Raw genomic sequence first — 72,089 nt, forward strand, 5'->3', positions numbered from 1 at the left:
TTTTTTTTTTGTCAGCAGGGAATAATAAGTGAAGACCAAGTGGATGCCTTCAACTTGCCAATATATGCTGCTCCTCCAGGAGAATTTGCTGCTGTGGTGGAAAAGAATGGGTATTTCGACATTGAAGCGATAGGACTAACAAATCCAGCTCCTTGGCTAACAGATGACGTGCACGTTGATATGAAAGAATATGTGAGGCACATTAGGGCTCCAATGGAAGGAATGTTCACCAAACACTTCCCAAATGAAATTGTGGATGAAATGTTCGAGCAGTTACTGGTAAATAAACTTCCGAAGGTCTTCGACAAAATGGAAAGAGCTTACAAGGACAAAATTCAATCTTACTACGTCCTTCAACGTAAATGATTGCAATTAAAAATTTAATTTGTCTGGCTGGTGAAGCTTTCTTAATGCTTTTTAGGCATGGCATAATATATTATATATATGTGTGTGTGCAATAAAAGAAAATTTGTGGTCTTAAGTTGAGTGTATTTAGTGTAAGCCTGATGCTTAGGTTAGTTGTGTGTTCTCAAGTTAATAAATTTTTCTTGATTTTTTAAAATGTTAATAAAATTTTAGCTTATAAGAAAAAAGAAAATTTATGAAAAAAAATTAGTATATAATAATGAAAGGAAAAAAAATTTGTAAGTTAATCAATGTTACAAATGTATATTGGATCAAATTTGTGACTTGAAAGTTACAGGTTTAAACCACAGAAATAATCTTTCTGCAAAGCAAGAGTAACGTATATTAATCTTTCCCAAAGCTCAAATGTGTGGAATACTTCGGCTTGTTTAGTTTAACTGTTGAATTCAGCTGATAACTGTTAGCTGATAGCTATTACTGTTAGCTGATAGCTGGTAACTGATGATAGCTGATTTATGTTAAGTGTTTGGTAAAATTATATTTAGCTGTTGCTATTAATATATGAAAAGACTAATCAAGGTATATATTATATAATTTATTTTATTATTGAAATAAATATAAAATTATAAATTTATTATATTATATTATATTATTATTAAATTAAATATATAATAATTAAATAATATATTATATCATTTATTATATTATTAAAATAAATATAAAATTATTAATTTATTATATTATATCATTTATTTTATTATTGAAATAAGAAAACAATTAAATTTTTTTAAAAAATAATTAAATAACTTTAAAAATATAGATAAAATAATACAATAATTATTATTGTTTTTAAAAAAAACTTATAATTAATTTTAAGTTTTTATATATAAAAAAAATATTTTATATTTTATGTTATTAATAAAAATATTTTAACAAAATTAAAATACGTTAATTAAAATATTAAAATTATAAATAAAAAATATAAAAGTATTAAAATATTAATTTTTGAGTTAAATAAAAAAAGATAATATGGTCAAAATAGAAATTAAAATCAAATTAGCTGTCAGCTGATGAGAAACAACTCTAAAAACAGAGCTGATACAAACTGCAGTTGATGGGTACCATATTAGCTACCCATCAGCTATCAGTTTTATTTTTTTGAACTTACTAAACACTCAAGTTCACCTGCTTGGGTATCTATCAGCTATCAGTTGTACTAAATGAGTGAACCAAATACCCTATTCATGGACTAATAATAGAATAAAGAAAATACAAAACATCTCCCATAAATACTATGAACAAAAAATTAAACTCATGCTGCAAGAACAACATGGCCTTGCTAAGAGCTCGACGTTTTCTTCAAACTAATCAAAACCAACGGTTTGTGAATAAACATAATATATAGCAGCCCCTAATATTAACAGCAAAAATATTGCAAAATTGCGGCACCATCCTTCTTTTTATATCTGTGAAGCGTATAAAACTTGCTTGAGGATATCGTAAATTGAATTTCTCAATTAGTAAAAGTTATTAACTCCCGTGTAGAAATTAAAATTTACAATAATTCAATTTAATTAATTTTCTTTTATAAATTATTATTTTTAAAATGAGAGAATTCAATTATTTTTAACTTAAAAAATTAATTAAAAAATGATTGTATAAGAATTCAATTGAAATTTTTTTATAAATAATTTATTTTAAAAGAAAACTTAAAGAAAGAAAGCTATTTTTGCTATAGCTAATAAATTATAATTTGGTTCATTAAACTTCCTTTAAATAATAAAAAAAAAATCACTTTGTAACATTATATCAAGTTTTGATTGTGTCATGACCCATCCTATGGACCGGACCGGCACTAGAACCTGGGCCAGCCTAAAGCTCCCGAGACCCGTAGTAAGCCTAACTATTCCTCAACCTAATCCTAAGGCTCATTTTAGGCCCAATTCAAGAATTCAATCGGATAGAGTCCGATCATAATGTGGACCATACAACGGAGAGTTTTTTACTTGCCCGACCTGTAAACACAATATATAATAATATGGGGAGCTCAGCTCATCCTGAATATACTCATAATATCATAGAATCATATGGGAGCTCAGCTCCCTCATCCAGTCCAGTCATACATGTATTTAATACATTTACAGGTCTAACATAACAATTATAATACAGACCCAAATCATGTAAGTATTTCTAACACATGCAGAATTCTAGAAGTTAGCAAAATTATATAAAATATCACAAACATAAATAGATAACGTGCGAGGGAGAGAAGCAGGTTAGAACTCAAAAAGATATCTCCTGTATTCTGGAAAAATAAGGTGAACAGGAGTCAGCATTCGACTCAGAAAGTAAAATACTAATTTTAATCACAATTTCTATAACTATCTAAAGCTAATGCATCCTAAAGAGTGTAATGCAACATCATCATAATTTTTATACAAATCACATCATAACAATAAAAAAGCAATTTGGAGCACTCACACACCAAATAATATTCAAACAGTACATATATAGGAGCTGACCCCCTATACAGCTCTCTTAATCCAACCTCTGCCAGCGAGTGTCTCTCAAGCGGGACTTTCGCTTAATAAACTAAATGCGGGGGCCAGTGAGATCATCTCGAGCCGTGCTTATCCCGACTTATCCATAAAGGACCGGGTCCCAACGAGTATCTCTCAAGCCGCATCTACCCGTCCTAACCATATCCATTACCACACCACACGTACACCAACGCATGCACACTGCTCTAAATTACCACAAACAATATCTATGGCACTTCATCAATTAAGAATGCAATATAAAATTTGCCTAGTATTTAACTACATAGATACATATTTATAAGTGATGCATGAACATGCTTGAACATATAATAATATTGAAATTATAATTAAAATTAATATTTTATTCACAGACTTAAACCGAGGTCACTGCGGCGGTTGGGCAGAGGAGGAAGGCTGTCTCAGCTCACTTGAAAAATTTCATTATAATTATTTAATATATTTGACTCAATAAAAGTTTGAAAAAGACCAAAGATACCCTAAATCGTGTCAAAAATCTGACAGAGTCTCTCCTATACCTAGGACTTACACAATCTACAAAAGGGCTCAAAATGCACTTCTATATCCACAAGTCACACATCCACAACTCAATCACATCACATGGCCCCTCCTGGGCCCACCCAAACAGTCAACAATCACAATTTGAAAAATTATAATTTAGTCCCTACAATTACCCCTTTTGCAAAAACTACCCAAATGAGCTCTAAAAATTCTAAAACTTTGCCCCGCGGTCCTTAGCAATATTATTAAGCTAATGCAAAAGGAATTATATTTTTCTAACCTACCATGAATATTTTATAGATTTTTAATCGAAATCAGGCACTAGAAAATTAAGAAAAATGAGGGTTCGGGTTTACCTATGCCAATTATGACCCTGGAGACACATCTGGGACGTCTGAAAATGATAGGATAGCCTATAATTTCGACTCAGTTCTGAAGCTTTTTAGGTAGTCTGTCTGCCCGGCCCAAAATTGCAGACTCGAGCAACCGTCGAATTTCCGTGAATTAAATATACCTATGCGATGCTCATAACACGGGAGTTAGTATATAATTTTTACAAAATTTTCTAAACTCATTTAATGTTGAGAAAAATACTACAAAGTTTTACTGGACCCACCGAAAAACGATGTCGAAAAAATTTGAAATGGGTATTGCCATGAAGTTCTCGTAGAGTGGAGCACTCCAATACTCTCAGATTTTTTGTGAGATTTACGATTTTCAAGAAATCTAGCCCAAAAATCAAAATAGGTTAAAATTTTTGAAGCAAAAATTGGACAAACTGCTCGATGGATTTTTGTGTTCTTGGTGTCTATGGATAGCTCTCGAGGTGTGATGTGTTTTGGGATAAGACCCGGTCCGATTGGTGGCCGGATTGGCCGAAATCGGCTGGGAAGTTGAAGAGGCGTGCGCGCGTGGAGAAGACTTTTGCACGATTTTTCGACGGCGGGGGAGGGGTGGGGGAGCGGTGGCCGGCGCGGAGGGAGAGGAAGGAGAGAGAAATGAGAGAGGGAAGAGAGGCATCGGGGAGAGAGAAGAAAGGATAAGAAAATGAAAAAGGGACCAGTTCGACTCGATCAGTCTGATTCGGTTCGATTCAATTCAATCGGTTCGATTCAGAATACCCAAAATTAAATTTTTACTCTGCATTGGGATAAAAAATGAGGCCCAAAAATTTCAAAAAAATTCTAGAAAACTCAGAAAAAGTCATAGGGTCTAAATATATTTTTAGTTTTCCCACGTGGTCTTTAAATTAATTTTTAAAAATCACCAAAGTTTTACTTTTTCAAAAAATCAAACCTGATTTCAAAAATTGGAAAAATTTCAATTAATTTCCCAAAATTTAAATAACATAAAATATTAATAGCTACGCATAAAATAATTAATTTAAAAATTAGAGGTGTTACAGATTGCATACCTGCTTTGAACTTATGAGGTTCTGAATTCTGATAAGGACTAGAAATTAATTTATAATTTCAGTATACTATAAAGGGAGGAGCATTATTGTGTGTTTTCTTAACATTGGTTTCTTGGAATTTTTTGGTGCATTTGTCCTGTATTAACATTAATGATCTTTTGTTATCTATGATGAGTATTCTCAAATTATTTTGATGGTTTTTTATTGTGACAATGGGCATGCACCCAATAAGTTTTACAATATTTAAGTTATTTATAGAGTCGTGAGGTTTAAATTTGAATTTTAATTAGAATTAATTATAAAAAAAGTAATGCAAATTTTAAATTTCTGTATGTAACAAGAGATTTCAATGCTTATGATATTTTTTTTTTTTAGAATTAATGCCAATGATTATTGTTGGAATTTAGCTATATATTAAATATTCTTAAAGAAATAAAATGACAATATTGGCACTCCATAATTTAAATATTCTAATTTTACCATTACCATTATTAATCTTGTAGGAAAAAAAAAAAGAGTCGAGCCTAATTCTAAGGCCGAAAGCTAGCTCAGAGGAGATTTATTCAAGTCTTGTATTTAGCACAAAATTTTTATTCTAAAGTAAAAACATCTCCATCTTAAAAATTAGATTAAGAGGAGAAAGTTTGCTCAAATCTTATATTTAACATAAAATTTTTATTCCAAATCAATGTGAGATAGCACATGTCACGACCCAACCTATGGGTCGGACCGGCACTAGGACCTGGGCCAGCCTAAAAGCCCCGAGACCCGTAGTAAGCCTAACTATTCCTCAACTCAACTCTAAAGCCCATTTGGGCCCAATTTCAAGAATTCAACAAGACAGAGTCCGGCCATAAAATGGACATTTTAACAGGAAGTTTTTGACTCATCCTACCTGTAAACACAATATATAATCAATTGGGGAGCTTAGCTCACCCTTCACATACTCATAATAACATAAAGTCAAATGGGAGCTCAGCTCCCTCATCCAGTCAAACATACATGCATATAATAAGTTTACAGGTCCAACATGGCAAATTATATTTCAGACCCAAATCAAATAAATATTTCTAACACATGCGAAAATTCTAGGAGTTAACAAAATTATACAAATATTACAGACATTAATAGACGACCTGCGAAAAAAAAAAAGCAGGTTAACCACAACAATAATCCTCCTGTAGCTCGAAAAAATAATGAACAGGAGTGAGCGTTCGACTCAGAGAGTAAAATATCAATTTTATCCATAATCTCTATAGCTATCTAAAGCTAATGCACCCTGTAGAGTGAAATGCAACATCGTCATAAATTTCATACAAATCACATCAAAAAGGCAATTTGGAGCACTCACACACCCAACACTGTCAAACAATACATATATAGGAGCTGATCCCCTGTACAGCCCTCTTAATCCAACCTCTGCCAGCAAAGATCTCAAGCTGAACTTTCGCTTAATAAACCAAACACGGGGTCCCAACGAAGAACTCAAGCCGTGTCTACCCCGAAGGACCTGGTCCTAGCGAAGATCTCAAGCTGTGTTTACCCGTTCTGTCTATATCCAATACCATACCATATGCACGCCAACGCACGCACATTGCTCCAAATTACCATAACAACATTCATGGCACTTTAACATTTATGAATGGAATGTAAAACATGCCTATTGTTTAATTACATAGATACATACATATAAGTGATGCATGGACATGCTTGAACATATAATAATATCGAAATTACAATTAAAATTAATATTTTACTCACAGACTCAACCGAAGTCACTGTGACGGCTGGGCGGAGGAGGAAGGCTGTCCTGGCTCACCTGATAATTTTTATTACAATTATTTAGTACATTTGACTTAATACAAGCTAAGAAAACGACCATAGATGTCCTAAGTCGTGTCGAAAATCTGGCAGAGTCTCCCCTATACCTAGGACCTACCCAACCTGCAAAAGGGCTTAAAACGCACTTATATATCCACAAACTATACACCCATAGCTCAATCACATCACACAGCCCCTCCTGGGCCCATCCAAACAGTCATCAATCATAATATGTAAAATTACAGTTTAGTCCTCATAATTTAACTCTTTTGCAAAAACTACCCAAATGAGTTCTAAAAATTCTAAAACTTTGCCCCGCGGTCCTTAGCATCATTACTAAGCTAATGCAAAAGGAATTATAATTTTCTGAGCTATCACGGATATTTTATGAATTTTTAATCCAATTCAAGCACTAGAAAATTATGAAAAAGTAAGGTTCAGGTTTACCTATGCCAATTCCGACTCCGGGAACACGCTCGGGACATTTGACAATGGTGGGGTAGCCAAAATCTCGATCCAATTCTAAGACTTTTTTTGTAGCCTATCTGTCTGACTAGAAATTTGCAGACTCAGGCAACCGTCGAATTTCCTCGAATTGAAGGTACCTACACGAAGCCCACAATACGGGGGTTAGTACAAAATTTTTACGAAATTTTCTAAGCTCATTTAGTACTCGAAAAAATACTACGAAGTTTTGTGGGACCCACCGAAAAACGATGTCATAAAATTTTGAAATTTATATTGCCGCGAAGCTCTCGACGAGTGAAGATCTCTGGTACTCTCGGTTTTCTCGTGGGGTTCACGGTTTGTGAGAAATCTAGCCCAAAAATCGAAATGGGCTAAAACTTCTCGGACAAAAAATGGGCAAACTGCTCGAAGGATTTTGGTGTTCTTAGTGTCTATGGAAAGCTCTCGAGGTGTCGATGAGTTTAGATACAAGACTCGGCCCAAACGGTGGCCGGATCGACCGGATTTTAGCCGGGAAGCTGAAATGGCGTGCCCGCACAGGTGGATTTTCGCGCACGTTTTCTGGCCGGTTAGGACCTCTGCCGGCCGTGGGGAGGCACTGGGGCGGCGCACCGGCGAGGTGGGGAGGGCTGGGTGGCGGCAGCGCGGCGCGGGGAGGAGGGAGGAGAGAGAAAATGGGAGAGAGAGAAAGGGCGACGGGAATGCGCGGGGGAGAAGAAAAAGGAGAAGAAGGCTGGTCCGATTCGATTGGTCCGATCCGATCCGGTTCGATTTGACCGGTCCGATTCAAGATATAAAATTTTTGTATTTTTACTCTGCCTTGGGATCGAAAACGAGGCCCAAAAATCCCAAAAAAATTCTAAAAATCTCAGAAAAATTCGTAGAGTCTAAATATATTTTTAGTTTTGTCACGTGGTCTTTAAATTAATTTTTAAAAATCATCAAAATTTTATATTTTCAAAAAATAGAACCCGATTTCTAAAATCCGAAAAATTTTAATTAATTTCCTAAACTTTAAATAAAATAAAATATTAATATTACTCACAAAATAATAAATTTAAAAATTAGAGATGTTACAGTACATCTCTTTATTAATTTTTCATATTTATAATCTATTCTATTTTATGAAATAAAATTTTTAAATCATTTTAATTTTCCAAACATATTTTTTTCTTTTATAATACAATATACTATCATTGTTTTATTCTTACATGTTTTACAAAAATAATATCTTTAATAATAATAATAATAATAATAATAATAATAATAATAATAATAATAATAATAATAATAATAATTAGTAGTGTAAATTTTTTCAAAATAAAGTCAAAATTTTTTTATGAGAATAAATTCTTACCCAAGTTCGTCTAATGGATTTGAGTTTTCAATTTTGACTATTAAAAGAGCATATTCTACAAAATAAAAAAAAATTATTTATTATATTCATTTATTTAGTAATTTTCTTCATTTACAAATTTTTAATTTATAATTTGTTTTTAAAAATATATTTATAAAAAATACAATATATGAAATGTTTCATGATAAATTTAACAAAAATAATTATAACAGCGTCAAAACCTTTCGATTTTAATAAATTTTTACTATTAAAAAGGAGTACTATTGGTAAATTTAAAAATAAAAATTATAATTAAAATATTGAAAAAATTTTAAATATTGTTTGAAAAATAATTATAAGAAATTATTTAGTTATTCTAATATTTTATAATTTAAATATATTAAATTTAATTTTTAATTAATATTTTGCTTAATTAGTTAGCGGCGACACTTATAAGCGCTCAAGCTGTTAACCATATTTCATAAGAAAAGCTTATATAAAAGATTATTAGTTTTATATAAACCTAAGCCTAGTTATTAACAATAAATTTAAATTAATTATTTAAATTGGATAATTAATTATGATTGAAAAGTTATAAATTTGATTTGAAATAAATTTTTGAAAAAGAAGATATTTAAAGATTTAACTTTGACTCTGCAGCCTTATTTTTGTTATTTAATATGTCCGGCATGGAATATTAAATAATATTCATTTTTTTTATTCAATCAACAAAATCAATTTTCCCCATTTGACAACTTAATGGACTAATTAAAAGAAAAGAAAAAAAAAAACTACATTCAATGTGATGGAATTTATAATATTTGAATCTTTGAGATTATGTATATAGTTATAGAATAATGTGATTTTAATTAACATAAAGTTGAGTACATAATTGGGTAATTATATATGTTCTAAGAAAAGTTGAATTGTATGTTGAGATAGAATAAGTATCGGTTGACTACTGTATGTACTAAATTTTTAATTATTTAATGAAATCGATATATATATATATATGTTAATGATTTTATTAAAATTATTAATTATAGTAAAATTTATGTGAGACCCATTATAATAATAATTATAATAAAATTATTATATAAATATATCAAGTTTATGGTATAATTGTTCAAATAAGATAATCAAATCTAATTTATACTGATCACCGCTTTATATATATATATGCGGCGGGATCGTCCTGCGTCGATTAGGGTTGCGCTCAGCCTGACCTGCTGGTTGTTGCTTAGCCTTGCTTGCTCAGGAGTTCTAGCTAAGTCTTCTTGATTTTGTTTTTTCGGATTTCATCCCTCCTTTGAATCGAAAAAAAAAAAATTGTACACTTACACTAAAAATAAATTATGAACATTGTTTGCGCTTAGCATTATTCCTGTGACTTGTAAATAATTGTCAAGACATGATGTAATTGATGATAAACTATCAAAATCTTCTCATCTAGAAGTCGCTAATTTTGAATTTCCAAGATTTCAATGCCAAATTTTCATGACAAACAAAAACAAGATTGCGAAAATTCATGGTGCTTCATTTGAAAAGTACAGCGATGATGAGAATAAATAAGTGAAGGTGGGGATTCTATTCATCACTGTAACTTGCACACACAGCAGAGAGATAAGCGAAAGTACAACCACAATGCCGGAATCACATCCGATGATTGGTGGAGATGGCACGTACAGCTACACAAAAAACTCCTACTTACAGGTAAAATCATTCAAATCAGGGAGAGATTAATCTTCTTAATGTTGAGACGTAAATAATATATACTTGATCTTCCTATGTGCAGAGAGAAGGCATAAAATATGCTAAGGGGCTGATTGATGAGACAATTGCTCACAAGCTTGACATAAAAGATCTGCTTTCTAATTCAAGGTCTTTTAAGATTGCAGATTTGGGATGTTCTGTTGGACCCAACACCTTTATTTGCATGGAAAGTGTTATTCAAGCTGTGAAACATAAGTTCCAATCCCATGGTCTCACTGAACAAATTCCTGATTTTCAAGTTTTCTTTAGTGATCATACCTTCAATGATTTCAATACTCTCTTCAGATCTCTCCCTCCAGAAAGACCATATTTTGCTGCTGGTGTGCCAGGGTCATTCCACGGGAGGCTATTCCCTGAGTCCTCTGTTCATTTTGTCCATAGCTCCCATGCTTTACATTGGATCTCCCAGGTGCCAAAAGAGATCCTGGATAAGAGCTCACCTGCATGGAACAAGGGCAGAATTTACTACACAGGTGCACCAGATGAAGTTGGAAAAGCTTATGCCATCCAGTTTGCCAAGGACGTGGAGATATTTCTGGACGCTAGAGCTAAAGAGCTTGTGGTTGGTGGTATGATGGTGCTTATTTTGCCTGGAATCCGTAATGGGATTTCTCATTCCTGTGCAGTAGTTAATGTGATGCTCGATCTTTTAGGATCCTGCCTCATGGATATGTGTAAAGAGGTGAGCCCAAGAACTAGTGTAACAATTGTATGCAATATAGTTATGAATTGTATTAATCAATTTTTACTCAATTATGCAGGGATTGGTGAGCGAAGCTCAAGTGGACTCTTTCAATTTGCCTATGTATGTTCCCTCTCCCAAGGAGATGATAGAGCTTGTAGAAAGAAATGGGAGCTTCAAAATTGAGCGAATGGAGCTATTTGACCCTGTACCTGGCAATGAAGCGCAAATCTTGCGCAGCGGCCATGCATGGAAGATGCACTTCAGGGCTGGATTGGAGGGTGTTTTTAGCAAGCATTTTGCAAGTGAGACTATAGATGAATTGTTTGATCGTTTTCCCAACAAGGCGGCAGAAAAACTAAAGGCCACCTCAACTGAAACAACTCTTCTATTTATTGCACTAAAACGCAAATGATCCATCCACTTGAAGTCCATAAGCTTCGGCTCCTGCTACATATAGTTTTCCTTGTCATATTTATGCAACACTAATGTTGAATGAGTATGAAATTCATAATAAATTTGATTGCTCTATTGCCAATTAGTAAGCAATATTCAAGAAACTTTATTTTATTTTCACGCCTTTTTTTCTTTTTTTTTTTTTCTTGATTGGAGTTCGAAATTATTGAAAATCCAAGATCTAATAAAATTAGGATTTGAGTTAAAACTAAAAAAAAAAATTAAGTACAATTTATTAGGAAGAAAATAAAAAAAAAAAAGAAAGAAAATCGGTCGTCAAAAAAGTCCAAATTAAAGTTGGCTTTACTTTTCTAAGAGTCCAAATTGGACTCTCTCACATGGCCTGTTAAAGGGGATAGTAGCCATAATTTGTGAAAGGCACGAGCGTGTGTAAAGTGAAACACACGCGGTGTGATGAGTGGCCGTGCAGTGAGCTGTGATCAGTACGTTCGGAAAAGATAATATTTTGGTGTTTCAACTTTTTTTAATGTAAAGTAACCTCTCCTCAGTTTTTTTTTTTTCCTATTTTGTTATTTTTTATTAATTTTTTAATAAATTTTTAAATTTGTATGTATTTAGAACATATCTAGATTTCTCTCTTTAATTTTAATTAGGAATATATCTAAAATTTTCTTTTCAATATTGGTCCTATTTTGCTATTAGTGGAGTCTTTTTTTTCTCCCCTGAACAAAATTTTATTTATTTTTAATAGTATTTGAATGGACTATTTAATAGTTTAAAATATAATATGAATTGTTGATTTTTTAATTTAGTTAAAGAATTTGATTCTTTAAGTATGGATAATGGTGCTTCGTAAATGGAGTCTATTAATGTGATCTATTTTTCAATTGATATTTAGTGATTTAATCTCTTCTATAGACTATAGAGATAATAAATACTCGAAAGATAATATTACAAAAAATTTTTTCAATTTTCTAAAATGAAAAAAGAACTAATTACTATTTGGCATATTATTCACATTTGATCAGATTGTACTCAACTCAACTAAGCTTTTATTTCAAAAATTTGGGATCGGCTATATGGATTCGCTTTCTCCACTTTAAACGATTTTGGGTTAAATCCTCAAAAATATGTAATGCTTGTAGGTCATATTGTACTACTCTCCTCCAAGTCAATTTAAATCTATCTTTTTTTTTCTTTCTATCCTCTAAGCTAATGTGCTCTACTTGTCTAACTGGAGTCTCCGTATGTCTACGCTTTATATAATCAAACCACCTCAATCTCCCTTCTCTCAACTTATCCTCAATTGGCACCACTCCTACCTTTTCTCTAATACTCTTATTACGGATTTTATCTGATTTAGTATGGCCACTCATCCACCTTAACATTCTCATCTCTGCAACTCTTATTTTAGATGCATACAACTCTTATCTTTGTTCAGATTATATTAAAAATTTTAATTATCTGTATTTATTATTTTTTCTCTTGTGAGAAAATTATATTATACTTATCTTATAATTTTTATTAATGAATTATGAATTTTTTTTATAAAAATAAAAAAAAAAACAACTTTCAATGTAATTTTAATAGTCATTAGTTAATTCTCACCTTAAGTTTGGCCCGAAAATTATTGGGCTTCCAAAAAATTTTTCTTTTTATAATTTTTAATAATACATTTGACAAGTAAATACATAAGATATAAAAATAGCATTATAATAAAATTGGTGATCAAAATTATTTTGGTGCCATCCACTTATTAATTAGGCTGCCTCTATGATTAAAGCTAAACTATATTAATTTGCATGAGCAATGACGTCCAATATTTTAATTAAGTTGCAGTTTAAAGGAATATATATACAAGTAATTGAGTTATGGACCAGCAATAATTGACATGCCTAAGTCATGTGGTCCTTTATAGGAGCCTTAGCATCTTAACATAATTAAACAAAATAAAATGAAAGAAGAAAATGATAGAATTATTTTTACACAAGAAATATGCCAAATCTCCTATGTAATTACAAATAAATTTTATTTAAAATTTTGAGAATTATTATCATTATTGTCTTTCTGCTATTAGTTTGCATTTGGTTGTTGTGATACCCAAAAAAAAAAAAAAAATTATTTTATATCATTGATACAGTACATATTATAGCATTGTTTGATTGTGCCAATTTTTTTTTTTTTTAATGTCAAGTTTATATGCAAATGAGCTTGATATTATAAAAGTATTAATTAATTATATTTTTAAATATATTTTTTTGTCAAATTTTATCATTAATTATATTCTTTTATATATATATATATATATATATTCTCATAAATGCCTCACTATATACGAATTCAAGATTGAAACCTTCTAATAAAAATTTCAAAGACTTTATTGGTGAGATGTCCATTCACACAATATCCAACAAGAAAAATTTCTGTAAATATTTTTCTTTAAATTTAATTTATCGTGAATTTAAAATATAATATGTTAAAGTCTGTATATAAAATAAATAAAATTTATATATTTATATTTTAAATTTATAATAAAACAATCAGGTCTAGATATAAGTTTTTCTTTATTCATAGATTATCTATTTCAATCCAAAGACTTTGAGATCTCTCTCAACTTCCAGCTATAACAAAAGCTTATCATGGCAACTAGTAGTGTTCTCTTCACTTGGATCATTGTTGTTCTTCTGGTGCGAACCTTAGTCAAAATAATTACAAATTCTTGCGCCAGGACTCGCCAACCTCCAGGTCCTCCATCTCTACCCATCATAGGCCACCTTCACTTGCTAAGCTCTAATTTACCAAAATCTCTTCAAATCCTAGCTAGCCGCTATGGCCCAATCATGCAGATCCTAATGGGAGGAAAGCCTGTTGTTGTAGTATCAGACGCAAAAACAGCCAAAGAAATTTTGAAAACCCATGACGTTGATTTTGCTTCTAAGTATGTTCTTGGTTTCGGTCTCTCAAAATTCAACATATATGATGGGAATAGCTTCATCAACAGCCAATATGGCACGTACTGGAGGTTCATGAAGAAGCTATGCAGGACACAGCTATTTGCAGGGCCACAGCTTGACCTGTTTATCCATATTCGAGAGCAAGAAACGCTAAAGCTTTTAAAATCACTAGTGGAGAGATCTAGAGAAGGAGAACCCTGTGATTTAGGTATGGAAATATCAAACTTGGCAAATAATATTATTTGCAAGATGACACTGGGCCAAAGATGTGCAGAAGACCCTAATTTACCCATGAAGATAAGGAAATCGATTGGAGCCATAATGGAATATACAGCAAAGCTAAGCTTCACTCAAGTCTTTGGGCCTTTGAAGAAATTTGATCTCTCTGGAAATGGGAAAAAGCTTATATCAGTGACTTGGGAGTTGATGCACACATTTTGCATAGTCATTTAGGTCTAATTTCATAATCATTTTATTTGGTTATTAGTCATTTTTTAGCTAATTTCATTAGTTAATTAGTTAGTTTTTCATAGTTGTCAATTTTGCACTAATTTGTAATTTTTACTTTGTTTTGTAGGAAAAATGGTGTTTTTGAAGGACTAAAGAGAATTTTGCCATTGAGGAGTGTCTTCTACAGCAAAAAGATGCCAAAAACAAGTTTTCAAGCTGAAATATGCATTGACCAAACTATGCATAACTTGCCGCATAAGCTATGCAGTTCTGCATAAGGAGGAAGATCACTGTTCCAGAACCAGCCGAAATGTGCATAAGGAGATTGCATAGCTTATGCACATTCTCACCTCCCTTATGCACATTCACGAATTTGTGCATAACCTATGCACCAAGTCATGCAAACCGCATAAGTGATCCGAACCAGTAAAAGCGCATAAGGGATCAGATAACTTATGCATCCACTTATGCATCCCATAAAGAGTTCATTAATGAGTGTGTAAGATTCCCTTAATGTATTCCTCCTAGAACATACTATTTTAGGGTTCCATGTCAGAAAAATGCTATAAATAGTCCCATTTTCTCATTTTAGGAAAAAAAGAAAAAGGAGCAAAGGAAGAAAGGAGGAGGCTAAGCAGAATTTGAGGAGTCATTTCACCTTCCACACCATTTTCAACTAAGATTTGCAGATTTCTTTCTTTCTTTACACTTTTCTACATTTCTAGTGTTTAATTACTTACTTCTTAGCTTAGATTAAAGCTTTATTTCCATTTAAACTCATCATATCTTGTAAGCATTATGGATAGTGAGTAGTTTACTTTTGATTCTGGAGTAAGGGTTGTAATATTTGAGATATTTTGAGGATTTTGATTGGGTAATCCATATTTTGTGGTCTTAATGAGTTTTATTCATTTCTTGTATGCTTAATGACATGCTTAATGTAGGATCCCATTGAGTAATGTTCTTAATCCATGGTTGAAGCACCGAAAGGAGAAGGCCTTGTGATAGATAATCAGGAAATTGGACTTAATTAACTTAGACCTAGAAATAGGCTAAGGATTAAGAGGATTCATAGATTAATTAAAGAACTTAATGGGTCTTAATTAATTCTAACTCCACGAAAGTAGGATTAGTTTGAGTAAGGCACTCTTTGTCTCACTCGAAGGGAATTCAAAGGATTTAAGAATTAATCTCCTTAAAACCCATTAGTTTCACAAGATTGGATAACCAATTTAAAATCCCAAAATAGCTCGAATATGAAATCCCGAACTCCGGAATCGCCTTTTTACCATTGTTAATTTCTAATCGAATTTAATCATTTGCCAATTTAAATATTGCCATATTTGAACTTGCTTATTTCTATTTGATGCAATTTTAGTTTAATTAATACATTGTTGAATAGAATATTAATTTTGCACAATTAGATTTCACACTCCATTACCCATTAATTCATCATTTTAATCTCATAAATACTTCAATTTAGTCAACTTTTATATCAAAAATTCAATCATTAACACAACTCCTCGTGGGATCGATATTTTTCTATACTACTTGTACGACCCGTGCACTTGCGGTTGGGACGCATCAAGTTTTTGGCGCCCGTTCTTGGAGTTATTTGTTTAAGATTGAATTCTTGATTATTTTAGTTGTTTTTAGTTTTATCTTTGTTATCTTTTCATTTTGTGTTTGTTTGTTCTTTTTCAGGTACTTTAATCTTTTATGAGAAGAGCTAGAAGCTCAAGTGACACAACCTTCTTGTTTAATCCGAAATTGAGAAATTTTGTAAGGCCAACAAGAAAGAAACCAGAAGAAGGAAGGAAGCTTCGAGAGAAACCGAAATTGAAGCAGATATGGCTGATGAAAGAATTAGAATTGGTGTTGGTAATGCTGGAAATGGTCAAAATAATGAAAATGCAGCCCATGGTGAAGAAGTTGTTAATGCTAACGTGCCTAGGGGAAGTATGATGGATCATGCTTTTCCTCGTTTTGATGACTTGAGAGAGAGCATAGCAAGACCAAGGATTGATGCAAATAGTTACAAGATGGATTTTGGAGTCCTTCAAATGATTGAAATTCTCAATTTGGGGTCATCCTTCTGAAAATCCACACACACACACCTGAAGAAGTTTGCTATGATTTGCGACATGCAAAAACAACCTGGAGTGTCTGATGATGCAGCAAGATTGAAGCTATTCCCATTCTCTTTGAAAGATAGAGCATTGGATTGGCTTGATTCTTTACCTCACAACTCCATTACAAATTGGGAGCAACTAACTGATGCATTTCTTGCACAATATTTTCCACTGGAAAAACTCAAGAGTGAGGAATCAAATGACAACTTTCGGACCAGAGAAGATGAAACTCTCTATGAATCATGGATGAGATGGAAGGAATTAGAGAGATTATGCCCACATCATGCCATTCCAAAATGGATGATAAATCAGAATTTCTACACAAATGTCACTCCTGCAATCAGAGGAATTATTGATGCTCAAACAGGAGGAGAATTTATTATAAAGCATGAAGATGAAGCTTATGAGTTATTAGAGAAAATTGCAAAGAATACTCATCTTTGGAGTAGTCCAAGAGGACCAGCTCCAACTCAGAAAAGGCAAGCTGCTGGAATGTATGATCTTGATCCATTCAACATGATTAATGCAAAGTTTGATGCACTTACAAATGTCCTTGCTAAGAAGATGGAAGATTTGAGTATGTTGGTTAGTTCAACATCATCAGCTGGAAGTTCACAACAAGTGGCTTATGCAGGAAACTACCACCGTGGAGTAGATTATGGAGAACAAGCGGCATATGTTGGTAATTATGGAAACAAGCAAATGGGGAATCCTTATTCTCAAACTTACAATCCAAATTGGAGGAATCATCCCAACTTTTCATGGGGCAATCAGCAAAATCAAGTTCAAAATCAGAATTTTCAACCACAACAGCAAAGTCAAGTTCCATATCAGCAAAATAGGCAACCATTGCCTAATTTTCAGCTGAATAATATGAACCCTCCACCAATTCAGCAAGTACTAAATTCCACCACTGAAGCTTTATTGCAACTGATTCTTGCCAACCAAAATAAGCATGATGAGGAGATGAGAGAGGTGAAAGCAAGGTGGAACAAATGCAAACACACAACAGAATCTTTGGAAAACCAGTTGCACAACAAGCATCTTCCTCAAGTGCCAAATCTTTTGGAAAGCTTCCAAGTCAACCAGAAAATCCAAGAGAGCATTGTCAAGCTATTACTTTAAGAAGTGGTAAAGTTATAAATGATGAGAAGAGTGAAAACAGTGAGAAGAGAGAAAATGAAAAAGGAACTGATGAGAGTGAAAAACAAGAGAGTAAGGAGAAATTTGAAGAAAAAGAAGAGAAGTATATACCTCCTGAGCCCTACAAGCCACAACTTCCCTTTCCACAAAGATTTCACAAAGCCAAGCTTGATAGGCAATTTGGGAAGTTCTTAGAGGTTTTGAAGAAACTTTACATAAATGTGCCTTTTGTTGATGCTCTTTCACAAATGCCCTCTTATGCAAAATTCTTGAAAGAAATTCTCTCAAACAAGAGAAAACTTGAAGATGATGAAACTGTAGCTTTGACAGAAGAATGTAGTGCTATCCTCCAGAGGAAACTTCCTCCAAAGCTTAAGGATCCAGGGAGTTTTTCAATTCCATGCCACATTGGAGAGTCTTGTTCTACAAAAGCTCTATGTGATTTAGGGGCCAGCGTTAGCCTTATGCCCCTTTCTATCTATGAAAAGCTCAACATGGGAGATCTAAAGCCAACCCACATTTCTCTTCAGTTAGCTGACAGAACAATCAAGTATCCTGAAGGGATTTTGGAGAATGTGCCCCTGAAGGTTGGAAAGTTCTATATACCTGTTGACTTTGTCATCTTGGACATGGAGGAAGATTCTAATATTCCAATTATCTTGGGGAGACCCTTTCTAGCTACAGCAGGAGCATTGATTGATGTGAAAGGAGAAAAGCTTACTCTTAGAGTTGGTGAAGAGCAATTAATTTTCAATATTAATAGCACTATGAGAAAGCATCATTCTGAAGCTGATACTTGCTTGAGAGTTGATATCATTGATGAGCTGGTTGAAGAACACTTCAGAAAGAAATATCCAGAAGATCCACTTGAAAATTGTTTGGTTCATGGAGGAGGCATAGACTATGACAACCCTCATGTAGCTGCATATACTCAACACTTAGAGGAAGTCCACCATTCATTTACGCTCCAGTTTTCAACTCACACAAAAGGAAAAAGCTGAATTTAAGCAATCATCATTCAAGGAAGAAGATGCACCTAAGGTAGAACTTAAGCAACTTCCTTCTCAGCTCAGGTATGAATTTCTTGGCACTAATAACACTTATCCAGTAATTGTAAATGCAAACTTGAGTACTTTAGAGGCTGATAAGCTGTTAAGAGTGTTGAGAAAATTTAGGAAAGTTTTGGGATACACCATAGATGACATTAAGGGAATAAGCCCACACTTTTGCATGCATAGAATCAGTTTGGAAGAAAATTGTAAACCATCTATTGAACATCAAAGGAGGTTGAACCCAAATATGAAAGAAGTTGTTAAAAAGGAGATTTTGAAGTTGCTTGATGCAGGGATCATATATCCCATCTCGAGCATGCCACTTGGGTGAGCCCGGTACATGTTGTCCCAACAAAGGGTGGAATGACGGTGGTCAAAAATGAAAATAATGAATTAATTCCCACTAGAACGGTGACTAGTTGGCGAATGTGCATAGATTACAGAAAATTAAATGTTGCCACTAGAAAAGATCATTTTCCACTTCCCTTCATTGATCAAATGTTGGAAAGACTAGCTAGGCATATTTACTTTTGCTATTTAGATGGATATTCAGGTTTCTTTCAAATCCCTATCCATCCAAATGATCAAGAGAAAACCACTTTTACTTGTCCATATGGAACCTTTGCTTATAGAAGGATGCCATTTGGGTTGTGTAATGCACCAGCCACTTTTCAGAGGTGCATGATGGCAATCTTCTCAGATTTCATTGAAGACATAATGGAGGTTTTTATGGACGATTTTTCTGTTTATGGATCTTCATTTGATATATGCTTAGCTAACCTTTCTAAAATTTTGCAGCGATGTGCAGATACTGACCTTGTGTTAAACTGGGAAAAGTGTCATTTCATGGTTCAGGAAGGGATAGTGCTTGGACATTTGGTGTCTAACAGAGGAATAGAGGTTGATAAAGCCAAAGTTGAAGTGATAGAGAAGATGGCTCCTCCTACCAATGTCAAGGGAATTCGAAGTTTCCTAGGACATGCCGGGTTCTACAGACGCTTTATTAAGGATTTTTCTAAAATAGCTAAACCTTTGTCTAATTTGTTAAGTAATGACACACCATTTGAATTTGACCAAGAGTGTTTGGATGCCTTTTGCAGGTTGAAGCAAGCTCTCATCACTGCACCAATCATGCAACCATCTGATTGGAGCCTACCTTTTGAAATTATGTGTGATGCTAGCAACTATGCAATTGGGGCTGTTCTTGGTCAAAGGAAGGACAAAAAGGCTTATGCTATTTATTATGCTAGTAGAACACTGGATGAGGCTCAAACAAATTATGCAACAACTGAAAAGGAATTTTTGGCAATTGTCTTTGCATTGGAAAAGTTCAGACCTTACATTATTGACTCAAAGGTGGTTATATTTTCAGATCATGCAGCCATCAGGTATTTGCTCCGTAAAAAGGAGGCCAAACCGAGGCTCATTAGGTGGATTCTGATGCTACAAGAATTTGATTTGGAGATTAGAGATAAGAAGGGAGCTGAAAATGTAGTTGCTGATAATCTTAGTAGGTTGAAATTGGATGGTGAAGAATTGGATGAAATCCCTATTGATGAGTTTTTCTTGGATGAACAACTTTTCTCTCTTGTTGCTAAACTACCTTGGTATGCAGACTTTGTGAATTATTTATCTTGTGGAGTTTTACCTCTAGGTATAACATGGCAACAAAAGAAAAGTTTACGCATGAAGTGAAGTTTTATAGATGGGATGATCCTTTACTCTTTAGGAGATGTTGTGATGGTTTAATTAGAAGATGTATTCCTGAAGAGGAGGTACAGAGTATTTTGCATCATTGCCATGCTTCTGATTATGGAGGACATTTTGGCATCTCTAAGACAGCTAGTAAAATTTTGCAAGCTGGTTTCTTTTGGCCAAATCTTTTTAAGGATGTGAGGAAATTTGTGTTGGATTGTGATAAATGTCAAAGGAGTGGAAATTTGTCAAAAAGAGATCAAATGCCCCTAAATAATATTCTTGAAGTGGAATTATTTGATGTTTGGGGAATAGATTTTATGGGGCCATTCCCTCCTTCATATGGTAATAGATACATCTTAGTTGGGGTTGACTATGTGTCAAAGTGGGTGGAAGCTATTGCAACTCCAACTAATGATGCTAGAGTGGTAGTAAAATTTTTGAAAAAATTTCTCTTGAGCAGATTTGGAGCTCCTAGGGCTATAATTAGTGATGGGGGTTCCCATTTTTGTAATAAGCAATTTGAGAGCTTAATGAGGAAGTATGGTGTAGTGCACAAGATAGCTACCCCATACCATCCTCAAACTTCAGGACAAGTTGAAATTTCTAACAGAGAGCTCAAGCATATTTTGGAGAAAACAGTGAACAATTCTAGGAAAGATTGGTCTATCAAACTAGATGATGCTTTATGGGCATATAGGACTGCCTACAAAACCCCTATAAGAACTACTCCCTTTAGGTTGGTGTATGGTAAGTCTTGTCATTTACCTGTGGAGCTAGAACATAGAGCATATTGGGCCATTCAGACCTTGAATTTTGATCTTAAGCAATCTGGTGAGAAAAGGTTGTTACAACTTAATGAGCTTGAGGAATTGAGGATGGATGCCTATGAAAGTGCCCGTATTTACAAAGAAAGAACTAAAGTTTGGCATGATAAGCATCTGAGGAAAAAGGAATTCAAAGAAGGTGATTCAGTTTTGTTGTTCAACTCAAGATTGAAATTGTTCCCTGGAAAACTCAAGTCAAGGTGGGTGGTCCATATAGAGTTTCTAAGTTTATCCCTTATGGAGCAATAGAAATTTGGAGTGAAAAATCTGGGTATTTTAAGGTCAATGGGCATAGATTGAAGCATTACATAAGCGGAGACCCAATACTAGGAGCAAGCATTACAAGCTCTCCAATCCCTCACCTCTTTTAGTGAAATTCATGAAAAGTCCATTAAGGACTATAAATTAGCCCTCTTGGGAGGCATCCCAAGTCCTTTTATTTTGCTTTTGTTGATTTACTTTCATTTTCATTAATTTTGTTTTTATCTTAAATCTCCCCAAATTCAATTTTTGACATTGTTAAATTTTGTCTCTTGTAGATGTAATTCAATGAAGAAGGGCTGGTGAACTATTGTGGAAGTAATTCTTAACTTGACAAATTTAGTCCTTCAAAAGAACTGATAAGCTTTTCTTTGCATAATCTGCGGAGCTGCAATCTAGTTCATGCAGAGGAAATGTACATTCTGCAGCAAAAAGGGGTGTCTGCAGCAAAATGGCTCATGTTTTGATGAAGTTGGATGTATATCAATGGAGAAAGGTTGGTGAACTGCTAAAATTGCTATCTGGTTTATGCAGAGCAGAACAATAAAATCTGCAGATTACATGTGTTTTTGGTGAGGTTGGGTGGGTAATTTTCTAATATTTGTGCTTATAATGATATTATGGTGGTAAGTGAGTCATTTTTGCAGTTTTGAGCTTCTTTGGGTTGTAGGATACAAGGTAGAAATGCTGCATTTTCTTGGCGAATCTTGGAGAGTTCATTTCTCATTTGTGGTTAGATGCAACTTCATGCAAATTTTATGGAGTTTTATGTGCCAAATGTTGATTTGCAGAATTTGAGTCAAAATGGCATAGCTCTCAAAGGTCTTTTATGTAGGATCCATTTTTACATGCTTGTGTGATGCACTTTTGATGAACTTTGAATATATTGATGTGTTTTTGATGAAACTTCTCATGGTTTATGCTTCATGGAATTATATTTCCTCATTCTAGGGTATTTTTCACACTTGCAATCCATGTTCTATTGCATTCTTGATCTTGCTAACTTGTGCATAAGCAACTGCATAGCTTATGCAATCCTGCATAACCACAATTCTTGCCATTTTTCACCTTTATTGCAAGTGCATAAGGAGAGTGCATAGCTTATGCAACCCTGCATAACCTCATTTTGTCAAAATTCATATCTGTCAAAACTTGCATAAGGTGAGTGCATGACCTATGCACAATTGCATAACTTCAAATCCTTCATTTTCTCTCTGCCGAAGTTTGCATAAGGAAGGTGCATAAGCTATGCACTTCTGCATAACCAAAATTCCAAAGCTCCAATTCTGCCGAAGGTTGCATAAGCAGAGTGCATAACCTATGCACTTCTGCATGACCAAAAACCCAGAAAAATCATTCTTGCCGAAAGGTGCATAAGGAAGGTGCATAAGTTATGCACCTCTGCATAACCAAGATCTCCAAAAATCAATTCAGCCGAAGAGTGCATAAGCAGAGTGCATAACCTATGCACTCCAGCATAACCAAACAGAAAATCCCAAAAGTTGCGAGACACATAAGCAATGTGCATAGCCTATGCATACGCATAACCAAAATTCTGAATTTCAAAACCTACATGAGTGCATAAGCGAGTGCATAGCTTATGCACTTACGCATGACCACCAACCAAAATTCAAAAAAATTGCCGTAGAGTGCATAAGCGAGTGCATAGCTTATGCACATGCATGACCAAGTTTCGAAAAACAATTCTTCTTGAGAGATGCATAAGGAGTGCATAACTTATGCACTCCCGCATGACTTCGCTCCTCACCATTTCAGTCACGAAACATGCATAAGGGCGATTGCATAACCTATGCACTTGTGCATAAGCACTTCTCTGAAAATTAAATCCTTTTGAAACATGTACAAAAGAGTGCACAGGTTATGCATAAATCATTTTCCCCTTATGCAGTCTCCTCAAACCCGATTCACATTCATTTTCGAAAAAAATTCCCACCACCTCCACTTCCCGACTCTTCACCCCCACGACCGCCCTTCATCCTCCATTTCTTCCGGCATTCTCGCCGTCTCTCTCCCATCTTCTCCACCAGCGCTCTAATCACGAAACCCTAAATCCCCCTACATTTTCATTTCCCCTATCTCTTCTCCAATCGACCATGGATTCCCCTCCACATTCCCGCCCCGCCTCTCCTCTTGAAGTCACTCCATTGTCTTCGATACATCCCCCTTCCAATCCTCCACCACAAACGACACCACCACCACCTCCATCAACAACATACAAACGCAAAATCCGATCCAAATCCGTGCGACCCATGTCCTCTGCTCCTCCTCTGTCCTACCGCAAAGACCCACCCACCCCATTTTCGGAGCCACCTCCTAAAAAGCCAAAAGCTCCAGCCTCTACACCTTCTTCCAGCAAAAAGACAATTTCAGCAACCCCATTTGTATCAAAGCTACCCTGGCCTCTCCCTGATACAATTCAAAAAGCCGCTTTCAAAAGACTCAAAGATAGAAGGGTACAACCTACTAGGTATATATCTGTTGATGCTCTACAATCTCTGGGTTTATTTGATAATGTAGTTGCATTTCTTGTGGTATGGGTTGGACAGAATTTGTGCATAAGCAAGAGGTAGTTTATCCAATTCTAGTTTTGGAGTTTATTTCTTCATTCTCTGCTACCCTCAACTTGCATGATGTAGACCATAAGCCAATTATGACATTTAGATGCTTGGGGCAAAATAGAGAGCTGTCATTGGATCAATTTCATAGCATTTTTGGTTTTGCAATTGATGGGTTCTTTAGAGTACCACATACTGGAGTAGAGGTAGCCAATAAGGGCATCTGGAATCCTGCCCAATTTTGGAGAATCATAACAAACCAACCCCAAACCTTCTCTGCTGGTAGGTCCAAAACATCCCAAATCCTTGACCCTGCACTTAGGTTTATTCATAGGTTGATGGCTAGCACCATATTGGGCAGAGGGACTAGTTCTGGTGCTGTGGGCAAATCTGAACTTTTTATGTTATGGTGTGCATTTCACAAAGTTAAGGTGTCTCCAGGTTACTTCTTTTGCGAACATGTGCTGCATATTGCCACCAAATCCATTGGTGACATTGTTTTGGGTGGGCTCATTACTGTCATAGCCAAGCATTTTGGCTTTAATCCTGCAGAGCACTCAATCCCAGCACTTGAGGACACTTCCTATTTTGATACTGCACACTTAACCAAAACAGGGTTCCATTTATCATATTTTGATGATACTGGCCACCCTGCAGCAGAAACTGAGCCTATTGCACAACCAGAAACCCAACCTTTCACACCAGTCCCACAGCACCCTACTACCCCTACCCCACCCCCTCAGCCTACTCAGACACTCCAGCTACCTCTCGGCCCATTCCTCCTACAATTTGAACCTACCTCATCCACAGCACCTCCTCCATTCAACACTAAAGCCTTATTCACCTACCTCGACAGGCTTAGTGATGATATCTACTTTGTGGATAGGAAGCTTGACAGTGGTCTTGATACACTAAAGGATCGTCATGAGCAACTATTTGACCTTGTCATGGAAACCAGGGACAAACAGAAAGAACTGAAGGAAATGGTGAAGCAACTCATGATCTTCCTGGGCATGCCACCCCCACCTCCATCACCTCCTCCTGCACCATCATTTCGACAGCCGGCAGCAGCCACCAGCCCCTTAGCAACATCCTTGGACAAAGGAAAAACAATAGACATAGATTAGTGTTTAGTTTACTTTTGTTCAATCTTGTAGGACCTTTTCTTTGTAAATATGTTCAAACATTTATACTTTGTTTTGGATTTTGTTGATTTGCTCTGAATTAGTTTCTTCTAAATTCTGTTTCCTTTGAAGTTTTATTGAATAGCTATTACATTCGTCTTCTTTGATTTTTATTGCACTTATTGCCTTTTTGTACATATTTGCCCATACTCTGTCTATATTTCCATACTTTTCTTCTTTGGTTGTACATTTCCCCTTGCCAATTCCCATGCAGCGGTTTGTGTACCTTTGCATGACTATGAATTTCCTCATGCATAACCTTTGCATAGCCTGTGCAACCCTTTCTGCTACTTCTGCAGAACTGCACAGGTTGTATTTCCCTTATGCAACTGTCCTGCATAGCCTATGCAACATCTATTGCCTCTTATGCAGCACCGCATGGCTTATGCACCTTACCTATGCACATGTTACGGATGACACTTAACTCTGCATAACACATGCGACTTCTTATGCATCCCTTTAACTTGAATTCTCATACCAGTAACTCTTTCTTTTTGTTCTTATTTTTACAATTCTGGTCAATATTATTTGCTTTGAGTTTTGGATATCTATGTTTGAGACATTGAGGACAATGTCTAATTTTGAGTTTGGGGTGCACATTTTGATTTTTAGCTTTATTTTTCACATTTTGAGTATAAGAGCATCTCATCCCATTTCATTTACATATATTGTAAATATTTTACATATACATCCATACATACATATTCATTACACATTTACACACACATTATACATCACTTAAAAATTGTACAAATTGCATACAAATAGACTTCCTCCATTTAGTTCATGCATTACTCATTTTAGGAATCATACACCATGCATTAAAATCTTTTGCCAAATCCCTTGAGTATTGAAAATGTGCCTATGAGAGTGATTTGACTCACCTTTTAGTTGGGTTTGTGGATTGAAAGTTTCCTAAAAGGTGCAAGGTTTTGAAGTGTCTATCCCTTGCCTATATCTTCTTAGCCAAAAAGCCACCCAACTAGTCATTTGGAGATGGAAGTGTTTAGAGGGAATTATTGGATATAAGGTAGTCAAATGATGTCTCACCAATCCTAGAACAAATTTTCTAAACCTTTCAAGGCGAAATACCAGCTTGTACTTGAAAAGAGAGATGATTAGGCATTCTTTGATTTAAATCTTCTCATTTTAAACCTTTGGCCCTTTTCCTAATTAAAATTGACCCTTGCAAACCCCTTTGAGCCTTTTTACCCCTAATTTTTCTTGAAACCCTTATTATTACCTAGCCAATGAACCAAACACTCCAACCCTTTTCATGAGAATAATTATTTACAATATTAGGTATATAAAAAAAAAGAGAAAAAGAAAAGAAAAGAAAAAATACAATAAAAGGGAGAAGAAATACTTGTCACCTTGCAAATGTGCTAGTATATGTGCTTTTCACTATTGCCATTCAAAATGAAAGAAATCCACCCAAAGTATCAAAAGAAATGAGTTTGGGGGTGGCAATTTTAGGGACAATCATCAAAAGAAAATGCAAGATACAAGTTTAAAATATCAAAATGTCCCTCCATTTTTATGTGTTTTGTAAACTATGCTAGCACTTGACAATTCTCATTGTGTATTTCTCTCCTCTATATATATATATAAAAAAGAAAAAAAAAAGTGTAATAAAATAAGAAATGTACCTTATGTTGCCAAGATTGAAAATATTCTCATGCTTTGAATCCTTTTTACCCATTTTTCTTCTTAGTCTCATTTTGAACCCCATGGCCCCACTACATCCCTAAAAAGACCTTTGATCTCTTGATAGTACTAGCTACATTAGTGGAGATAGGAGTAGGGAATTTGCCTATGGGATTGGAAAATTACTCATTCATTCATTCAATTCCATCATTCCATATGGAGACACTTTGACTATTGATTGTTCTAGAATTCCTTTTGAGCATGACTCTCTCTTTTGATTGGTTGGTTTGGGAATTTGAATGATAATTGACTTGATGGCTAAGCGGTGAAAGCTTGGATAAGCATTAGATTCTTTGCATTTTGAGGGATGGGTATATGGATTGTTGGTATGGCTAAAGGTGTATTAAATTACTTTAATTGGTAATTTTCATAACTCTTTGGATAAGGCACCCCTAAAAACTTTGCACCACATTTTAAAGTTTGCTTGAGGACAAGCAAAAGCTTGAGTTTGGGGGTATTTGATGCACACATTTTGCATAGTCATTTAGGTCTAATTTCATAATCATTTTATTTGGTTATTAGTCATTTTTTAGCTAATTTCATTAGTTAATTAGTTAGTTTTTCATAGTTGTCAATTTTGCACTAATTTGTAATTTTTACTTTGTTTTGTAGGAAAAATGGTGTTTTTGAAGGACTAAAGAGAATTTTGCCATTGAGGAGTGTCTTCTACAGCAAAAAGATGCCAAAAACAAGTTTTCAAGCTGAAATATGCATTGACCAAACTATGCATAACTTGCCGCATAAGCTATGCAGTTCTGCATAAGGAGGAAGATCACTGTTCCAGAACCAGCCGAAATGTGCATAAGGAGATTGCATAGCTTATGCACATTCTCACCTCCCTTATGCACATTCACGAATTTGTGCATAACCTATGCACCAAGTCATGCAGCTTCGCATAAGTGATCCAGAACCAGTAAATCGCATAAGGGATCAGATAACTTATGCAGTCCACTTATGCAGTCCCATAAAGAGTTCATTAATGAGCTGGCAGAAGATTCCCTTAATGTATTCCTCCTAGAACATACTATTTTAGGGCTCCATGTCAGAAAAATGCTATAAATAGTCCCATTTTCTCATTTTAGGAAAAAAAGAAAAAGGAGCAAAGGAAGAAAGGAGGAGGCTAAGCAGAATTTGAGGAGTCATTTCACCTTCCACACCATTTTCAACTAAGATTTGCAGATTTCTTTCTTTCTTTACACTTTTCTACATTTCTAGTGTTTAATTACTTCTTAGCTTAGATTAAAGCTTTATTTCCATTTAAACTCATCATATCTTGTAAGCATTATGGATAGTGAGTAGTTTACTTTTGATTCTGGAGTAAGGGTTGTAATATTTGAGATATTTTGAGGATTTTGATTGGGTAATCCATATTTTGTGGTCTTAATGAGTTTTATTCATTTCTTGTATGCTTAATGACATGCTTAATGTAGGATCCCATTGAGTAATGTTCTTAATCCATGGTAGAAGCACCGAAAGGAGAAGGCCTTGTGATAGATAATCAGGAAATTGGACTTAATTAACTTAGACCTAGAAATAGGCTAAGGATTAAGAGGATTCATAGATTAATTAAAGAACTTAATGGGTCTTAATTAATTCTAACTCCACGAAAGTAGGATTAGTTTGAGTAAGGCACTCTTTGTCTCACTCGAAAGGGAATTCAAAGGATTTAAGAATTAATCTCCTTAAAACCCATTAGTTTCACAAGATTGGATAACCAATTTAAAATCCCAAAATAGCTCGAATATGAAATCCCGAACTCCGGAATCGCCTTTTTACCATTGTTAATTTCTAATCGAATTTAATCATTTGCCAATTTAAATATTGCCATATTTGAACTTGCTTATTTCTATTTGATGCAATTTTAGTTTAATTAATACATTGTTGAATAGAATATTAATTTTGCACAATTAGATTTCACACTCCATTACCCATTAATTCATCATTTTAATCTCATAAATACTTCAATTTAGTCAACTTTTATATCAAAAATTCAATCATTAACACAACTCCTCGTGAGATCGATATTTTTCTATACTACTTGTACGACCCGTGCACTTGCGGTTGGGACGCATCAGGAGTTCGACGGGCTAATGGAGCAGCTCTTCAAGGAGTATGAAGATAGCAGAATTAATGATTCAGGACAAGAAGAGAATGATTTGATAAGCATATTGTTGGAGACCTACAGAGACACAAGTGCCGAACTGAAAATAACCAGAAATCAGATCAAAACTTTCTTCCTTGTGAGTTCTTTAATTTACTTCTTCTAGACATATATATGGTGTTGCATGCTTCATATATAAATTCTTATTACAATCTGGGTTGACATATGCAGGATCAACAGATTAATTCTCGCTTATATCAAGGTGTACAATCCTATCTCATATATTCAGTCATTAAAAAAATTACCACATGAAAAAAGTTGTATAAAATTAATTCCACTTACTTTTAAAACAAGAAATTAATTAATTTGCTTAAAAAAAAGAACTCAATTAATTTTAAATTTAATTTAATTTTCTCTAATATACTCTTTTATCTTTTTTATTTATCGCATTTGAATTTTTTTTTGGTCTAAAATTATCTGTCGCATTTAGAAAATTAAAAAGTATTAACTTTTTTTTTTTCAATTTTATCCTTTATTTATACTAAATATAATAAATATTTATATAAGAAATAATTATATGAGATAATGGATAATTTAACATTACTAATATATTTTATAAAAATGAAGTTACCCAAATATGACAGATTAGCTTTTATAAATTAAATGAGTATAATCCAAAAGTAGATAAGATTTTTCAAATAACTATAATTTTCATTTGGATGAAAATTTAAATTTTTATTTCAAATACAAAATTATAAAATATTTAAATAATATATCTTTTTAATTTAATGGAGGCATTATGAGCCAAGCATAATTAATAAGTTACACGACAAGAGGTAGCCCCCGTTCCTTTCTTACCATAAATGTGAATAACCCGAACATGAAAAGACTTAAACTCAATATACCTAATATATTTAGAATAAGTATTCTTAAAGTACATTTTAACGGAATCAAACCCTAATTAATAAAGAAAAAAAAAACTCTAATGCTTATCAGTTTGGACTAACTCATTGGTTTAAAATTATTACACTTATCTAAATGGAGTGATATATAATTTTATTTGTAGAACCCTAATAAACAACTTTTATTGATTATTTATCTATTGCCACTACATGTAGATTTCATTATCAAATAGCTCATTAATTCAAGCCATAAAAGTTAAATTTATTTATTTCCTGATCTGATTGATAGAATAATACAATTCAACTCAACTAAACGTTTATCCCAAAAATTTGAGGTCGGCTATATGAATTCGCTTTCTCCACTCTAAACGATTTTGAGTTAAATCCTCATAAATGATTGATAGAATAATAATTGGGCTAATTTTTTCTTATTGGGCCTTCATTTATCACTATTGTTTATGAAATAATTAAAGCAAAGAATTGGCAACATTTCCTTGGATTATTACAAAAAGATCATGCCTATAGATTATAGAAAACTTTTAATTTAACTTATTATAATCTTGATTGGCAGGAAATATTCTTGGCGGGTGTGGATACTACAGCAGCAACTATACAATGGGCCATTGCAGAGCTAATCAACAATCCAAAGATATTGAAGAAGCTAAGAGAGGAGATAGACTCAGAGGTGGGATCAAGCAGGCTAGTTAAAGAATCAGACATCCAAAATCTTCCATACTTGGAAGCCATCGTCAAAGAAACACTGAGAAAGCATCCTCCAGGACCCTTACTCCGTAGAGAATGTAACACGGACACCAAGATCAATAAATATGAGATAGAAACAGGTACTAAGATCCTCGTCAATGCCTATGCCATCATGCAGGACCCTAACATCTACAATGAACCTGATAAGTTCATACCAGAGAGGTTCTTGGTAGATCATCAAGAAATGGACTTTTATGGTCAGGATCTTCATTTCCTTCCATTTGGTAGCGGAAGGAGAGCTTGCATTGGAATATCACATGCTTTGATTGTGACAAATGTGACGATTGCATCTCTCATACAGTGTTTTGATTGGAAGTTGAAAGATGGAGACAAATATGATATTAAATTAACCACAGGATATTCTGGAGCTATGGCACTCCCTCTTGTGTGTTATCCCATCACACGTTTTGATCCCTTCAAGGAATAATGCCTAGAAGCAAGCAATTGCCCTCTATTGTCTTTCCCTTTCCTTACCAAATAAAAAAGTGTATGTATATATATGTCCTGTTGGTGCTATTCAATCAGAGAACTTTGCCCTTGTGTCTTCCATGCACAGATTAAAATATTGTGTGTGAATTATGGATTTATATTATCAGTAAAAATTCTGTCTTCTCGGTAGTTTTCACTTGTTAAAAGTTATTTGCTTTGTGCTTTAAGTTAAAAATTATATTTATTTTGCCTTTTAATCATCGATTAATTCCCTCAAGACTTGCCCTCTTTTGATTGAATCACCTAGCAAGCATTTGTTTTCCACAATCACTCCAACTTTAATTGCAAGAATGTCTATAGCTTGATGGGTAGAAGTGGTAGGAGGTTGAGTGGATTGGAGTTCGGATCATTTGGATTTGAATTTTGATTACCGAAATTTGAATTTAATGTTATTTATCTTTGAGCATAGGATAAATTCTTGTGGTTTTTTTTTTTAAGTGCAATTATACTGAAAACATATTATATTACCATGTTAATATGAATGTATATTTAAAAAAAATTAATAACCACTTCTAAGTTTTTTTCTTTGTAAATAATAATCACTTCAATTGTTGATGGCTCTTTCCAATTCCAAATATTCACCATGTGACATTTTTAGATTTTCTATGATAGTTTAATGTTTAGGCCAAACCAGCGGCATTTATGACAAACACATGGAGTTTACTCTTGTCAATGTATTATCATAAATCATATCAGTACATATAATATTTAGACCTGAGATAGTACAGTTATCTTGTATATAGGTGGTTTGAGTTTGATATTGCTTTCATACTTGTACTGTGTATGGGTATATGGGCATGTGATGGAGGTAAGTGTTGATCAAAATGGAATCTGTTACCCTAAGTAAATAGGGATAAAATCCTATGTTCATTTAATTATTCTTGATATTTCAAGTTCCTAGTCAGGACAGATAAATTTAATCAGAAAAGGGTTTTTGATGAGAAAAAAATTTTTAATCAAGAATAGAAATTAAAAGAGAACATAATATTCATAGCAAATGGGGTTTGACATAAACCATGACTCCAGCTAGAATTGAGATTTTGTAACAGAGAGATTCTAGTGCATGGTAACATATGATTATAGGTTCATTTAAGGTATTTCTTTTTACTGATTGGGTGGCCATGGCATGCTATACTAGGTGTTAACCATGGTCTATGAGGTGCATAAAATGATTTAGAGAAATCATTTATGGTAAGAAAGAGTTCTGATAATATTAAGAGTTGATATCATATCTCATTGCCAATTAGTGATGAGCCTAGTGAGTCACACACATACACAAGTAATCATCAAATTAAATACGATTTAATTAATTAATTAAAGAGTTTAATTGATTAATTAAATAGGTTTGATTTACAATTAGATTGCAAAGTCCCTAGCATGGCTTGAAACCAAATCTAAGTTATTGAATATATAGTATAAGTTAAATTTATATTTAAAGTGTTTAAATATGAATTTAATTATGAGAAATTAATTAATAGAGATTAATTAATAATTTATATTTGATATAAATTGATTAGAAGATGAGAAATAATTATTTTTGGTTGAGAACTCAAAATTAAGACACAAGAGTATTTTGTTCATTTCACAGGGTGACTTGTGGCACAATGAGATGGTGACACATGGCACTACACATAAGGGTAAAAGCTGTTTTGACATTCATCTGTCAAATCTCATAATCATAGTATGTAGCTATTGCTAATAGAATCCTAATTGATTTAAGCATGGCAACAGGTAAGAAAATCTCCTCATAGTCGATTCCTTACCTTTGATGAAACCTTTTTGCTACTAGCCTTATTTTATAGGTCTCTACCTTTTCATCAGAACCAATTTTATTCTTGAAAATTCATTTGTTCCCTACAGGTACAATACCTTCAGGTGAGTCAATAATATCCCAAACTTGATTCTTATACATGGAATTAATCTCGGATTTCATAGCATCAATCTATTTTGAAGAGTCTATATTTGATATAGCTTCTTCATAGGTAAGTGAATCATCTCAATGATCTACTTCTTCATGAGTAGACAACTCTTGTTCTTCTTCATGAAGGAAACCATATCTCACTGGTGGATGAGATACCTTGATTGATCTACTGTGAAACAGCTGTAGACGTTTCATCAATAGGTGTAGATTAACAATCATTAGATTAAATGTTTACATATTCATATATTTATTATATATATTTCAATTAATTTTATATAAATTTAGATTTAAATATTTAATCTAACAATTATAAAACTTGTTTTTATATGAAGTTAAGTTTATGCTAGATAAGCCCTTAATTATAAGCAATTATAGTTAGACCATATTCCAACAATTTCGTAGGTTCTAAGAGCTCTAAACCAGAAAAGGCCATTGATTGATCCGTTGAACAGAGGAGGGAAACTAGTCAAAGAAATGGAAATCAGAATCAAGCATCTTTAGGCATGAATCGGGAAAATCAATAAATCTAATTAAAGTTGATAGACGAACTAGTGCGACTAGCTGCATTGAAGTATACAAGTCCAATTCAAGTGCTAGACAAAGACATGTAGAGAATCAGTCGCATGTCTCACGCTGAATCTTTCACGTAGTCCAAACTTACAGTTAATCATTAACATATACTCATACTCCGTCCTAAGACGGAGAAACGATTGTTCTCAAAATAGAAAATTAAAAAAAACACAGGCAAAAGATCCCAAGAATTTAATAAGATTTTGATGAATACAAAAATAATTATCGAATTGCCCACATGATATGTATATATATGTGTAAATCTAATACAGTGAACGAGTAAGAGAAGAGTGTAACATGCAGATATATAACAGAGAAGTGCGTAGCTTTGCATCAGTGGACATGGCAGCTTTCAGTAACCCCACCAGCTTCTTCTTCCAGTTCCACTTTCAGTATGTCTTCAACTGTTAGCCTCGCTAGATATAAATCTACATTGAGTTATTGTGGTGGTTAGTTCCATTTTTGTTAGCTTATATGTGAAGTCCATATAATTTATATACTCTTTTTGTCTCTCTGATTCTTTCTCTTAATTTTGTTTTATAAGCAATTGGTACATGATCATGTGATTACAATTAAACGACAGTATGGTTTTAGCATAATCAAAAATATATAATGCTTATAAAAAATTAAAAATTAAAAAATAAAATAGCAAAAAAAAATCCCCCTTTCAGTGTCAAAATTTTTGTAAATTTATTTTATTAATCAAGTACATAATCTTGAGGGACAAGTTCATTATATCAAATTATTATTCCCCATTTTATATATCTACAGTATATTTTCCACCCTTATTATTATCTCAACATCGATCATTAAAGATCAATTAAATTCTCTAAATTAGATTTTTCAATTTGCTGTTCTTAATTATGCTCATTGACAATAAAGCTCTCAAGAAACTGTTAGTAATTTCCCTTGGTGAATAATTAGAATAATCTAGACCTCTTAATTATATTATTTCCGTGTCATTTTAAGTGATATTTAAAATTTTTTTGCACTTTATTTAAAAAAAATTATTTTTTTTTAATTTTACTCTTATTTATTATTATACTCGATTTATTTCTCTTTCTTATCGCCTTTCTCTATTTTAATTAAATATAAGGATACTTTAATCAATTATTTGTTAATTAGCAGTCGATGGAATAAGCATTTTTGTTTTAAAAATAAATAAATAAACCAGCGTTGTGATTGCAGAGTAATTCCTCACAGGAATCTGTCCAAGCACATCTCTGCCTGCTCGCAAATGGTGACGGCCAAAACAAAGACCCGTTTCAATTGTTTGTTATCAAACTTGGCGGTTGCACCATCGCTACGTGATTACACTTAATTCAGCCAATTCTTATGCTCTAATAAATTGTGTTAAATTCAAAGAGGAGAGAGTATTAGATAAATTATACATTAATTCATTTTAAGTTAAATTATAATTTAGCTTTTAAGATTTAATAATTTAATTTTTTATATTTTTAAAATCAAGTAATTTAATTTTTAAAATTTGATAAAATTTATAATTTAATTATTACCGTTAAAATTTCGTTAAATTATCATTAATTTTAACAAAAATAATAAAATACTTTTTTCTTTATTTTTAATTTAAAAATAATTTAGTTCCTAATATTTTATTTTTTTAATAATTTAATATTTGATATTTTATTTTATTAACAATTTATTCCCTATATTTTTAAAATGCAGGTTCATTCAAATAAAAAATTTAAATTATTAAAATATAAATTAGCTATATTAAGGTCCTTAAAAATTTTCGCTAATTACAAAATCATCCATATATTTTTCAAATTAATCCTTGAATATTATAACTATTTATAAATAAACTCTTATAATTTTATAAAATTCTATTTATGTCATTATTATTTTAATAATATATATGTATATATCAATTTATAATATTTTCATATATTATATTAGATTGTTGTATATAAAAAAAGAAAAAAAAGAACATTGTCTCAAATTTTTATTAAAATAAAAATTCAAGGAGTAAATTGTTTTTATATTAAAATAGAATTAAAACCATTTTGGCATTTTTGCTAAATTTAATGGCGAATTAACCATAATTCTAATGATAGAGATTAACTTGTAAGTTTATTAAAATGTTAATGACTAAAGTGCTTAGTTTTAAAATTATAGGGACTAATCTATAGATTTAATCAAATATCAGATATTAAATTACTAATAAAATAAAATCTAAAGACTAAATTATTTTTAGATTGAAAATAGAGTTAAAGACTTTTATTTTTGCTAGAATAATGGTAACTTAACTAAAATTTTAATGTCAGAAATTAAATCGCTTGATTTTAAAAATATAAACACTAAATTATAAGTTTTATCAAATTTTAGAAACTAAATTATAGTTTATCTTTATTTTAATACAAGTTTATATAAATGAGTTGTTTTACATACGAAAATTTTATAGTTTTTTCATGTGGATCAAGTATTTCCTGTAATTAATCCACTGATTATATCTGTTAAAAAATTAAATTAAATAAAATTAAGAGGGCAGAGCAAAAAGAAAGCTGTGAAAAATATCCAAGAACAAGTGATAAGTGGATTTTCTTTTGGAGAGAGAGTCCAATCAAATACTTGAATTCGTATGGAATCAAGTTGGCAATGGCACGGCATTAATGCACAATTGTTTCCAATTGGTACAAAGTGGCATATTGGATCAAGAAGTAAAACTCATCAACAAAAGATAGAAGACCAGATGTAATCTAGGGCACTTTCTGATTTAACATTCTCATTATTGTAATAAAGAAATGTCTAAATCCTTCTTTTGTGCCTAAAGAACCTGTCAGGAGGACGGCTACATCTACATTGCCTATAAATTTTTGCTTCTGCAACTCACAGAGTTGCATTTTATGTGGGACTTGATGCGTCCCAACCGCAAGTGCACGGGTCGTACAAGTAGTATAGAAAAATATCGATCCCACGAGGAGTTGTGTTAATGATTGAATTTTCGATATAAAAGTTGACTAAATTGAAGTATTTATGAAATTAAAATAATGACTTAATGGGTAATGGAGTATGAAATCTAAATGTGCAAATTTAATAATCTATTCAACTATGTAATGATTTAACTAAATTTGCATCAAATTAAAATAAAGCAAATTCAAATATGGCAATATTCAAAATGGCAAGTAATTAAATTCGATTAGAAATTAACAATGATAAAAAGGCGATTCCGGAGTTCGGGATTTCATATTCAAGCTATTTTGGGATTTTCCCTAGCTAGCCCAATCCATGAAATTTATGGGTTTAAAGGAGATTAATTCTAAAATCCTTTGAAAACTCTTTCGAGTGAGACAAAGAGTGCCTTAATTTACTTAATCCTACTTTCGTGGAGTTAAAATTAACCAAGACCCATTAGGTTCTTTAATCAATCTATTAAAACCCTCTTAACCCTTAGTCTATTTCTAGATCTAAGTTAATTAAGTCCAATTTCTTGATTAACTATCACTTGGTTTTCTCCTTTCGGTGCTTCAACCAAGGATTAAGAACATAACTTAATGGGGCCCTTCATTAAGCATGTAAATAAGCACACAAGAAATGGATTAAACCTCATAAATTCATTAAATTAGGACTAACCCAGTTCAAATCCACAAAAATAACTAAAATATTACATCCCTTACTCCAGAATCAAAAGTAAACTACTCACTATCCATAATGCTTACAAGATATGATGAGTTTAGATGGAAATAAAGCTTTAATCTAAACTAAGAAGTAAGAAATTAAACACTAGAAATGTAGAAAAATGTAAAGGAAGGAAGAAATCTGCAAATCTTGGTTGAAAATGGTGTGGAAGGTGAAAATGACTCCTCAAATTCTGCCTTTCTTCTCCTCCTCTTCTTTGCTCCTTGCCTCTCCCCTCTAAAATGGGAAAATGGGACTATTTATAGCATTTTTCTGACATGGAGCCCTAAAATGGTATGTTCTAGGAGGAATTATTTGAGGAATCTCACCGACTCATTAATGAACTCTTTATGGGATTTGCATAAGTGGATGCATAAGTTATGCGATCCCTTATCTGATTTCATTGGTTCTGGGTCACTTATGCGAAGCTGCATGACTTGGTGCATAGGTTATGCACAATTTCGTGAATGTGCATAAGGGAGGTGAGAATGTGCATAAGCTATGCAGTCTCCTTATGCACATTTCGGCTGGTTCTGGAACAGTGATCTTCCTCCTTATGCAGATCTGCATAGCTTATGCGGCAAGTTATGCACAGTTTGGTCAATGCATATTTCAGCTTGAAAACTTGTTTTTGACCTCTTTTTGCTGTAGAAGACACTCCTCAATGGCAAAAATTCTCTTTAGTCTTTCAAAAACACCATTTTTCCTACAAAACAAAGTAAAAATTACAAATTAATGCAAAATTGACAACTATGAAAAACTAACTAATTAACTAATGAAATTAGCTAAAAATGGTTAATAATCAAATAAAAATGGTTATAAAATTAGACCTAAATGACTATGCAAAATGTATGCATCAAATACCCCCAAACTCAAGCTTTTGCTTGTCCTCAAGCAAACCTTAGAATGTGATGCAAAGTTTTTAGGGGTGCCTTATCCAAAGAGCTATGAAAATTACCAATTGAAGTAACTTAACACACCTTCAGCCATACCAGCAATCCATATACCCATCCTTCAAAATGCAAGGAATTTAATGCTTATCCAAGCTTTCACCGCTTAGCCATCAAGTCAATTATCATTCAAAATCCCCAAACCAACCAATCAAAAGAGAGGGTCATGCTCAAAAGGAATTCTAGAACAATCAATAGTCAAAGTGTCTCTATATAGAATGATGGAATTAAATGAATGAATGGATAATTTTCCAATCCCATAGGCAAATTCCCTACTCCTATCTCCACTAATGTAGCAAATACTATCAAGAGATCAAAGGTCTTTTTAGGGATGTAATGGGGCCATGGGGTTCAAAAATGAGGCTAAGAAGAAAGATGGGTAAAAAGGATTCAAAGCATGAGAATATTTTCAATTTTGAAACATAAGGTACACTTTATTATATATTTTTTCTTTTTCTCTTTTTTTATATATATGGGAGAGAGAAATACACAATGAGGATTGTCAAGTGCTAGCATAGTTTACAAAACAGATAAAAATGGAGGGACATTTTGATACTTTAACTTGTATTTTGCATTTTCTTTTGATGATTGTCCCTAAAATTGCCACCCCCAAACTCATTTCTTTTAATACTTTGGGTGGATTTCTTTCATTTTGAATGGCAATAGTGAAAAGCACATATACTAGCACTTTTACAAGGTGACAAGTATTTCTTCTCCCTTTTATTGTATTTTTTTTCTTTTCTTTTCTTTTTCTCTCTTTTTTTATGTACCTAATATTGTAAATAATTATTCTCATGAAAAGGGTTGGAGTGTTTGGTTCATTGGCTAGGTAACAATAAGGATTTCAAGAAAAATTAGGGGTAAAAAGGCTCAAAGGGGTTTACAAGGGTCAATTTTAATTAGGAAAAGGGCCAAAGGTTTAAAATGAGAAGGTTTAAATCAAAGAATGCCTAATCATCTCTCTTTTCAAGTACAAGCTGGTATTTCGCCTTGAAAGGTTTAGAAAATTTGTTCTAGGATTGGTGAGACATCATTTGACTACCTTATATCCAATAATTCCCTCTAAACACTTCCATCTCCAAATGACTAGTTGGGTGGCTTTTTGGCTAAGAAGATATGGGCAAGGGATAGACACTTCAAAACCTTGCACCTCTTAGGAAACTTTCAATCCACAAACCCAGCTAAAGGGTGAGTCAAATCACTCTCATAGGCACATTTTCAATACTCAAGGGATTTGGCAAAAGATTTTAATGCATGGTGTATGATTCATAAGATGAGTAATGTATTAACTAAATGGAGGAAGTCTATTTGTATGTTTGTGTGCAATGTAATGTATAATGTGTGTGTAAATGTGTAATGTGTGTGTGTGTATGGATGTATATGTAAAATATTTACAATATATGTAAATGGAATGGAATGAGATGCTCCTATACTCAAAATGTGAAAAGTAAAGCCAAAAATCAAAATGTGCACCCCCAAACTCAAAATTGGACATTGTCCTCAATGTCTCAAGCAGCAGATAACCAAAACTCAAAGCAAATAATATTGACCAGGAATTGTAAAAAATGAAGAGCAAAAAGAAAGAGTTACCTGGTATGAGAATTCAAGATAAAGGAATGCATAAGAAGCTGCACAGGTTATGCAGAGTTAAGTGCTGTCCAGAGCATGTGCATAGGTAAGGTGCATAAGCCATGCGGTGCTGCATAAGTGGCAATAAGGGTTGCATAGGCTATGTAAAATATTTGCATAAATATTTTTTTTTTTTTTTTTTTTTTTTTTGTGCATAAGTAGGGTCATGCGGAAGTGCATAAGTTATGCACCCTCCTTATGCAAGTCTCGGCTGGTCTTGGAATTCAGAGTTGGTGGTTATGCGGAAGTGCATAAGTCATGCACCTTCCTTATGCATGTTTCGGTGACCCTTAAAATTTTGAGGAGCGAAGTCATGCGGGAGTGCATAAGTTATGCACTCCCCTTATGCACCTCTCGGCAGAATTGGTTTTTCAGAAATTTGGGTCATGCAGAAGTGCATAGGTCATGCACTCTGCTTATGCAGTCTTCGGCAATTTTGGTTTTTCTGGGTTTCTGGTCATGCAGAAGTGCATAGGTTATGCACTCTGCTTATGCACCCCTCGGCAAGATTGGAAGTTCAGAGTTTTTGGTTATGCAGAAGTGCATAGGTTATGCACTCTGCTTATGCAGACTTCGGCAGAGAGAGAAAATGCAGAATTTGAAGTTGTGCAAATGTGCATAAGTCATGCACTCACCTTATGCAAGTTTTGACAGATATGAAATTTGACAAAATGAGGTTATGCAGAGTTGCATAAGCTATGCACTCTGCTTATGCACTTGCAATAAAGGTGGAAAATGGCAAGAATTGTGGTTATGCAGGATTGCATAAGCTATGCAGTTGCTTATGCACAATTCAACAAGATTAAGATTGCAATGGAACATGATTTGCAAGTGTGAAAAATACCCTAGAATGAAGAAATATAATTCCATGAAGCATAAACCATGAGAAATTTTCACCAAAAACACATCAATATATACAAAGTTCATCAAAAATGCATCACACAATCTTGTAGAAGATGGATCCTGCATAAAAGGCATTTGTGACCCATGCCATTTTGACTCAAAATCTGCAAATCAACATTTAGCACATTAAAACTCAATAAAATCTGCATAAAGTTGTATCTATTCACAAATGATGAACTCTCCAAGTCATGCCAAGAAAAATGCAGCATTTCCACCTTAAATCCCACAACCCAAATAAGCTCATAACTGCAAAAATGGCTCACTTACCACCATATTAACATTAAAAGCACATTTACTTAAAAGTTACACACCCAACCTCACCAAGAACATAAGCCATCTACTGCAGACACCCTCTTTGCTGCAGAATGTCATTTTTTGCTCTGCATAAACCAGGTAGCAGCTCCTGCATAGGTTATGCAGCAAAAACCAATCAGTTTTTGGGAGAGTTTGAAGGACAAAATTTTCAAGTTAAGAATCACTCCCCAGCAGTTCACCAACCTTCCTCCATTGAAATACATCTACAAGGGACAAAATTCAACAATGTCAAAAATTGAATTTGGGGAGATTCAAGATAAAAACAAAAGCAATGAAAGTAAAAGTAAATCAGCAAAAGTAAAATAAAAGGACTTGGGATGCCTCCCAAGAGCGCTAATTTATAGTCCTTAGCTGGACTCTTTTCATGTTTCATGGTGGCTGAAATTGGAATTTATTGTCTCTGTTTCCAATAGGTGCTTCAATGAATCTATACTTCATTTTCTTTCCATCACATGAGAAGATCCTTGTTGCTTTGTCTAAAAATCCCACCATTTCTTTCTTGACAACCTTTGGTGCATCTTTTTCTTTGAGAGATGGTTGTTTTACTTCACTTTTCTCCACTTGCTCAACTTGAAAGATTGGTGCCATAGGACAAGATGGATTACCCTTTAAATGTTGTGCAAATGCAGCCTCTTTTGGATTTTCATCATTGATACTCCCTTCATGGATAAGACAACTTTCAAGAGAAGCCTTCGGATAGCTCTTTCTAAAGTGCTCTTTTACTAACTCATCAACTATATCAATTCTCAAACAAGAGTCTACATCTTCATGTTGCTTCTTCTTATCATTGCCAATGTTGAAGACTAAATGATCCTCTCCGACTCTGAGAGTAAGCTTTTCACCTTTCACGTCAATCAAAGCACCAGCTGTAGCTAGGAAAGGCCTCCCCAAAATGATTGGGATATTAGAATCCTCTTCCATGTCCAAGATGACAAAGTCAACAGGTATATAGAATTTCCCAACCTTCAGAGGCACATTCTCTAAAATCCCTTCAGGATACTTAATTGATCTATCAGCTAACTGAAGAGAAATGTGGGTTGGCTTAAGATCTCCCATGTTGAGCTTCTCATAGATGGAGAGGGGCATAAGGCTTACACTAGCCCCTAAATCACATAAAGCTTTTATAGAACATGACTCCCCAATGTGGCATGGAATTGAAAAACTCCCTGGATCCTTGAGCTTTGGAGGAAGTTTCCTTTGGAGGATAGCACTGCATTCCTCTGTCAAAGCTACAGTTTCATCATCTTCAAGTTTCCTTTTGTTTGAGAGAATTTCTTTCAAGAATTTTGCATAAGAGGGCATTTGTGAAAGAGCATCAACAAAAGGCACATTTATGTAAAGTTTCTTCAAAACCTCTAAGAACTTTCCAAATTGCCTATCAAGCTTGGCTTTGTGAAATCTTTGTGGAAAGGGAAGCTGTGGCTTGTAGGGTTCGGGAGGTATATATTTCTCTTCTTTTTCTTCAAATTTCTCCTTACATTTTTCTGCACTCTCTTGTTTTTCACTCTCATCAGTCCCTTTCTCATTTTCTCTCTTCTCACTGTTTTCACTCTTCTCATCATTTATAACTTTTCCACTTCTTAAAGTAATAGCTTGACACTGCTCTCTTGGATTTTCTGGTTGACTTGGAAGCTTTCCAAAAGACTTGGTACTTGATGAGCATGCTTGTTGTGCAATCTGATTTTCCAGCATCCTATTGTGTGTTTGCATTTGTTCCAGCCTTGCTTTCATCTCTCTCAACTCTTCATCACGCTTAATTTGATTAGCAAGAATTTGTTGTAATAAAGCCTCTGTGGTGGAACTTTGTTCTTGCTGTCTTGGTAAAGGTGCAGTATTTGCATTCTTTTGCTGAAAACTAGGCGGTGGTTGCCTAGGTTGTTGGTATTGATGCTCTTGTTGTTGTGATGGAAAGTTCTGAGTTGAAGCTTGATTTTGCTGATTCTCCCATGAAAAATTGGGATGATTCCTCCAAGCATATGAAGGATAATCTACTCCACAGCTCATTGTTCCTTCTGCATAAGTAACTTGTTGAGAACTTCCAGAGCATGATGATGAACTGACTAGCATACTTAAATCCTCCATTTTCTTAGCAAGGACATTAGTGAGTGCATCAAATTTGGCATTGATCATGTTGAATGGATCAAGCTCATACATTCCAAAGAACTTGCCTTTTTGAGTTGGAGTTGACCCTCTTGGATTAATCAATAGATGACTGTTTTTTGCTATTTTCTCTAATAACTCATAAGCTTCATCTTCATGCTTAATGATGAATTCCCCTCCGATTTGAGCATCAATGATTCCTCCGATAGCGGGAGTAGCGTTTGTGTAAAAATTCTGGTTTATCATCCATTTAGGAATGGCATGATGTGGACATTGTCTCTCCAACTCCTTCCATCTCATCCATGACTCATAAAGAGTCTCATCTTCTCTTGGTCTAAAAGCAATCATTTGATTCCTCAACTCTTGAGTTTTTCCAGGTGGAAAGTATTGGGCAAGAAATGCATCAGTGAGCTGCTCCCAATTTGTAATTGAGTTGTGAGGTAAAGAATCAAGCCAATCCAATGCTCTATCTTTCAAAGAGAATGGAAACAATTTTAGCCTTGCTGCATCATCAGATACTCCAGGTTGTTTTTGCATGTCACAAATCATAGCAAACTTCTTCAGATGTGTGTGTGGATTTTCAGAAGGATGTCCTCCAAATTGAGAATTCTGAATCATTTGAAAAACTCCAAAATCCATCTTGTAGCTATTTGCATCAATCCTTGGTCTTGCTATGCTCTCTCTCAAGTCATCAAAACGTGGAAAAGCATGATCCATCATACTTCCCCTAGGCACGTTTGCATTAACAACTTCTTCCCCTTGGGCTTCATTTTCATTGTTTTGACCATTTCCAGCATTCCCAACACCAATTCTAACTCTTTCATCAGCCATGTCTGCTTCAATTTCGGTTTCTCTCAAAGCTTCCTTTCTTTTTCTGATTTCTTTCTTGTTGGCCTTACAAAATTTCTCAATTTCTGGATTGAACTATAAGGTTGTGTCTCTTGAGCTTCTAGCTCTTCTCATAAAAGGTTAAAAGTACCTGAATAAGAACAAACAAACACAAAAATGAAAAGATAACAAAGATAAGACTATAAACAACTAAAATAATCAAAAACTCAATCTTAAACAAACAACTCCCCGGCAACGGCGCCAAAAACTTGATGCGTCCCAACCGCAAGTGCACGGGTCGTACAAGTAGTATAGAAAAATATCGATCCCACGAGGAGTTGTGTTAATGATTGAATTTTCGATATAAAAGTTGACTAAATTGAAGTATTTATGAAATTAAAATAATGACTTAATGGGTAATGGAGTATGAAATCTAAATGTGCAAATTTAATAATCTATTCAACTATGTAATGATTTAACTAAATTTGCATCAAATTAAAATAAAGCAAATTCAAATATGGCAATATTCAAAATGGCAAGTAATTAAATTCGATTAGAAATTAACAATGATAAAAAGGCGATTAGGAGTTCGGGATTTCATATTCAAGCTATTTTGGGATTTTCCCTAGCTAGCCCAATCCATGAAATTTATGGGTTTAAAGGAGATTAATTCTAAAATCCTTTGAAAACTCTTTCGAGTGAGACAAAGAGTGCCTTAATTTACTTAATCCTACTTTCGTGGAGTTAAAATTAACCAAGACCCATTAGGTTCTTTAATCAATCTATTAAAACCCTCTTAACCCTTAGTCTATTTCTAGATCTAAGTTAATTAAGTCCAATTTCTTGATTAACTATCACTTGGTTTTCTCCTTTCGGTGCTTCAACCAAGGATTAAGAACATAACTTAATGGGGCCCTTCATTAAGCATGTAAATAAGCACACAAGAAATGGATTAAACCTCATAAATTCATTAAATTAGGACTAACCCAGTTCAAATCCACAAAAATAACTAAAATATTACATCCCTTACTCCAGAATCAAAAGTAAACTACTCACTATCCATAATGCTTACAAGATATGATGAGTTTAGATGGAAATAAAGCTTTAATCTAAACTAAGAAGTAAGAAATTAAACACTAGAAATGTAGAAAAATGTAAAGGAAGGAAGAAATCTGCAAATCTTGGTTGAAAATGGTGTGGAAGGTGAAAATGACTCCTCAAATTCTGCCTTTCTTCTCCTCCTCTTCTTTGCTCCTTGCCTCTCCCCTCTAAAATGGGAAAATGGGACTATTTATAGCATTTTTCTGACATGGAGCCCTAAAATGGTATGTTCTAGGAGGAATTATTTGAGGGAATCTCCTGCCAGCTCATTAATGAACTCTTTATGGGACTGCATAAGTGGACTGCATAAGTTATGCAGTCCCTTATGCAGTTTTCGGCTGGTTCTGGGTCACTTATGCGAAGCTGCATGACTTGGTGCATAGGTTATGCACAATTTCGTGAATGTGCATAAGGGAGGTGAGAATGTGCATAAGCTATGCAGTCTCCTTATGCACATTTCGGCTGGTTCTGGAACAGTGATCTTCCTCCTTATGCAGATCTGCATAGCTTATGCGGCAAGTTATGCACAGTTTGGTCAATGCATATTTCAGCTTGAAAACTTGTTTTTGACCTCTTTTTGCTGTAGAAGACACTCCTCAATGGCAAAAATTCTCTTTAGTCCTTCAAAAACACCATTTTTCCTACAAAACAAAGTAAAAATTACAAATTAATGCAAAATTGACAACTATGAAAAACTAACTAATTAACTAATGAAATTAGCTAAAAATGGTTAATAATCAAATAAAAATGGTTATAAAATTAGACCTAAATGACTATGCAAAATGTATGCATCAGGACTCCTACAGACAGAAACAGAATTGAAGATGGGTGTCATGCCCACCGTCAATTATTGTCAGGTATACATTTTTTTTTTTTATCTTCACTTCTTATTTTCTACGTGAATTTGCTATCTCATCGACTATCTGCCTCAATAAAAGCTGTCAATTATTTAAATTCTAACAACTTCTTTCTATTCCAAATTTATAAATGCATTGAAAAAAGAAAAGGTGTTGAATTAGGTACTGGAGTCATTTTTAAACCTGTGAGGGCTGAGTTTAGTTCATAATTAGAGCCAATTGTTTTTTTTTTTAAAAAAAAAAAATGATGTTAGGCAACCCGGAAAACTAAGGGCGTCAATTGAATTGTATTGCAGAGATCAATTATGGAATTTACAAAGAATGTGATTGATGAGACAATCATCGAGAAGCTTGAAATAAAGCCATTTTCATCTGCTTCTAATTCAGTTTGTGTTGCGAATATGGGATGGTCAGTTGGACCTAACACATTCTACTGCACACAAATTATACTTGATCTTTGTGGAAAAGAAGTTCATATCAGAAGGCTTCACTCCTGATCAAATGCCCCAATTTCAAGTCTTCTTTAATAGTCTTCTTTTCAATGATTTCAATATCCTTTTCGAGTCTCTCCCTCCCAAAAGAAGGTATTTTTCAGCCGGTGTGCCAGGGCCTTTTCATGGCCGGTTGGTCCCTGACTCCTCTCTGCATTTTGTACATTCCTCGTATGCATTAAACTGGCTTTCTGAGGTGCCTCCGGAGGTGCTGGACAAGGACTCTCCAGCATGGAACCAAGGGAGGATTCATTACACTAGTGCCCCAGAAGCCGTAGTCGAAGCTTATGCAGCCCAATTTGCCAAGTACATGGGGATGTTCTCGGATGCCAAAGCAAAAGAGCTTGTGGAGGGAAGTATGATGGTGCTAATCCTGCCATCGACTCCAGATGGGATCCCACATTCTGATGTGCCAACAGGGATATTGTTCAATCATTTAGGGTCCTGCCTTGTGGATTTGGCGAAAGAGGTAAGCCTGATATGAACTCAGCCACTGGTCTACCTAGAACTTATATGTAACAGTTCAATGCAGTTAGATCTGATGCTCTTTTGACCGCAGGGATTAGTATCTGAAGCTCTTGTGGACTCTTTCAACATTCCAATGTACTCTGTGACTCGAAATGGGTGTTTTAGCATTGAAAGAATGGAGCCTACGGATTGTAGAACTAACCCTGACATCCCAGCCACTGGATATTCAATCACGATGCGCTTCAGAGCAGGGCTGGAAGGAGTCATCACCAGACACTTTGGTGCTGAGATTATTAATGAACTGTTTGAACGATTTCTCGAGAGAATGGATGATGTGATGCCATCCTTATTATCAAGCAACGCACAAGGATCTCAAATAACTGTTATTCTGAAACGCAAATGCTACAATTGAACGCTACTGTATGACCAACTACCACTGCAGCTTTACTTGAATACCCCCCACTATAAATGTGCAGAATTGCGAATTCCAGAGAAACTAGCTAATGAATAAAGTTGGGACATTCATAGATTTATAAATATGTGGAAATTGTTAGCTGTACAGGTCCTTTTCCAAATCAAATTTCATTCAATCTAAGGATGGTTGTGCATACATGTTTTGGCACACGATCAAGGGAAGGCATATCCTTCACGTAACATCACATAAATTGAAAATGGCAGATTCACACCTAATAGCAGATAATGCATCGAGAATCATGCAAATCAGATGCATAACCTTTCAATATCTTATGGTACATAATTTTGCCATTATGAACATAAAAGTTTACATTGTCCTGTCATCTAATTACTATATGAACACATATCTTCACATATCTTAATCAACCTTCTAAAACTCCAAAGCAGTCCACATCTAAACAGGCAATCTAAAGGTGATAAATGTAAGACCTCTGGATCTGGATTGGCCCGTCATAAAGGCCCTGCTGATAGCTGTGAAAGTGAAATCGATTAATTCCCTAGAAAACTGAAATTATGTATTACGGATATATACAAGTTCCTGTCATAGAATCAATACATATGCCATACTTATCTCCACATATTTGTCAACTCAACTGCAGTCCATGACTAAACTGGCATTCCAAAGATGAGATAATCGTTCTCATACGTATTTTTTTCCTCTTGATCTGGATCAGTTTGTCATAAACACACCATGGAAAGCTAAGAAAATGATCTCGTTTCATTCCCTCATTATAGCAGCCCCAGAAACTAGGATGATAGGTAACATGGTACCAAGCTGAGGCTTTTGCATATACATCATGAGCTACAGAATCTAATCCACTTCCCTTTTCATAAAACCAGGACTTCGCTTCGTTCCTCAAGGACCTCACTGCCATTGCAATTGCTTCAGCATCCCTTCTCTTGGTGAAAGCTTTTGACATTTTCATAATATTTCCACTGAGAATTTCAGCCTCTGTTCTGATGCCATAATAATCCATATAAGTGCCCAACTTGTAATCATAATTGCTTTTGTAATAGAAGGCATCATCTTTGTAATCCTCAAAGCCATCTACTTCCCTATCAGGGTCATAACACTGCCTTGCCACTTCCAAAGTAAAGGACTTGATAGAGCTTGTAGGTGGTCCAATGTGTCTCACTTCTCGGAAAAGTTTTCCAATCACATTCTGCGATTGATAGGTTGGTTTGTCAGCCTTTTCCATAAAATCAGGATATTCTCTAACAAGTAGATGGGGAGGTATTTCAGCTGGTATTCCAGTTTTTGGAAAGTCAACTGCAATAGAAAATTTACGGGCAAGTTCGATACATGGATCACTCATTGCTTTGGAAGGTTCCCTATCAGCAAAGACAGTGTGAGCATTATCAATTATTCCCTAGGTGTCATTCAAGATGTAGTTGGTGAAATACTCCTCAACGTCATGTAAAAACAAAATGAAAATCTCTCAATAAAGGGCATATATGATTTTTTAGCTATGGCATGAGAAAACATCAATAAGAGAGACATATGTATATGTTCCTCTTTTTTCTTCCACTGATATCAATTGAGATTGAAGGTTTATGCATTTATGTATAGTACTGGCAAATAACTTTCTCTGATTGGACTAGACGAAAGCATTCAATTATTTGCCGATTGAAATATCCAATTAAATATTCTTCCCTTTGAACACTCTCTTGAATCAAGTCACGCTACCTTCTTTTTTATTTATGTCTTTCTACCAAGAAAAAGGAAGGCGTGGGTATCCCCCCTTTATGCCAGAACAAAACACTGTGCATAAGGGGGCAGAAGGACAATCATGTAGAATAGATGTACAAGTGCAACATCCTGTAGTAGTACAATCATGGAAATTCAGAAATAAGGCACCTCTAGCAAACTAAATCAAATAATTTGTTGAGAAATGGGAACATATGTGTCTTAATTATCGTTGGACAGGGAAATGAAAAAAAATTATTATTATTATTCAACAACAAGATGGAGGAAACCTATGTAAAAGTTTAATGGTTTGTCACAATGCAATTTATTTGTCATAGAGAACACAAGAAATTAAGATAAGGAACATGGGAATTTTGAAGAATGGCAGCTTCATTGAACAGGTCAACAGAAAGCATTTGATTCATAAATTGAAGCATTGAATATTTTTAGTAGGGAGGAAAACACGAACACTGTAGTTGATACTAGATAATTGGTCAAATGTTAGAAATATTATACCTCAATTGTAACATCATGATCCAGCTGCACTGTTGGCTCTGGTGTATAGTCCACTGGTGGAATTTGCTAACAGACAAAGTAGATATCTCCATCCAAATCACTTCCCGAGCATTCATTTGGATGAGGTCTAAGATTATAATTCAGATACGGACGTCAATGAACTGATTTTACACAGAAATTTCTGAAAAAGTGGCATCATAGTTCTAGTCTCCCAAGCATTAGCATTACAAAAGCAGAAACTGATACGTGTGCCCATCTTAGAATCAAAACTGAATTCCAAATCATAGGAGTCTTTCCCCTTGCCCCCACTCAAAAGAAAAACAACATAAACAACAACAACAAAAGACTAATAACGATGTTAAGGTGATATCTCACTTGGCTTGTTAGATATACAAGTCATAAGAAGCAGAAATACATTATTCTGTTCATATGTTCTATTGAGAACCCTACATTGTCGTGCACTTCGAAGAAGCATAACAAGGATACGACGTAAATTAATTTTATGAGGCAGTTATCTTCCACAAAAGAAATTCAGATAACAGATGACAGACCTAGTTATCTTGCACCCACAACTATACAACAATATATCTAGTCATATTCCAGCTCAAAAACACAGACCCGACAACAAAAGCACAGTATTATAATAAGCTGAGAAGTTGCCATAATGGTGGCTACTACAAGAAAAGATAGCATGGACAACGAAAATCATAACAACGAAGGCGATGAAGTTATTGAAGCCAATGGACATCCATGCGAAAGAAACTTCAAGGAGAAAAGCCACAACACCCCTGAAAGTACACAGCTTCATGTACACAAATCTCTCTACCTTTCCCTCATACAACCATGAACGCTGCCTATATCTGTAGCGGATCCTTGTGGTTTTCAAAAACCCATTTGAAAAACAGAAAAATTATATACTGTTGTTGGAAGAATAGGACAAGATCAGAATACACTTCCTAGTCCACCTTTGACAAAATATGTGATTTCCTTGATCTCACATGAAAAATAGGACCTTTTCTTTTCAAAATGTAAATGTATCAGAATGCAATTGAAGTTCTAGCATTGCCCTAGAATTTGCATTTTTATACCTATCTAGAACAAATGATACTACCAACTAGGCCTGGGTACTTAAAGCAAAATCAATGATCTTAAAAACTATTCAAATGGAATTTGGTGGAGAACTCAAAACCAGAAACTAAATTGACAACATATCCAAAGAATGAACTAGGCTAAAAAGTTGAGTGAGGAGACTGCAAGATCTACCTTGGTCCTTTCTGTGGAAAAACAACACAATCTACCATATGGTGCAAAGCTGGCACATTCACAGCCCTTAAAACGCGAACATCGCCTGGGTGCAAGCACGGGTTTTTGGCTACAACTACCTTTCCCTCAATAACAAAATTCTGGTGTGATCCACAACCTCCAAACACGAGGGAACTATCATATAGCTGCCTATGTCTAGTACCAGAAAATTGCACGAATACCTGTCCATATTCCAAGGTTCTGGTCTCATCTAAGCATCCCATCATAGATCTCCCATTTGGAAGAAAAATCCTAGTTTTTGTCTGCAAATCAAGCAACTTTGATGCGCGGAACATTTGGAGCATCATTGAAAGGAATGGTTCAGCATTTGGCTCATAACCACACAAAAGCATTTCCTTGAGAATGTTGGTAATCTCTCCAGAAGACATCAAATCCAGTGCCTCCGGTGCCCTTAATGGATCTGTTAACATGGCATCAAGTTCATCAACAGCTTCTCTTTGTTTTTCCTCAAAAATATGATCTGGAATACCAAGGGTAGACAGAAGAGTAATCAGTTGGCGATTCAGGAAACAAGGCTGATACTTGCTATATGCCAAAACATCCAGTTTTGTATTTTCAGACTCATACTTGCACATGCTCTTTCTCAATGATAATTTTTTTGATGAAGTTGAATCAACTGCCACAACACCTTTATACCCACCATACCGAATCTGAAATGCAGATGGAGAGAAACCTTTGCAGCCACATTTCAAGGCCACCTTCGTAGCAAATTCAGCAGATATTTTACAGATGACATCAGAGAATAAATACTTAGTTCTGCCCCTTTCAATCTCTACATCAGGAATAATTTCCATTTCATTTCTGCTAACAGTCAGCGTTTCAGTGGATGAACTGAAGGACTGACCCAGTCTGGCTGCATATTTAGCCACATTTCGTATCTGACGAAAGTTGCCCATCCATTCTCTTATATCTGCAGCAGTGAGTCCATATCTTGATGCAAACATCCAGCAAGAATTTTCCCGCAACTGACTAGATGAAAAGGCAAGGAACTCAAACCTTTTCTTGTCAATAACTATTCCATTTTGGAGAATAGAGAGAAATCTTTTATAAATAGCAGTTCTCCTTTCCTTGTTTTCAGAAGCACGAGGAGATAAATCTGTTGAATGAATTTTACCCAACTCCTCATCAACAAGAGATAGACGGAGAAAGTTATTAATATCTTCTGGAAAGTGGCGTAGCACGTGGTTTGAGATATTAATCTCTGGACCACAAAAATACACTTTACAAGGTGTTATTTGAACCCTGCGCACATACACCAAACCAGCATCTAAGGACATATAAGGTGATTTTGGGACGTTCTTGGATTTATAATACTTCATATACTGTTCATTAAGCCACCTAGAAGGTTCATAACAACATTCTTTCAAGTAATAAATTTTCTCAAGAGCATGCTCTATGTAGACAATGTTTATTCTAGTCGGATCAACCAACTTGTAAAAATTAGTATCAAGAGCTGGCCCTGGAAGGCATCCATTCTGAACCAACAAATTAACCTGAAAAAGGATCTCATATGGCAAATCATCTGAGAAAGGACCAACAATGGGAACTAGATCCAGATTGCGAGAAAAAGCAGAACCATTCTGTAACAGAAATTTGCCTTCAGTTTCATTATAATAAGCAAAGTTCTCCTCAAATTTTGGAAGTTGAAGACTGGAAGGAAGCTCCAAACATAGTGCAGATGAATGCCCAATGAGGCATGATGGAGTGAAATCTGTTGTCCTGACCCATTGGTCATCAGGGACATCCTTAAAATAGTTGAAAAGTGGATCCTTAAACACATTCGATGACAGGCATATCTCTTTCTCAAAAATCCGGGGTGCACCATATAACTATAAAAAGAAACCACATTCGCATTACAGTTTCTAGTTTAAATCAGAAAATAAGTGGCGGCACAAACCTTTCAATCACTATATGCATCACACTCAAACAAAGGACAAATGACAATTTCTCTCAAAAGCCAACCCTAACAAAATCACAAAAAGCGACAAGGAAAATAAAAAGAAAATTATTTCACTTAAAAAAAAGTCAATTTTCATGATATGCAGCTTTCAACTCCCAAACAAGTATATCCTTGTATTCTACTGCCATCATTTCTCCAAATCTATGAATTGTAAAGTACACATTCATGCCAGCACACTAAAGCATTCCAGCTTTATCTCTGGAACGAAAAGATCCAACAGAAGTAACCTTAACCATACAAGTAACCTTAACCAAGTTCCCTGAAGTAGAAATAATACTAAGTTAAGATATCTACCATCAAGAGCATCTTAATTTGTTCTTTTTGGGATAAATAATAATTTATGTAACATAACTGAAGGTAGGTATAAGCCCATGTAGACAGAACAGATCCAAGTGGCACATCAAGAACAAAGATAAAAAGCAAAAAGTAAAGTAGGTCACTAAATCAAAAAGTATAAAATAATTGCAGACTGGAGAAAATAACCAAGAAACTAAATGCGATAGAAACCATTAGCCAAGAATTTAGAGAAGTCATAATTTCTAACTCACTTGCCAAGTGCTCTGCACTCCCACATGCACAAAAATCCCTCTTTAACCATACTCATCATATGGAAAGTCAATCACTATATTATTTCTCTGTATATTCTGTATTATGTATTCCTATTTTGGATTTCTTCCTAATTAGTAGAACAAAATTATAGAAATCAATTGTATATATATACCTATGTACAGATTAATTAAAATCAAGGAGAATCATCTCTTTCTACATGCTATCAGAGTAGGTCATCTGTCTAGGGTGACTATTTGTTCTCACCACCCAGCTCAGGAGAAACCTTGATCGCCGACCGGCCGTCCCTGTTGATCCGGTCGCCGGAATCCAAGTGTGTGAGGCTCACGCGCCCAACTCAGGTTCTCGCCGTTTCTTCACTCGCCGACGCGTGGAGGAGCGTCCGCCGGCCGTTTCGACTCAGATCAGCATTGTCGGCGTCGCCTTAACCCCTCATTCCAACACTATGTGCTGTTGCCTGATCCAGTACACCATTAAAGGACTTCTGAGATTTGACTCTCATATCTTATTTCGGTATTTGCTTTATTTGTGATTTTGGGTTATTTTGCGACTGTAAGCACTTTGGATTAGCGTTTCAATTAGTTTTTTTTGTCTCAACAAATGGCAAACAATAAGAATGTTATTTCTGATTTGATTCCGGTGATAACTAAGATCATGGAATACAAACTTAATGGTTCGAATTACCTGGAGTGAAGTAAGACTGTTAGGGTCTATTTGCGTAGCATTGATAAGGATGATCACATTACTAAAGTCCCACCTACTGATGATACACGGCAAACTTGGTTAAGGGAGGATGCTCGGTTATTTTTGTAGCTTAGGAACTCGATTCACAGTGAGGTAATTAGTTTAATTAATCACTGTGAATTTGTTAAGGAATTGATGAATTACTTAGATTTTCTGTATTCTGGTAAAGGGAATATCTCCTGTATTTATGATGTTTGTAAGGCATTCTATCGTGCTGAGAAAGAGGATAAGTCTCTCACGGCTTTTTTTATGAATTTTAAATGGGTATATGAGGAACTTAATATATTGTTGTCTTTTAATTCTGATGTGAAAGTTCAGCAGGCCCAACGAGAGCAACTGGCTGTTATGAGTTTTCTTGCAGGCCTTCCTTCAGAGTATGAGACTGCTAAATCTCAGATTTTCTCCAGTTCTGAGATTTTCTCTTTATATGAAACGTTCACACGGGTCCTTCGTACAGAGAGTACTCAATCTTCACAGCCTGCCAGTAGTGCTCTTATTAGCCGTAATCCAAATGGACGGGTAATAGAAGAGGAAGTAGAGGAGAAATTACAGGCAACAGAGGTAATCAGCGTAATGGGGAGGCTAGTTCTAATCAGGACTCAAGAGGAGTCATTTGTTATTATTACCATGAGCCTGGCTATACAAAATATAATTGTCTGCAACTTCAGAGAAAAAATCAGCAATCACAGATGGCAAATATGGCAGCAGAGGATTCTACAGTATCTTCCTCTGATAAAACTGTTTTGGTATCTGCAGAGAGTTTTGTACAGTTTTCCCAGTATCAGGCATCTCTAAAGCCTACCAGTTCTCCTGTCACTGCGATCGCTGAGTCAGGTAAATCCACTACATGCCTTCTGTCTTTCTTATCCAAATGGGTTATTGATTCTGGTGCGACAGATCACATGACAACTAATTCTATTTTTCTATCTGCTTTTCAGTCTAATCTCACTTCTTCTACTGTTACTTTAGCTAATGGTTCTACTTCTTGTGTCATGGGTTCTGGAACTGCGAACCCAACTTCGTCAATTTCTTTGTCATATATTTTGTGTCTACCAAAATTCTCTTTTAATCTACTTTCTGTTAATAAACTTACTCGTACCTTAAATTGTTCTGTTTCCTTTTTTTCCTTACTAGTGTTTGTTTCAGGATCTTACGACGAAGCAGATTATTGGTAGAGGACGTGAGTCAGGTGGTCTCTACATTCTGGAAAATCATGTACAGCGGTCGCTTGTTTGCTCCAGTACCTTAAAACCTCTTGAAGCTTATTGTAGATTGGGCCATCTTTCTTTGTCTACCATGAAGAAGCTGTGTCCTCAGTTTCAGTCTTTATCAGTACTAGAATGTGAATCGTGTCAGTTTGCACAACATCATTGTTTGCCTTCTATGTCTAGAGTCAATAAACGGGCTTTATCCCCTTTTGAGTTAGTTCATTCTGATATTTGCAATCCTTGTTCTGTTACTTCTAAAACTGAATTTCATTATTTTGTTACTTTTATTGATGATTACTCACGTGTTACCTGGTTATATTTAATGAGGAAACGTTTTGAGTTATTTTCTATCTTTTGTGTCTTTTGTAATGAAATCAAAACTCAATTTAATATTTCTGTGCGTATATTAAGAAGTGACAATGCCAAAGAATATTTTTTAGCACAATTTCAGTCTTATATGATACAAAATGACATTCTTCGTCAGCCTTTCTGTGTTGATACTCCATCCCAAAATGGCGTGGCCGAAAGAAAAAATCGGCATCTTCTTGAGGTAACTTGTGCTCTTCTTTTTCATATGAAAGTTACTAAACACTTTTAGGCGGATGCAGTTTCTACGGCATGTTTTTTTATCAATCGTATGTCATCTTCTGTCCTTAATGGGGATATTTCTTATACTGCTTTATTTCTTATAAAATCTTTATTCCCTGTTGAACCCCTTATTTTTTATTGTACCTATTTTGTGCGTGATGTTCGTCCACAGGTTACTAAATTGGATTCGAAGTCTCTCAAATGTGTCTTCCTTGGTGTAGAAAGAGATGATTCTCCTTAATTTCAATTAATCTGTACATAGGTATATATATACAATTGATTCCTATAATTGTGTTCTACTAATTAGGAATAAATCCTAAATAAGAAATCCTAAATAGGAATACAGAATATACAGAGAAATAATATAGTGATTGACTTTCCATAACACTCCCCCTCAAGTTGGAGCATAGATGTTAATCATGCCTAACTTGTTACAAATGTAGTCAATCCTAGCTCCATTCAGAGCTTTTGTGAAAATATCTCCTAACCGCTTCTCTAGTTTTGATGTGTCTGTTGAGATGATCTGTGTTGAATCTTTTCACGAATAAAGTGACAATCAATCTCAATATGTTTGGTCCGCTCATGAAATACCGTATTAAAAGCAATATGGAGAGCAGCAGAGAGGTCTTAAAATGTGTCTCATCTAGTAATTGAAGTATCCATATTACCTCACATACTAATTGTGCCATGGCTCTGTATTCGGATTCAGCACTAGATCGAGAAACTACACTCTACTTCTTGCTTCTCCAAGACACCAAATTTCCTCCAACAAAAACGCAATATCCAGAGTTGACCTCCCACAACCTTAGATCCAGCCCACGGCATCCGAAAAACATTCAACATTCAAATGCCCATGATTACCATATAGCAAACCTCTTCTGAGCGCCTTCGGATAATACAAGATTTGTCTCAAGGCTTCCCAATGAGCAAAAGTTGGGGAAGACATAAACTGACTTACCACACTAACGGCATAAGCAATGTTAAGACGAGTGACTGTAAGATAGTTCAATTTTTTTACCAATCTCCTGTATCTCTCTGGATCTTCAAACAACTCACTATCCCCTGCTAACAGTTGTAAAGTTGGAGTCATTGGTGCACTACAAGGCTTAGCACCTAATTTTTGTGTCTCTATCAATAGATTAAGGACATATTTTCTTTGAGACAAGAAAATACCCTTCTTACTTCTCATAACTTTGATACCCAAGAAATACTTCAACAATCCCAAGTCTTTGGTCTGAAACTGGGTTTGGAGGAAGGTTTTAAGAAATGAAATACCTGCAGAGTCACTCCCAGTGATGACAATGTCATCCACATAGACTACCAAGAGAATTAGACCAGCCTCAGATTGCCTATAAAATACTGAGAGATCACTCTTATTTTTTTGCATACCAAATTCCTGTACTGCTTCACTGAATCTCCCAAACCATGCTCTAGAACTTTGTTTCAAGCCATAAAGAGACTTTCAAAGACTACAAACTTTACCCAACTCCCTCTGAGCAACAAACCCAGGCGGTTGCTCCATATACACCTCCTCCTGAAGATCACCATAAAGGAAAGCATTCTTGATATCCAATTGTTGCAAGGGCCAATCATATGTAACTGCTAAAGAGATAAACAAGCGAATAGAAGTAAGTTTAGCTACAGGAGAAAAAGTGTCAAAGTCATCCACCCCATATGTCTGAGCATATCCTTTTGCTACAAGGCGTGCTTTTAACCTAGCCACAGAACCATCAGGATTTCCCTTTACTGTAAATACCCATTTGCACCCAAGAGCTTTCTTACCAATGGGCAAAGGCAACAGTTCCCATGTACCATTAGCATCTAAAGCCTCCATTTCCTCTTTTATAGCAGCACACCAGCCAGGATGAGAAAGTGTCTCACCAACAGTATTAGGGATAGGAACAGAGTCTAAAGAAGTAACAAAATACCGAGAACAAGAAGACAATTGATTATAAAAACAAAAGAAGAGATAGGACAAGTACATGAACGCTTACCTTTACGAAGAGCAATGGGTAAGTCTAGATCGTAATCATGATCGATGAGGTACAGGATCTCCCAACGTAGCTGGTGGAGGATTTGAGTCAGGAATCTCCAATCTCCTGTAATAAACATGAACAACGAGAGGTCGATTAGGCCTAGAGACAGAAGGAACAAGCTGTGGGAGAGGACTAGACATTGGTTGGACAGTATATATTAAGAGATCATCCTCCTCCCCCTGACTCTCATACACAGATAAACTCAACTCAACTCAACTCAACTAAGCCTTTATCCCAAAAATTTGGGGTCGGCTATATGGATTCGCTTTTTCCACTCTGAACGATTTTGGGTCTCATACACAGATGATTGAGGAAAAAATAAAGTGGACTTAAAAATATGACATCTGCAGAAACAAGATAACGATTAAGAGTAGGAGAGAAACAACGGTACCCTTGTTAGAGCCGGGAGTACCCAAGGAAGACACATTTGAAAGATTTTGGATCCAATTTGATAATCTATGGACGAACATCACGCACAAAATAGGTACAATAAAAAATACGGAGTTCAATAGGGAATAAAGATTTTGTAGGAAACAAAATAGTATAAGGAATATCTCCATTAAGGACAGAAGACGGCATACGATTGATAAAAAAATATGCCGCAAAAACTGCATCCGTCCAAAAGTATTTAGGAACTTTCATCTGAAAAAGAAGAGCACAAGTTACCTCAAGAAGATGCTGATTTTTTTCTTTCGGCCACGCCATTTTGGGATGGGATATCCATACCAGAAGACTAATGAAGAATGTCATTTTGTGTCAGATAAGACTGAAATTGTCTTTGAAAAGTATTCTTTGGCATTGTTACTTCTTAATATGTGCATAGAAATATTAAATTGAGTTTCGATTTTATTATAAAAGGCACAAAATATAGAAAACAACTCAGAACGATTCTTCATTAATTATAACCAGGTAACACGAGAGTAATCATCAACAAAAGTAACAAAATAACGAAATCCAATTTTAGAAGTAACAGAACAAGGACCCCAAATATCAGAATGAACTAACTCAAAAGGGGATGAAGCCCGTTTATTGACTCTAGACACAGAAGGCAAACGATGATGTTTTGCAAACTGATACGACTCACATTCTAGTACTGATAAAGACTGAAATTGAGGACACAGCTTCTTCATGGTAGACAAAGAGGGATGACCCAATCTACAATGAGCTTCAAGAGGTGTTAAGGTACTGGAGCAAACAAGCGACCGAGGTACATGATTTTCTAGAATATAGAGACCACCTGACTAGCGTCCTCTACCAATAATCTGCTTCGTCATAAGATCCTGAAACAAACACTGATCAGGAAAAAAGGAAACAGAACAATTTAAGGTACGAGTAAGTTTACTAACAGAAAGTAGATTAAAAGAGAATTTTGGTAGACACAATACAGAAGACAAAGAAATTGACGAAGACAGGTTCGCAGTTTCAAAACCCATAATACAAGAAGTAGAACCATCAGCTAAAGTAACAGTAGAGGAAGTGAGATTAGACTGAAAAGCAGATAGAAGACTAGAATTACCTGTCATGTGATCTGTCGCACCAAAATCAATAACCCATTTGGATGAGGAAAACACAAGGCATGTAGTGGATTTACCTGACTCAGCGATCGCAGTGACAGGGGAACTGATAGGCTTTAGAGATGTCTGATACTGAGAAAATTGTGCAAAATTCTCTGCAGATACCAAAATAGTTTTCTCAGAGGAAGATACTGTAGAATTCTCTACTGCCATATTTGCCATCTGTGATCGCTGATTTTTCCTCTGAAGTTGCAGACAATTATATTTTGTATGGCCAGGCTCATGGCAATAATAACAAATGACTCCTCTTGAGTCCTGATTAGAACTAGCCTCTCCATTACGTTGATTACTTCTGTTGCCTGTAATTCATCCTCTACTTCCTCTTCTATTACCTTGTTGTCCATTTGGATTATGGCTAATAAGAGCACTACTGGCAGACTATGAAGATTGGGTACTCTCTGTACAAAGAACCCGTGTGAACGTTTCATACAAAGAGGAAATTTCAGAACTGGAGAGAATCTGAGATTTAGCAGTCTCATACTCTGAAGGAAGGCCTACAAGAAAACTCATAACAGCCAGTTGCTCCCGTTGGGCCTGCTGAACTTTTACATCAGGACTAAAAGGCAAAAATACATTAAATTCCTCATATACTCATTTAAAATCCATAAAATAAGCCGTGAGAGACTTATTCTCTTTCTCAGCACGGTAGAATGCCTTATAAACATCATAAATACGAGAGATATTCCCTTTACTAGAATACAAAAATTCTAAGTAATCCATTAATTCCTTAACAAATTCACAGTAATTAATTAAACTAATTACCTCACTGTGAATCGAGTTCCGAAGCTGCAAAAACAACCGAGCATCCTCCCTTAGCCAAGTTTGTCGTGTATCATCAGTGGGTGGATCTTTAGTAAGGTGATCATCCTTATCAATGCTTCGCAAATAGACCCTAACAGTCTTACTTCACTCCAGGTAATTCGAACCATTAAGTTTGTGTTCCGTGATCTTAGTCATCACGGAATCACATCAGAAATAACATTCTTATTGTCTGTCATTTGTTGAGACAAAGAAAACTAACCGAAACGCTAATCCAAAGTGCTTATAGCAGCAAAAGAACCCAAAATCACAAATCAATCAAATACCGAAATAGGATCTGAGAGCCAAACCTCAGAAGTCCTCTAATGGTGTACTGGATCAGGCAACAGCACACAGTGGTGGAATGAGGGGGTTGAGGAGATGCCAGCGATATTGATCGGGGTCGAAATGGCCGGTCGGCGGTCAACGTCTCTCCTGAGCTGGGTGGTGAGAACAAATAGTCACCCTAGATAGATGACCTACTCTGATACAATGTGGAAAGAGATTATTCTCCTTAATTTCAATTAATCTGTACATGGGTATATATATATAATTGATTCCTATAATTGTGTTCTACTAATTAGGAAGAAATCCTAAATAAGAAATCCTAAATAGGAATACAGAATACAGAATATACAGAGAAATAATATAGTGATTGACTTTCCATAACACTTGGGTACTCCCGACTCTAAAAAGGGTACCGCTGTTTCTCTCCTACTCTTAATCGTTATCTTGTTTCTGCAGATGTCATATTTTTTGAGTCCACTCCATTCTTTCCTCAATCATCTGTTTATGAGAGTCAGGGGAAGGAGGATGATCTCTTAATATATACTGTCCAACCAATGTCTAGTCCTCTCTCACAGCCTGTTCCTTCTTTTTTTAGATCTACTCGACCTCCCATTGTTCATGTTTATTCCAGGAGATTGAAGATTCTTTACTCAGATCCTCCACCAACTACTTAGTTAGGAGATCTTGTACCTCATACTGATCATGATTCTGACCTAGACTTACCCATTGCTCTTCTTCAAAGTAAGCATTCATGCACTTACCCTATCTCTTCTTTTGCTTGTTCTCGGTGTTTTGTTACTTCTTTAGACTCTGTTCCTATCCCTAATACTGTTGGTGAGGCACTGTCTCATCCTGGCTGGTGTGCTGCTATGAAAGAGGAAATGGAGGCTTTAGATGCTAATGGTACATGGGAACTATTGCCTTTGCCCACTGGTAAGAAAGTTATTAGTTGCAAATGGGTATTTACAGTAAAGGTAAATTCTGATAGTTCTGTGGCTGGGTTAAAAGTACGCCTTGTGGCAAAAGGATATGCTCAGACATATAGGGTTGATTACTCTAACACTTTTTCTCCTGTAGCTAAATTTACTTCTGTTCGCTAGTTTATCTCTTTAGCAGCTACATATGATTGGCCCCTGTACCAATTGGATATCAAGAATACTTTCCTTCATGGTGATCTTCAGGAGGAGGTGTATATGGAACAACCACCTGAGTTTGTTGCTCAGGGGGAGTTGGGTAAAGTTTGTAGGTTTCGGAAGTCAATTTATGGCTTGAAACAAAGTCCTAGGGCCTGATTTGGGAGATTCAGTTAAGCAGTACAGGAATTTGGTATGCAAAAGAGTAAGTGTGATCACTCAGTATTTTATAGGCAATATGAGGCTGGTCTAATTCTCCTGGTAGTCTATGTGGATGACATTGTCATCACTGGGAGTGACTCTAAAGGTATTTCATCTCTTAAAACCTTCTTCCAAACTCCCTGCACCAAAGACTTGGGATTATTAAAGTATTTCTTGGGTATTGAAGTTATGAGAAATAAGAAGGGTATTTTCTTATCTCAAAGAAAATATGTCCTCGATCTATTGACAGAGACAGAAAAATTAGGTGCTAAGCCTTGCAGTGCACCAATGACTCTAAATTTACAACTGTTAGTAGGGGATAGTGAGTTGTTTGAAGATCCAGAGAAATAAAGGAGATTGATAGGAAAATTGAACTACCTTACAGTCACTGTCCCGACATTGCTTATGCCGTTAGTGTGGTAAGTCGCTTTATGTCTTCCCAATCATTGCTCATTGGGAAGCCTTGGGACAAGTCTTGTGTTATCCAAGGACGCCCAGAAGAAGTTTGTTATATGGTAATCATGGACATTTGAATGTTGAATGTTTTTCGATGCCGATCGATGGATCTAAGGTTGACATGAGGCCAACCATCGGATATTACCTTTTGTTGGAGGAAATTTGGTGTCTTGGAGAAGCAAGAAGCAGAGTATAGTTTCTCGATCTAGTACTGAATAGGAATACAGAGCCATGGCACAATCAGTATGTGAGGTAATGTGGAAACTTCAATTACTAGATGAGACACGTTTTAAGACCTCCCTGCCTGCGAAATTGTGGTGTGATAATTAAGCTGCTCTCCACATTACTTCTAATCCAGTGTTTCATGAGCGGATCAAACATATTGAGATTAATTGTCACTTTGTTCGTGAAAAGATTTAACAACAGATCATCTCAGTAAGACACATCAAAATTGGAGAGAAGTTAGGAGATATTTTCACAAAAGCTCTGAATGGAGCTAGGATTGACTACATTTGTAACAAGTTGGGCATGATTAACATCAATGCTCCAACTTGAGAGTGAGTGTTATGGAAAGTCAATCACTATATTATTTCTTTGTATATTCTGTATTCCTATTTAGGATTTCTTATTTAGGATTTCTTCCTAATTAGCAGAACACAATTATAGGAATCAATTGTCTATATATACCCATGTACAGATTAATTGAAATCAAGGAGAATCATCTCTTTCTACACTTACACATCATCACATGTCACATATCGGCACTACTCTCTGCTAATCAGCACAACTTTTTATAATCAATTAGCTACTTTTTTTCCTTATATCTACACTGAACTTCAAAATTTGTATGTTTAAAAAATTGGATTGAGATAACTACCCAGGAAACCAAAGCCCAAACTAATGGGAACTGTAAACCCATGTCAAGCCACCAAGAAAAAAAAACTTACTAGATTTAAAGTATATAAAATTTATTAGAAAGACCAGTAAGAAAGTTGCAATAGCAATGCAAACACAAGAATATCAATATTATGTTGATAACACCACCATCCCCTCTCATTTGTGCAATAAGGTATATATGTATTTCCAAGGATCAAGAAAACCCAGTAAGTATGTTAAAACAAACACATAAGGCACACACAATCACGCAATTATACAATGTAAAGAAGAAAAGAAGAATGAATACTAAGATATACATGGTTTGAAGGTAAGATTTATGTCACAAACTGTGATTAAAAAGAGCAATATAAAATCACTTTCTCAAACCCTAAGCCATTGTGTTTTCCTAATTTCTCACAATACTGCAACTGGTTCATACCGGCTCATGCCCTTCACGACCACCACTTATCTCATAAAATATTTCACGATATTTTTCATGAAAACATTCAAAATGTCCAAAATTCAAGCCACACTTCAAATAATAAATAAACATGGCTTCTAGAGTATCAAGAGAAAGTAATTCAATCATTCCAAAATAAATAAGACATTGAAGTAACCTGAATTAGAAGATATTTCACAGATTGACCACGCGGACGATGCAGCACCATCTGCCAGATGTTCTCATATAAAAGGTCAAGCTTGTACTCTACTTGATGATGAGACAGAAAAAAGTGTAATTTTTTCATTTCAAATTCAATGTTCACCGAAACATTCGTCCCTTTCCACGTAACATAAAACTCTTCTTTGATATCCGACATCCAAAATGCAAAGGTTATATGTTCCATGTCAGGCAAAATGTCCTCGCTTTGGTACAATATCAGTGTCCATGATCCGAGCCTTGAGATATGAAGTATCATACCAAAGGCGTTCATTAGTCAGAGAGATAATATATTCAGCAGCTCTGACAGTCGTGAATTGAACAATAGCATATTTTCTTGGACCCTCCTTTTCCCTGATCTTCATAGCATAAATCGTTTCCTTCACCTGTATATGATTCCAAAAAGCCCTTAACTTCATCTACAGTCACATTAGAAGGGAATCCATACACTTGAATTGTCTTACCCATCCAAGCAATTCTTACTCTGCAGTCAAAATCGACAAACAAATTAGCCACTGCAAATATAAAGATCCAAAACTTGTAGGAAAAGATGCATTTTCACAATGAAAAAATCATGGATTCTGCATATTCTTGTAGTCATGGTCATGCGGTTGATCACAAAAGGCAATTTTAATGCATAGAATTTGAAAAGTTACGCATACAACATGATCATGGAAAGAACCTCACAAGCTTCCAAATATGGGCCTGTAATTATTATGGCCAAATAGGTCGATGCATTGAAAAGGTGATGCGGGATCCACCAACGTTATGCGTATTTATTCACTCAATGAATCAATAACCTTGAATTATATCAGTATGATCCAAATGTGGAAGTTGAAAAAATGTGTGAGAATCAAAGGAATTTACATGCACGCCTGCAATCTTACAAGTAAATAAAGTGCAACAATTCTGAAGATAAATCATTTTCTGGGATTAAATGGAAAGTTCGCTAATTGAAAACATAAACTCTCTACGGAATCAACAGAAACAATAACATTTCATTGAACATAAGAACAATGACTCAGAAGCCAAGCATTGTACTTTAAAAGGTAGTATCTGTGGCTTTCGTTGAACAAAGATGATACTTCTTTGAAATAATTAAGGAAAACCAATCAGAAATATATGTAACCACTCTATCATCAAGAATCGACTAGCTAAAAGATTAAGGGCCGAAGAACCACTTAATCTAAAAGCTTAAACTTTGTGGCAGGCGCCCAAGAACATGCTTTGTACAACTAACAAGTTGGCCTTTCATATACATATATAAGCAAGTAGCAAGTGTCACATTCTTTCATAGATAACTGAATAAAGTGATGAAATTTAACAAGTAATAATGAAATTTTGCATCAAGAATGGTATTCTTTCATAGATAGTATCACATTCTTGATTCTCCAAATCACACAAAGAAACCGCAAAGAAAGGAAATGATCAAAGAATCGACTGGGTCGAACGTCCAGATTTGAGAGGTTCTCACCAGATACAGAGAAAGAAAGACCAAAGCCAAAGCTCCTCAGTCCTCAGTTGTGGATTATTTTTCCAAGAAAGAAGAGAAAATGTAAACACTCTCAAGTCCCAACTCTCGTAGTCCCTCTTTGCTTTGGTCTCTGCAATGGCTATGAATCAAGTCAATTTTTTATTTCTTTTTAATACAAAGATCGGCGACAATTCCTCCATCGCAAAGACACATCATTTGTCGACGTGTGATGTCGTCGATGGAAATTTGGCTCGCTTCCAATTGGAAAACCAAACTTAAAATAGATATGCCAAAGATTCGAATTCGTATATTGTCAAGGTTAAAATTAAATTAATTAAATTATTATATTTTAAAAATTAAATCAAATTATAATTATAATAGATGAAAAATTAAATTGAATTAAATTATTTTATTTTAATTCAGTTTGAACTTATTAATTATGAGTTTTGATGAATTTTTTAATTTAAATTTAATTTTTAAATTATTTAATATAATTTTAACTTTAATTTAAATATAATAATTATTAATTAATGAAATTAAATAATTTATATATATATAATTACATATAATTCATAAATTTTTTATAAAAATAAATTAATAAAAATTAATAAAATAATTCGATTCAATTGGATTTAATAAATTTTTTTCTTTAAAATCGAATCGAATTAAAATAATTAAAAATTTTAAAATATAAAATTAAATTAAATTATCTTAAAAATTAAATTAAATTACTAAATTAAGATAATTTAATTCAATCTATTCAATTTAAATTAAATAGTATTTATCCTTGTGATTGTGACTAACAATAGCATTATGGTAATTATCAAATAAATGAGCCACGTGGCAAATGCATAGATTTATATTGGCCAATTTTGCACCCCGATTCCCAAATCATCAATTACATGGAATCGTAAATTAAAAGAAAATAATAATAAACATATAAATAATATAATTTAAATTATTGTTAAAAAAATAAATTATTAAGCCATAAGAAGAAAAAAAAATATTTTTATGAAACTTTTTTATAAAAATGTATTAATAATTAATTAAATTATTCTTTATTTTACTTAATTACTCTAATTTATTTTTATTTTTATTTTTTCGTTTGAAATGTAAAATCCATTGCATAAAATCCCAAAGGCCAAACTACATGGACGAAGACCATGGTCTGAATATAAAGGAAGTCCCCTACGCAAAGAGCAAACCCCACATTTAGGCCCATAATCCTAAGTAGCCAAACCCTACTATTCTACCATTATAAATGCAGGACCAAAATACCAACTGGAAGCCAAGAATGGAAAACTCTTCCACAGAAGCCAAGCAGAACAGAGTAAACCATCCAAAGCCAAGAAAGAGCAGCCGGCCATGTCTAACACTTCTAGAGAGAAAACGAGATCGAGCTCACAGCCAACAACTTAGGGAAAGAGAGAGATAGGGCCATGGCATTTTCAGTCTCGATATAGCCATGGGAAGGTGGCAACCACGCTTTAAAGTCCGCGCTAGACACCTCCAAAGGCTTTTCTTCCAGCATCGAAGACTTCCCACCGAGTGAAGGACAAGATGAACCTAGAGAGCAAACTGAAGCTGAACTTCAATCTCCAACTCCTATAGCACCAGATCTTCTTTAAAACCACCCTCACCTTGAAAAGCCAAGATCTTCTACCTAAACACCAAAAAGTAAAAAACTTTACATTCCAAATCGAGAAAGGGAAGGAACCCAAAAACCAAACCGGAGAAAACACACGAAAACTGAAAGACAAAGAAAACTGGATCAACCTTATAATGAATTTTCTCTCCCCATTAATATTTGCCACCACTAATGCTTGCATTTAATTAAGAGAATATGTACTGCCATCGCCATCAATAGATTTTGGAAAATTAAAGAATTAAATCTCAACGCGATAAATAGTTGATGCAATTAAGATAGATATAATTAGACTAATTTTAAAAAACTTTATAAATATTTATTATACGTGACAGAGATGAATGATAAAGTTGAAGAAAATAATTGATAATATTTATTTTTTAAAATTTAATAGATAATTTTAAATAAAAAAAATCTAAATAAACAAAAATAGGTGAAGTAAATATATATTAAAATATTATTTATTAAATGTCTACATAAAATTACCTTTTATAATTTTTCCAAATCCTCACCTGTACGATATTTATTTTTCCATTAAAATTTACTACCTCTTAATAATATTACAAATAAAGAATTTGATTTAGTTCATTATGTTAATAAATTAGAGAACAAGTTTCTTTTTTGTTTTTTTTGGAACAAAAAGATGAAGAATCTATTAATGTGGCTAACTGAAATTTAGATGACATTTTAAGAAGTGACTTTTAGCTCAATGATGAAGAAGAACAGACGACATAGGATAATTTGGGCTAAACAATAGCTTTAATTAAAAGTCATGGTAAATTATTTAGATTATAATAGTAATTTTTATCCATATAAAAAATTGATCAATAAAGCATTTTTGTTTTTTCAAATCCCAAAATTTGTGAGGTATTTGAAACAGTAAACAAATTTAAGTTGAATTTTAAAATAATAAATAAAAAATTGAATTAAACTTGAATAATCTATATGGAATAGTATTATCTAGAATTATTAAGTTTGGTCACATTTTTAAATTTAATTTGTGCATTAAGGTCACGGAGAATTAGACAATCTAGTTGATTTCGAAAATTTATTATACGATGGACTATTTATGAAAAAAAAAATTATTTTTATATAATTTTATTATTTTATTATTATTATTATAATATAATTTATATAAAACTATTGCACATACAAATTCTAAACTTTTTCACTTTCAGGAGAGAATATTTTTATGGCAGTGAAGAAATTTTGGCGTAAAAGTTAAATATCCCACATTGCATTAAGATATGGTCCCCGCGTCTGCTTGTGGAAAATGACCTCCTCACAATAATAAGTGGGTCCCATATCTACTTCGTCGGGACGTAGTTGTCGAAGTTATCCGGTCTGCACCATCTTTACTAAAATCATTAACTTCCTCGTTGCGCAGTTGCTGGAGTTATCCGGTCTACATCACTTCAGCTAAAATTAATGTGAGATCGAAAAAATTAATGTGAGATCGGAAATTTTTATTTAAATCTGGTGATGAATTTAAAATACATAAAATATTTTATTATATATTTTATTTTTTAAGTTTACAATAAATTAAATTTAAATAAAAAAATTTTATCAAGAAATTAAAAAAAAAAAAAAAATATTGAGTTTCTAAGCATAAATTCAATTAAATATACTTTAAGAATCTCCCATAAACATATAAAACAAATAATTGGATAAACAAAGAACTCAATTTTCAATCCAATCACACCATTATTAATACCTTACAATCATTAAGTAAATAGCACACACTTGGACGCTATAATAACAAGTTCTATCTTACAAAAAAAAAAATCACATACTTAGGTGATTCTAATTCTATGCTTCTTAATTTAGAGCAGATTGACAGAAAGGGTCTAAAGATCCCATCTAGTCCTCAGTCTCTAAGTGCAGATTCAATGACACCGAGTTGCTGAACTCTCTTGCCAATGATGACAAACGTGAAGAAATACTACTACTAACATCACTTGCTTTGCCTTTCTTGATCTCAATAAGCTTGTCGTGGACACACCAAGGAAAACTCAGGAAATGATCTCTATCCAACCCTTCATTACACCTACCCCAATAATTTGGATGGTATGTCACATGGTACCAAGCTGATGCTTTCGCATATAAATCATCACTTTCTGTCTCATTGAACCATGCTTTAGCTTGATTCCTCAATAACCTTACAAAAAACATAATCGCATCGAAATCCCTTTTCTTGTCAAATGACTTCCATGTTTTTATGATCCACCCACTGATTATTTCAGCCTCTGTTTTTATCCCATAATAATCCATCATATTCCCCAACTTGTTGTCATATTGACTTTTGTAGTAGAATGCATCGTCTATATAATACGTATACCCTTCTACTTCCATGTCAGGATCATAACATCGCTTGCCACTTCCTGTGAAGTATCTTACAGGGCTAGTGATTTGTGCGATGTCCTTTACAGCTCTATATAGCTTCCCAATGACGCGCTACGATTCATATTTCGGTTTATCAGGTTTTTCCATGAAGTCTGGATACTCTTTCACACGAAGATGTGGTGGAATTTTGGCCGCACACCGCCTTGGGGAAATCAACCGCAATTGATGAGAGCTTAGCAAGTTCAATACATTCTTTACTCATTGCCCGAAAGGCTCCTTATCTGCAAACACAATGTGGGCATGGCAAATGATTCCTGAGCTGTCGTTAAGTATGTAGTCTGCAAAGTACTCCTGGACTTCCTGTACAGTATATAAACATGTTGAAAACAAAGAGGAAAAAGGAAATAAAAGAGAAACATGTAACTTAACATTCTAACAGGCAGGTTCATTGAAGAAATAATTACCTCAATTGTAACATCATGATCTAGAATCATACTTTTGGCCAGATAATCCGTGGGTGGATACCACCGAGGAGGAATGAGATCGTGGTCCCAACAAACGAAGTAGACATCTCCGTCGAGATCACTTCCCGAGCATTCATTTGTATGAGGTCTAATCAAAGATGTGAACTAGATTTCAGCAATTAATTTTGGATAAACAGAGCATGACAGATTATACATAATAGAACTCTTATATGAGATTATACATAATGCAACCTTTATCTCGAGAAAATTTACCTTTTTCCTTTCGTGGAAAAACAATGCAATCCACCATGTGGTGTAAAGCAGGCACATCCACAGCCTTCAAGACACCAACATCTCCAGGATGTAGACATGGATTTTTAGCGACAACAACCTTCCCTGCAAGATCTGATTTTGTTCATGTGTTTCATTGCAGCTGAAGAACTGCCTATTCCTAGCACAAGAATACTGCACAAATACTTGACCATATTCCAGCGTCCCAGTTTCATCCAGACATCCCATCATTGCTCTGCCTTTTGGAAGAAATATCCTTGTTTTGGTCCTCAAATCAAACAATTTCGCGGCACGGAATGTTCGCAGCATCATTGAAAGAAATGGCTCTGTGCTTGGCTTGTAGCCACACAACAACATTTCCTTGAGAATGTTGGTGTTTTCTCCCGGGCCATCATCTCAAGTGCCTCCTGTGCCTGTAGTGGATCTGTCAAAATAGCATCAAGTTGGGCTACAGCCTCCTCTTGCTTGCTTTCGAAAACACGATCCCTAACCCCAAGAGTAGACAAAAGAGTGATCACTTCACGATTAAGGAAACAACCTTGATACTTGCTCCATCCTAGAACATCTAGGCTAGTGTTGTTGGATTTGTACTTGGACATACTCTTCCTCAGTGACAATTTCTTTGGTGAGGTTGGATCAACAGCTACAACACCCTTATAACCACCATATCTAATCTGAAAAGCTGATGGAGTATAGTTTCTGAAGCCAAGTTTTTGGGCTATGCTATGAGCCAATTCTGAAGAAATTTTTCCAATTCCATCGGAGAAAACATAGTTGATTCCATCACTGTTAACTTCTATATCAGGAACAATTTCAATTTCATGCCTATAAACATTGAATGTTTCCCTTGATGAACTGAAAGATTGGCCAAGCCTAGCAGCATACTTAGCCACATTCTTTATTTCACGAAAATCTCCCATCCACTTTCTGATGTCTTCTGCAGTAAGCCCTGGCCTAGAAGCAAACATCCATACAGAATTTTCTCGTAATTGACTCTGTGAAAAGCCAAGAAACTCGAATTTCTTCTCTCCAATGACAATACCATTTCTCAGTATTGACAGTATCCTTTCATAAATTTTTGTTCGCCTTTCCTCATTGACAGACGATGTTCTAGGAGATAAATTTGTTGAATAAAGTCTATCTAGATCCTCATCAACAAATGAAACGCGAAGAAAATTCTTGATATCATCGGGATAATTGCGCAAAACGCGATTGGAGAGGTTCACTTCAGGACCACAGAAATATACTTTAGCAGGGGTTATTTGAACCCTGTGGACGTATACCAATCCGTCATCTAAAGCTACAGCAGGTGGTTCTGGAAGCCTGCCAGAAGTAATGTATTTCGTGTACTGATCACGGAGCCAGCTTACAGGGTCGAAGCAACACTCATTCAAATGGCGCAGTTTCTCGAGAGCATTTTCTATGTATGCAATTTCTACTCGGTCTGG

At 34.6% G+C, this 72,089-nt stretch overlaps 3 protein-coding genes, 2 non-coding genes and 3 pseudogenes across 6 annotated transcripts in view; 5 read left to right on the forward strand and 3 right to left on the reverse strand.

Annotated features, from left to right (window-relative positions):
• The window catches only part of LOC131175963 (loganic acid O-methyltransferase-like), a 1,658-nt gene extending 1,020 nt beyond the window's left edge, over window positions 1-638 (forward strand). Inside the window, exon 3 of one of the 2 annotated variants that reach the window (XM_058140871.1) lies at window positions 16-638. In XM_058140871.1, the coding sequence (XP_057996854.1) occupies window positions 16-366 (351 nt within the window). In that variant the 3' untranslated portion in view covers window positions 367-638. The remainder of the gene's footprint in view (window positions 1-15) is intronic. The other variant, XM_058140872.1, reaches the window with a different exon arrangement.
• Window positions 639-10,029: 9,391 nt separating this feature from the next.
• Window positions 10,030-11,457, forward strand: LOC110653706 (loganic acid O-methyltransferase). Its single transcript, XM_021809456.2, has 3 exons — window positions 10,030-10,177; window positions 10,260-10,919; window positions 10,999-11,457. The coding sequence occupies exons 1-3, from the start codon at window positions 10,109-10,111 to the stop codon at window positions 11,332-11,334; spliced, it is 1,065 nt and encodes a 354-aa protein (XP_021665148.1). The 5' UTR covers window positions 10,030-10,108; the 3' UTR covers window positions 11,335-11,457.
• Window positions 11,458-13,975: 2,518 nt separating this feature from the next.
• Window positions 13,976-31,631, forward strand: LOC131176092 (3,9-dihydroxypterocarpan 6A-monooxygenase-like). Its single transcript, XM_058141225.1, has 4 exons — window positions 13,976-14,712; window position 15,223; window positions 29,396-29,557; window positions 30,892-31,631. Exons 1-4 carry the CDS (start codon window positions 13,976-13,978, stop codon window positions 31,507-31,509), a joined length of 1,518 nt encoding a protein of 505 aa, XP_057997208.1. The 3' UTR covers window positions 31,510-31,631.
• On the reverse strand, window positions 17,057-17,162 carry LOC131176266 (small nucleolar RNA R71). Its single transcript, XR_009146389.1, has one exon. It is a non-coding gene; the product is annotated as a small nucleolar RNA R71 (small nucleolar RNA).
• Window positions 31,632-43,848: 12,217 nt separating the features above from the next.
• Window positions 43,849-43,956, forward strand: LOC131176187 (small nucleolar RNA R71). Its single transcript, XR_009146312.1, has one exon. It is a non-coding gene; the product is annotated as a small nucleolar RNA R71 (small nucleolar RNA).
• A 2,347-nt stretch (window positions 43,957-46,303) lies between these two features.
• LOC110653669 (loganic acid O-methyltransferase-like) lies at window positions 46,304-47,749 on the forward strand (annotated as a pseudogene).
• Window positions 47,750-48,057: 308 nt separating this feature from the next.
• LOC131176090 (RNA-dependent RNA polymerase 1-like) lies at window positions 48,058-64,892 on the reverse strand (annotated as a pseudogene).
• A 4,281-nt stretch (window positions 64,893-69,173) lies between these two features.
• LOC131176053 (RNA-dependent RNA polymerase 1-like) overlaps window positions 69,174-72,089 on the reverse strand; it is a 4,265-nt pseudogene continuing 1,349 nt past the window's right edge.

This window comes from Hevea brasiliensis, chromosome 18 (genome assembly GCF_030052815.1).
Source record: "Hevea brasiliensis isolate MT/VB/25A 57/8 chromosome 18, ASM3005281v1, whole genome shotgun sequence".
Lineage (NCBI taxonomy): Eukaryota > Viridiplantae > Streptophyta > Magnoliopsida > Malpighiales > Euphorbiaceae > Hevea > Hevea brasiliensis.

Bases quoted from the DNA above. Each gene is read 5' to 3' on its own strand.
- LOC110653706 (XM_021809456.2), top strand. From the start codon at position 10,109: ATGCCGGAATCACATCCGATGATTGGTGGAGATGGCACGTACAGCTAC. The intron at 10,178-10,259 runs GTAAAATCATTC...TCCTATGTGCAG, and splicing joins CAAAAAACTCCTACTTACAG to AGAGAAGGCATAAAATATGC. The intron at 10,920-10,998 runs GTGAGCCCAAGA...TCAATTATGCAG, and splicing joins TCATGGATATGTGTAAAGAG to GGATTGGTGAGCGAAGCTCA.
- LOC131176092 (XM_058141225.1), top strand. From the start codon at position 13,976: ATGGCAACTAGTAGTGTTCTCTTCACTTGGATCATTGTTGTTCTTCTG. The intron at 29,558-30,891 runs GTGAGTTCTTTA...CTTGATTGGCAG, and splicing joins AGATCAAAACTTTCTTCCTT to GAAATATTCTTGGCGGGTGT.